Source organism: Strix uralensis, chromosome 18 (assembly GCF_047716275.1).
Source record: "Strix uralensis isolate ZFMK-TIS-50842 chromosome 18, bStrUra1, whole genome shotgun sequence".
In the NCBI taxonomy this organism is placed as follows: Eukaryota; Metazoa; Chordata; class Aves; order Strigiformes; family Strigidae; genus Strix; species Strix uralensis.
In genome coordinates, this window is record NC_133989.1 from 11,464,680 (window position 1) to 11,521,785 (window position 57,106).

The window sequence follows — 57,106 nt, forward strand, 5'->3', positions numbered from 1 at the left end:
GATGGCTGGGGGAGCACTGGGGCTCTGCCCCTGCCACCCCATGGCTAGTGTGGCATGGTGCTTCCTGCTCAGAGGGGTGGGGTGGTGTAAGGGTGGCAGAGATTATTTTTTCCCTCCAGGCTGGACGCTGCACTGGTCAGAAGCAATGACTGATTTTACACTGAATTTGGCCGACGAGCTCCCAGCCCTCCCTTGACATGGTATGAGCTCTCCAGTTATCTCTGCCCTCCCTTGGCTGAGCTAAGCAGAGAGGTCATCTTTCACCACAGGACTTCTTCCTTCTCGCTCACTGAACAGTTTCTGAGTCTTTGCCTCCCTCCCTCCAGTTCCTCCACAGGGGTGGCCATGGAAGGACTCACTCCAGCAGGTGCTCTTCCCAGCCTTGGCCAGGGAGCTTTGCCTTGGGCAAAATCCCACAGCCAGAGGTTTTATCCTGCTGTATTTGTGGGTTTAAATATCTGACCAGTTCATGCTGCTCTCCAGATTGCCTTGCTCGTGCCTGGCAGTGGGGGTCATTAGGTCAGCCCTTGCGCAGCAGCAGCTCCCACTGCAGGCGCCTTCCAGGCAGTGCCTGCAGGATGCTCCTCCCGGGCAGGGAGGTGTGAAGGGCCGGGAGTTGGGCTGTTTGCAGGGTCTGCAGGTCAAAGGAGATGGAGGCAAAGTGCCTCCTCCCAGCCAGCCACCCAAATGCTCCTTTCCCCTTGTCATCCAGCACTCACTCATTTTCCTCTCTGTTCTCTCTAGTGCATACAGACAGACCAGGCTCCTCTCCCAGTCTGGCCTGGGTCTGCTTGTTGAGAATATGACGTGGCATCAGCCATGGGGTTGGGAAGGGGCTGGCAGGCCCTGTTTGCTGGGCATCAGCATGGGCTGGGGGATGCTCGGCCCCTGCAGCACATGGTGGCAAGGCCTGGCTCTGCTATTGCACCGGGCAGATGCTGGGCAGGTCCCTCAGGCTCCACACACTCTCTCCTGCTGATGTTTCTCAGCATTTGCTGAACTTTTGGCCCTGGCACTCAGCTGTACAAAATTTACAAGAACACCTTAGAGCTGTGGGTTTTTGCCCTGACTTGAGGCTTTCCCAGGAAATTTTCTTCATCTGAATTTTCCCCACCAGCTCAGGTTCAGTGAGAAGCTCATCACCACTTGGGGTTTGGGTCTATGTAACCCCCCTCATCTGCCCTCCAGATGTGCCCCAAGTGGGGTACCCACAGGGAGGCTCTCCCTCCTGCATCCCCCCAGACAGGCAGGGTCAGTCCCCTTCCACAGCCCCATCCAGCTTGGGGTGTGCCTGGGGGGACAGTGTCCTGTCATGTTTCACTCCAGCCCCTTCCCATTGCCCTCTCCTCCTGGGGTCTGTATGCCTCTGGATGGATTTGCTCCCCCAAGCCAGACCCTAACCACACTCTGGGTGTGCAGCTGGACTGTTTTAATCCTCTTCCCCAGACAGAAATTCTTGGGTGAAAGCAGCAGTGGAAGCAGCATGTGCTAGGATGGGCCTAGAGAGAGGCAGGAGAAGGTGGGGAAAGGAGTCAACCATTATGAGCATCCCTGGGACAAGATCTTTTATTTTTTAAAGCAGCAGTGGGGAAGCAAAGGGAGAGGACGAGCAGGTGGCATGTAGCACCATGCGGCAGCTCTCAGTGGGGTGGTTCTGGAGTCGAGGTGGTCTCTGAGCATGGGCTGGTGGCTGTCCCGGTCCTCCCAGGAGCCAGGGTCGGGCAGGACAAGGTTTAGCAGTGGCGTGGGCAGCTGGCTGGTGCTGGGGTGGCACAGGGATGCTGAGAAGGCCCTCGGTCTGTCCTGGGAGCTGGAGCTCACGCTGAAGAAAGGGAGATGAAGCAGTGAGGATGAGTCTGGTGCTCAGAGTAACCCCAGCCCACATGTTCAGTCATCAATCACTCCACCAGACTGACAGTGGAGGGCTCTGGCAGCCGGACACAGCTCCCTGCCCAGAGCCACCATCACCGTATCCCCCCTCTGCTACCCGGGGAGGTGGGTGCAGGAGGGGGCCTCCCGAGACCCTACCGTAGGAGATGGGGATGGCAGGTGGGCGCGAGATGCATCTCCTCCCGCAGAAGGACGGGCAGCACTTCTTTCCACGCGGACACTGCCAGTTGGTGTAGCACTTGTTGGGTGGGTTGACCATCGCACAGGTGATGTGGACGGGTGGGCAGGACCAGGCGCTGCCTGCAAGAGGAGGGAGTTGTTTGCTCCAGGCTGCCAGCAGCTGAGGGGCCTTGGGGAGATTCTCCCCAGCAAATGCTCCCCTCCTCTCCCCTCCATCCCACAGGATCTCTGCAAACACAGCTCCTTCCCAGACCTTTTTCTTTTCCTCCCCGTACCTCATCCTAGGACATCTCATACCTGTCGGCAGCTCTGTCCAGAGGATGAGCATCCCCACCAGGAGAAGGGCGGCCACTGACTTCATGCTGCTGTTTCCCTGAGAGGTGCGAGCCTGGAGAGCTTGGAGGATGCTGACATTTAAACCCTTGGGGAGGATGGGGGTGGGGAATGGGGCTGGGCATGTGTCAATGTTTGTATCTTTTTCCTCTGCCATTGCATTGTGTTTTCTGGAAGCCTGGGGTTTCTGAGGTTGCACAAGATACAAATGAGATTGTTCAATTGCTCAAAAAGTAGTTATTCCATTGCACAACTGTCCTCTGCAGCCACACCTGGGGCTGAGGGACAAGCCGAGGGGAGATGGTCCAAGGCATCATCCCCAAGCAGGCTGGAGGTGGTGGAGCTGCTTTCTCCTGGGCAGGTATGCTTCTCCAGGAGAAACCATTGTGGTGACCATGCTGTGTTCCCTTCTGGGGGCCCATTATGTGGGGTTCCTTCTGTACCTTGCTTACACATGGACCTGCAAACCAAACCTTACAGCATGATCCAGATCAGCGTGGGGCTGCCTGTGCCTTCCCAGGCATGATCCTTTGTGATTTTCCCAGAGGAAACCTGCCCCAGGCCCAAACCCTCCTGGCTCCTGTCCCACTGGTGGCATAAGCTAGTGTGGGGAAAGCAGCTTTGGCTTAGCCTTCCCAAGCTCTGTGGGGGGTCACCTGAACCCCAGCATCTTTTCTGGGTGGCTGCTGCCATGCAGGAAGCAGGTTGGTGCTGGAAGAAAGCGGCTGGCTTCACTGGGGTACAAGCATTAGCTCCGTACAGCCCTGTCATCAGCCAAACAGCCCTGGTGTGACTGAGCCCGAACTCCTGATGGTTGTAGGGCTAAGGGGCTGTAGTCCTTACTCAGAGAGCAAAGATCTCACCAGCCTTCAGGCCTCCATCTTCTTCCTCACAAGGAGATTGTACCCCACCTCTGGGCAAAGCTGTTTTCTTTAGGTGCTCTTGGGCAATGGGAAATTGCTCCATTTCTCACCAGTGGGTCAATGTCCTCCTCACCTTGTGTAACAAGTTCCTGGAGCCTTTTCTTGGGATTTCTGGGGCTGGCAGGAACCCAAACTCTGCTGGTAACAGGCGTTGGGAATGCCCCAGGAGGGGAAGGCACCCCACAGCCAAACACCCCGTGCTCCTGCAAAGACCAGTCTGGGACAGCCCCTGATTTTGCAGCTGGGCAGGGCAAGGAGCAGCAAAAGCCCAGGCATTACCCTTACGTGCTCCGTGCAGCCCCCGAGCCCCCCGCCATTGCTCTACGCCAGCCGCTGGAGCCCCCCGCTTTCCATCCAGGGCATGGTGGGCATCTCACTGCACCCTTTCCTGTTCAGACTTCCCTTCTCATGTCTTGATGTGCCACATTAATTGGACTTTATTAACTTACTGGATATCTGTTAATTATTGTCCAATTTTCGTAATGATTCTGTGGCTGCATTTAGGTCTTTGTAAAGTCATTTATTAAATAACTGGGAGAGCATTTAGCCAACCCAAACAGACTTTCTGGGCTGTGCACCAACAGTTTAGCACTTTTAATGAGAAATACAAGCATTGGATTAATTTTTAAGCAATCCTTTGGTGTTCAGCTGCTGCTGGAGCTGGATAGGACAGTGCTGTGCTCCCAGCTGGTGCCAGGCTCTGGGTGAGGTTGTGCTTGGGGCTACACCTCCAAGAGAGGAGAAAACACCAAGGAGTAAGGCTTGGATTCAGCTGCAGAGAAGCTGGGGGGAAAAAAATCCATCTGAAGGTCTTTTGATAGTGCTTTATCCATAGCAAATCCATAGGGGAGAAGTCTAAAATCTACTTCTATTGCAAATTCCCATGGAATAACCCAGCCCTCGGCATTTCTGTGCACAGGACCACCTGCCGTCCCTGTACTGCACTCTGCCACATGTGCAGCACCCATTGCCCCAGGCTCCCACAGAGCCATCCCCATCCCACACTGCTCAAACTCTTCTCCATGACAAGCACTTTGTGAGCCTCCTCCAGAGGCAGCAAGGCCTGAGCTTGCAATGCCAAGGATGCTGCCAGCTGATGCTGCAATTTCCCAGCCAGGCCAGGGCTCTCCAGTTTGTATTTCCTGGGGGTGGCAGGGAGGGAGGCCAGCAGCCCCGGGTCCCCCAGCTCGGGGCTTGACTATGCAGAGTGCACAAAGCACCCCACAAAGCCGCCCTTGTGCCCTGTCAGGCGATGCAATGCCTTCAGCCTGACACCCAGCTCCATCCATCAGGTCATGGCTGAGGATGCTCCGCTCGCCCCCAGGCCAGGTCCACCGCCTCGGGGTGCCTGGGAGAAGGGGGTGCCCCCAGCCCAGCACACCCTCATTAGCACTGGTGTCTGGTGCCATCTAGTGAAAAGCCATTAATGAGGCTCTGCAGGACCATGCAGACACGGCCGTGCTCCCAGATGCGATCCCACAGCCTGTCCTGGGGATGCTTTCCTGAAAACCCCACCTCAGCTGATGCCCAGCTCCTGCTGCTCTTGCCCCTGCCTCCCGCCTCCCCTCTCACACCTCCCCACCGACACTTTGCCATCCCCGAGGCCAGGCGGTGCTGCCAGCCTTCACCGAGCCTCTCTGTCTCACTGCCAGCCCAGCTCCACTTTGTCTACAAATTCCCTTAATATTTGCCAAAATTATGTTGGGCCAACTGAGACTTAATCATGCCCTCCGGGAATGCCATTATCTACTCTAATCAAGCCTGTTATTAAATGCCAAACTCAGCTAATTTATTCTTCCCCCCCCCCCCCTTTTTTTTTTTATTTTCCCCACAGTTACTCTGCATTTTTTAGGGAGCTGCTTACAAAGCAGGGAAGTCCCAGCCCCCCATTTTGGGGTTGCAGAACACTGCTGTGGCTTGTTGGTTACTGTGCTCTTGTAGCAATAGGGTCTGGCTCGGATGTGGCTTGTGACCATCAGCACCTTCCTAACCACCCCCCTGCCCCAGGCTGTCTGCTGGGCTGTGGGGTAGGTGAGAGGGATAGGGGCCTGGGGGGGTGGATGGATGGGATATGGGGCTGGCAGGTGGGATGCAGGGCTGACAGGAGGGCCAGCTGGGATATGTGCAGAGCTAATCAGTAGTGCTTCATTTGCTGGCCCAGCAAACAGATATAATGAGGCTACAAATGCCCCAGTCCATGCCCACTGGGACAAGAGCCCTGCTCACAAGCCATCAAACCCTGACGCCCAACTAGGAAACCACTGCTTTTGATGGCATGTGAAAAAAGCTACTCCTCGCCTCATAAGGCGAATACCTGAGCACTTCCCAGCTCCTCTCCCTGGAGCCATCCCAGCAAGCCCCACACCCCAGCCCAGACCTGCTTTCAGCCTCCTGCTTACTGGCTCCAAACCCCAGCCTCAAGCACATGAAGCCTCACCACATCCCAGCTCCAGTCCCCTAGGACAGGAGTCCCATGGAGCAAAGCACTCCTGAAGGTGGGACCAGCAGGATGTGTGTCCCCAGCCACCCCTGAAAGTGCCCTATAAACCCACTAGGAATATTCACGGAAGCGGAGGCATCCAGGCTCTGCAAAGCAAATTGGCCAAGGTGGGTGCTGGAGCCACTAACACTGTCCCTGGGGAGAAGGAGCTGTGCCAAAGCGGTGTGAGCCCAGGGCTGTAACCCTCCTCCTCCTCCCACCAGCCCAGGGCTGCACAGCACCCTGCACAGCCCCATGAGCCCCCACCCTGGGCACACAAATCCCTCCTGCACAAGTTGCTAGTTCAGAAGCAACAGCTCCTCCCAGTCACACTTTGCTCTCACCTCCTTACAGGACCAGCAAGCAAGGTGGGTACATGAAGGACCCCGCCAAAACCTGTCATTGTCCCTATCCAGCAGCATCTGCCTGCACGTGAGAGACAGGACTAAGTGGAGACCTCTTTCCTCCAGGTGTGGGGCACAGGGGCTACATCAAGGTGGGCTTCTGTGACTAAAAAGTCACCTCTGCCCCATACACCTGTGGGTGATGGGTCTCTGGCTGCCTCAGCATCCCTCCCCGTGCAGCCAGCCAGGGAGTTTGTCCCCCATGGGTGTAAGTGGCCCTGCACCACTGGCTTGGCACGTTTACACCCCCCTAAAGCAGGTGCTGAGCTCCCCATGGTCTGATAAGCAAACACTGGGAATGGTGACACAGCAACCGTACCACGCTGGCTCCCTCCAGCTGAGGCTGGGTCTGCAGCATCCTGGGGTGCCCACAGAGCAAAGATTTTCCCGAAAGATTTTTGGAGCCTGAGGACAGGGGATCTTTGCAAAAGACAAGACGCTCCTGTTCTGACACAGAGATGTCCAGCCGAAAGGAGAGGGACATGTCATACAAATCTTCAGGGTGTTTATTGTCAGGATAGAAATTTCTTTATATAAAAGAAGTGTTTAAAAATAGCACTATCCTGCTCTCAAAATGAAATATATATATATATACACACACATGTAGATATTTATAGAAAGAATTATTACCATTTTGCTATGTGATAAAAAACCAAACAAGATAATGACCAATTCCCAAACAATTGTGCCAAAACAGGGGCAACAGGATCTGCCGATTCCTGCCGCCCGCTTTCCCCTGGGTGCACACCCGGGCACCATGCCGGGAGGCAGCCGGGCCGCACGCATCCCCCTGCACTGCCCGCGGCGCCCGGCTCGCCTCGCCCCACCACTTGGCAGCAGACGCTGAGATGGCAGAAGCTCTCAGGGTGCGATCACTGTAGGTTTTTTTTCTCTTGCAAAGCAGCTTGCTGGGCACTGGGGGCCGGGGGGCTGAGCAGGGCTGATTCATCCCAGTCGCTCTGGTAAAAGGCCAGCTGTCACATCTCCCTCGTCCAAAGCCCAGCCTGCCCTCACAGTCATCCCACCTCATCCCGGACCTGCCAGTTCGGAGGAATGAGGCAACAGCGACGGCTGAACCCCTTGGCTTTGCAGCTGGGGTTTTGCTCAAGTTCTTTTTTGGGTTTTTTTTAGGATTTTTGTTTTTTTAAATACACTTCGCATCCCCCTGGGGATTTTGCGATACAAAACAAACACTGATGCTTTACAATAACCTAGCAATAACAATGCCATGTAGCTACTGTACGTCCCCATGCCCCGTCGGAGCGCTGCAGCCCTCTGCAAGGATCACTTCTTCTTGGCAATCTGCTTTTCCAAGTCTTCAAGTCTGGCTGTCATCTGAGCAAGTGAACGTGCTAAGGAAACAGTGTGAGCCAGATGGTCTGGTGGGCAAAGGGCTTCTTCCCCTTGAAGGAGCCTAAAATTTTCCCCAATCCCATTTATCCATCCCTCTCTTCCCAGTGTGCAGTCTGTCCCCAGGCTGCCCTGCACCCCAGCAAGCCCAGGCATCACCCCAAAGGATATTTTTCTCGGTCAGGCTCTGCAGGATGGCCACGGTGTTCGTCTGGAACTGCACCAGTGCTTCACACTCACATGGGCTGCGGATCTCCGTCTCCCCTTTGCCCTCCTCTGTGACCACGGGGGTTTGGGTACAGTCAGAGCCGTGGCCCCATGGTGTCTGGCTCTCCCCTGCTCCCGCACAGCACAAGTCCCTTCTCCCTACAACCACCCACTGGGGCCACACCTGAGCCTCGGGGCTCTCCTGCCGCCCATTTTCCCCTCTTCTTCCAGCCTCAGTCCTTTTTGTCAGCCTGCATCCCTGCTAGCCCAGCAAGCTCACTGGCAGGCATCCTGCGGAGCTGCCACACTCGTGGTCACAGTGTGCCAAGGACAGCCAGTGCTGAGCTGCACTTTGCCTTCCAGCTGCCATGGCAAGGGGGATGCTGACCCCACATCTGCAGCCCTGACAGGGTCCCAAGGGCACTGGGGAGCCCCAGCCTGCCCCAGGGGCGGGAGACCCTCACAGTAACCCATCATGGCCCTTCTGCACCCAGCAGCAGCAGAAGCACAGGTCTGGATGAGACAGGCCATCTTCAGAGCTGGGGCAGCACCCCTCGAGGCAGGGTGTGACCCCAGCCTCTGCCCATGCAGTGGCACTGGGGTGGCCATTCACATTAATACTTTTACAATTAAAGCCCCCAGCTTCACCTTCTCTTCCAAATCCCTCTGTGAGACCCACCTCTATACCCGCAACAGCCTGCTGAGATCCAGAGGCAGCCTAGGCTCACACCAGCCCAGCTCAGCCCCAGGGTACATGACACAGGGTGACAGACACAGAAACCACCCCAGTGGGAGAGGAGGGCTGAGCCCGCTGGTGTGGCCAGAGGCACCCACCTGGGCAGATGTTCAGCTTGAAGTTCTCCACGAGGTGGGTCATGGTGGTGAAGTCTGCCGAGTAGGAGAAGTGCTGCTCCACTGGCTCAGAGGCGATGGCTCTCAGCTCCTCTTCCACAGCCTTGCCAACACCCACGGCGAACATGACGATCCCTGTGTGGCACAGATAGACGTGAGCACTGCGCTGGCCACCCTGCATCAAGCAGTCCCAAGCCCAGAGGGAGCAAAGCCAAGGATGCAGGGTTTCCCCTGGGCTTCCCAAATACACAGCAGGAATTTGGGAAGGATGGGCAGGAGCGCAGCAGCAGCGCTGCGGTGCAGGCTGATGCATGAAGGATGCTGCTCAGAGCACTCTGTGACCACAGCAGAGACACACCTGCCCCTGCGGACCCACACGATGCAGCACCTCGAGGCTGGATGCTGCAGCCTCCCCCAGAGCCAGCTACCCCGAGGAACCATCCTGGGATGCCCAAAGCACTGCAATTTGGGGTTCCCCAGCCCCCTGCACCTGAGTCCTTGGCTCTCCTGGCCCATTCGGAGATGTCATCCTGGGAGCGCCCATCTGTGAAGACGAGCCCAATTCTGGGCACGTTGTGGGAGAGAGGCCTGGCACCTTCCAGCTCAGAGAAGCTGTGCTCCACCATGTGCTTGAGAGCAAGGCCTGTCATGGTGCCTTTCTCCATGTACTCCACCTCCATCACTGCTTTCTTGATCTCGTCCGCACTGTGGTACTTGTTGAGGGGGAACTCGGTGCGGACGCGGCTGGAGTACTGCACCAGCCCCACCCGCGTGCCGTGGGGGGACACCTCCAGCAGGTCCACGATGCGGTTCACAAACTGCTTCACCAGCTCGAAGTTTTGGGGCCGGACACTCTTGGAGCCATCGATCACCATCACCAGGTCAACGTGCCCAGCCCCGCACTCTGTGGGCACAGGGGGAAGGTGAGAAGGGACACCACTGGGTGAAGATGCCCAGGGCTGGGGGAGAGCTGCTGGGCTTCAGAACACCACATGGACCCCCTGGATCTGCAGCTGGGGTGAGGCCAGGAAGTGGGGCAAAGGTCAAAGGGAATCTCAGCCCCAAAACCTCCACTGCCACCCCAGCATCCCCTGAAAGTCTTTCCTAGGTCTCCCTTTTCCTGAACCTTTCCTCAAAGCTCCTGTTGCATCTTCTGGGCCATGTCTCTGAGGACACAAGCCCACATCCATCCCCACAGCAGCCAGGGCGCTCCCCCAAGCCCAGCCAGCTCTCCATCCCCTTCCAACCCAGCTCAGACAAAGTCCCACTTAGACCCCCAGCCTAGTTTCAGGTAAGCCCTCGCCAGGAGCACAGAGCCCAGACGAGCAGGATGCCAAGAGCCGCATCCTGGTACTCACTGCTGCACGCCTTGCCATCAGCCTGGAGCTGCTGGCCCTCGGGGCACACACAGCGGTAGGAGCCCTCCGTGCTCACACACTTGAACTCGCAGCCATGATCCACCCCATTGCAGAGGTCAGTGGCTGGAAGACAAGCCAAGGGCACAGGGTTATCCCCATCCAAGTGGGGTGGCCCAGGAACAGCCCTTCCCCTGGGGACCGGGCAGGACATAAAGGCATCTGCCTCAGGGACGTACCCCTGCAGGACCGGCTGTCGGGCTGCAGTGTGAACCCGCTGCGGCAGCGGCAGTAGTGCCCGTTGGGGATGCTCACACACTCGTGCTGGCAGCTGTGGTTTCCGAAGCTGCAGTAATCGATCACTGGTGAGAGAACGAGAGGGGTGGGCAGAAAGGGAAAGGCAAGAGAAGAAGAGGGAGAGTGAGAAGCAAACGAAGAAGTGTCAGGAAGGGAGATGGCCACTTACTAGAGCAGCTCCTCTTGTCCTGGTTGAGGTAGTAACCCACGCGGCAGTGGCACGAGTACGACCCGCGAGCGCTGATGCACTGGTGTTGACAGCCGTGTCTCCCGTCTGCACAGGCATCAATGGCTGCGGGGGAACAGGACACCCGTCACCCTCCTGTCCCAGCCTCCCCAGGACAGCTGAGCAGGGACTGCTCCAGGGCTTCAAAGCAGCTCCCAGCACCATGAGACAAGAAGGAAAAGTCCAGGGTGGTGGCCAGACCAACTAATACAGCTCTGCACTCAACATACTGGGCCAAAACACTGTGTACTTTGGTGGCTGGGATGTGCATCCTCTGGTACCTACTGCCCGGAGCCCCTCAGGTGACAGGCAGTTGGTTGTGCCCACATGAGCCCCAAGTGTCCCATCCCAGAGAGGTGACCAGGATTTAGCAGTGCTGAGCATCCACAGTTATTACAGACCCGGGAGGCAGCGGGCCCAGCGAACAGAGCACCAGGGCTGCTGCTGGCCTCGCTGGGTACTCCGCTGCATTTCAGCTTCCCTCCACGAGACCTGTAACTACAAGCCCTCTATGAGAGTTAGGGTAAAAAAAGGGTTTTTACGGGAACAGGTCTTTCTGTCCATGTTGAGTCTGTAGCCTGGGTTGCATTCACAGTAGAAGGAGCCAGGGGTGTTGACGCAGCTGTGCTGGCAGCCGTGCTCCTGTTCCATGCACATGTCCACCCCTGCAAGACAGAACAGGCACTAGAGTGACCCATGGGCATGCCAGATGCACAAGGACCCCAGCACTGGCATGTGCCTTGTCCCTGCAGCCAAAGCCACTGGGATAACCCCCACAGTCCCAGCCCTTCCAGCCCCAGTGCTCACTCACTGATTTCCAGCGTACCAACACGGACACTATGCGGGGCAGGTTTCTAACCGCCTCAGCTTTCCCATCTACCCGAGAGCTAAATCAACACTTGCTCATTATTAATTGATATAGTTGATAGCTTGAGCTGAGTAAGCAAAAGCTTGAGCTCAGCCAGAACGTGCTGAAGGAGCCAGGTCTGTGTGTCCGTGCGGCCAGGAGCCTGCAGAGCCGGCCGGAAAGTGGGCACCAGGGCAGGCAGGCGATGGGCAGGGCATTGTAAGCAAAGGCATCAGGCGCAGGAGCACATCAGGGCCCCAGGGGGTAATATCTGGTCAGGCCTGGACCCCCGCCCCAGCAAGCAGGGCCTCACCACAACACTAACACAGCCCTGCAGGCACGCATGTGCTCCTGGCTAGGAAACGCTGCCTGGAAGATGCTGGCAGCTGTCTTCTGCCCTTTGACAGATGCTGAAGCATGTGAGCAAGGTCTTGCCAGCCTGCTGCAGTGCCAGGTCTCCGGCAAAGCCTGCCAGCATGGGAGGGGACAGACAGGTCCCAGTCTGTGAGTTCCTGACCCATGCCAGCACAGTCACGGTGCAAACCAGCCTCCCGGCTCCCAGCCAAAACCGGCCGGCTGCTCCAGAGCAGCACCACGCGCCCGGGGTTTTATTAAACACAAATGTGCACGCAGCAGATGCCATGCACATGTCTGTGTAGGAGGAGACCCTGCTAGAGCCTTGTCGAAATGTATATGGAACTCAGGGATGTGTCACCTGTCCCCGTCACACCCAGGGAAACCAGCTCCGCATTTTCTGCTCTTTAATATTCCCACCACTGCTGCTACCACATCCTGACTTGGGGTAGAGCTACCAGACATGGGTGAAGAAAAGCGCTTGCTTGCAATGCTTTCAAAGCTTTCCTTATCTCACCCCAGCAGAGGAAACAGGAGCAAGAGGAAAGATGAGCAAGAGGAAAGGCCACCTATCCCAGCACCTCACTGGGGAGGTTGCTTCCCTGTCCACGCTGCTCCTAGCGAGGGCAGCCACCCCAAACACCCATCTGAAGGTCATCTTCTAGCCTGGGTGAGGAGCAGGATGAGGGCAATCCTTGCCACTCCACCACCGTGGCTCTCACCCACCGCAGAGCTTGTCCTGGAACTGCTTCCCAAACTGCTGGATGAGCTCGAAGGACTCCACCAGGAAGACGTGCTCCTCCAGCGGTGGCGAGGCCATGGCCCGCAGTGAGTTCATGTCTGCCCGCTGGATGCCCACGGCGTAGATCTCGATGCCAGCGTTCCGGGCCTGGGTGGCCACCTCGGTGACACGGTCCTGGGGCCGTCCATCCGTCACGATGATGGCAATGCGGGGGATCTTCTTGTGCAGAGGGCGCGCACCCTCCTGCGTGGTGAAGGCCACGTTCATGGCATACTGGATGGCCAGCCCCGTCATGGTGCCTTGGGCCAGCGGGACGATGCTGTTGATGGCCTTCTCCATGTCTGCCCGCGTGAAGAAGGTCTTGAGGGAGAAGATGTTCTGCACCTGGCTGGAGTACTGGATCACCCCCACCCGCGTGGCGTTGGGGCCCACATCCAGGCTGCCGATGATGTCTATCATGAACCGCCGCATGGTCTCGAACTCGAAGGGGCGCACGCTGCGGGAGCTGTCGATCACAAACACGATGTCCAGGGGGCCCGTCCTGCACTTCAGGGCTGGAAGGGGGCAAAGAGATGGTTCAGCCTTGCGGCCGCCTGCAAGAAGCCAGGCTGGGAGTGGAGACATCCCCATCAGGTGGCTTGAGGGGTGCTCAGTGCGGGATGGGGAGGGCAGGCCTGGGCAGCCCCCACAGACCAGCACCTCTCCACTGCCAAATAAACCCATGGAGGGTGCTGGCAGAGCAGGAGCAGGGATGACAGGCTGGGGAGACATGTCCTGGCCATGGGGGGAAATGGCAGCGTCGCCTCCTCCCCAACACTGTCCCCACAGCCAGACCCAGCTCCTGCTCCCTGTATTTCCACAGCCAATGGCCCCCGGGGCTGCAGAGTTGTTAGACGCCTGTCTGTTGGCATCTACCCTGGCCAGGTTTAGGCAGAAGTTTAGGCAGCAGTGTCTTCATCTCTGCAGCAAATCAGAGCATTAAAGTGTAGAACAGCCCAGTGCCTCGTGCTGTCCTCCGCAAGCTGCAGCTCCTGCTCCAGAGCTCTGTGCCGCATGGGCTCCCGCTGCTGTGGTGCTAAGCAGGGAAATATTGCTTTGGGCAATTCTTCTGTCCCCCCCCAGCTCCAGCCTCCCCTGGTTTTTACTGCATTTTGCCACTTTCTGCCTAAAACCAGGGCTTGCTTTGTTGGTTTTAGTATTTTTTTTAAGAGTAGAAAATGAGACAATGAAAAGCATAGCAAAGGGCGCACACATGGCAGGGATCGAGCCAAAGAGCCTCTTTTGGACATATGGGTGCTACTTCCAGTGCAAACTGGGAGAGTGTTTAGCAAGTGAAATGCCAATGAACATATTTTGCTTGGCTTAAGTGTACCCAAGCCTGGGAGAATTTGGCCCTAATAGTAAGCAAACACTTTGAGTTCCCTTGGGATGATGCCCAGACCCAGGCTGTCATCTCAACTGCTCCAAAGGTCTCTGAAGACATACCCGCTCCTTTCTCTGTTTGGTGCCTTCACTGTTTTTAAACTGGAATTGATTTAGTCCCCCCTGCCCTTGGAAGAGAGAGGCTGGTATCCCTGGGTTTGCTTTGTACCCCCACCAGGAGACCCACGTGCAGGGAGGGGGTTCCCCCTCATGCCTGTGCCTCCTGCTGAGGTCAAAGCCTGCGGGCAGGAGGGTGACAAGCCCTGAACTGGACTGTGTCAAGGCTGAGGATGTGCCCAGAGCAAGTGGCACCAGACCCACCATGCTGGGGCCAGGCTCGGGCTCCTGCTCCCCTCAGCAGCACCAGGAAGTTCAGGTCCCATGCCTGGGGGGATCCTCCATCCTCCTGGGGATGCCTCCAAAGAAGAGGCATCAGGTCCCCCCATCTCAAGCATCAAGCTGTCCTCCAAGGGCTTCACTGCCCTGAGACACTCGCTTCTCCCTCCTCCAGGCAATTCCCACCGGCCGGGGCTCACCTGCAGGCTTTGGTCTGGCTTCCAGCGTTGTCAGAAGAAGCAGGAGGAGAGGGACAACCGGCAGGAGCTTCATCATGGCTCTACGAGACCACACGGCTCTGGGGCTCGGGGGAATTGCTGCGGGGAGATGATGATGTGCAGTCAGTGCTGAGGGTGGGCTGAGCCACAGGGCCACACTCGCCTGCAGTGGGTGTCCCCAGGCAGTGCCAAAAACCCTGGGCAGCAGCAGTTTTGACAGATCCGTCCCCAAACTTCTCTGAACCCACGTGGGACTTTTCCCATTCAAGGACTGGCAGTCTCAGCACAGCTAAATTTCATTACAGTAGCAACGATCTGCCAAAGGGTCTGATTTTCTGCTCTGGGTGGAGCTGGCCATCAGACAAGCCTTATTTTCACTTGCAAACCAGGCGGATGGGATGTTCAGCCAAATGCTTTTTCACTGGCGGTGCAGCTGCTCTCTGCAGCCAGCCGGAGAGTGGGAACGCTGCACCCAGGGACGGGCAGCACCAGCTCTCCTGCCACTCCCTCCACATGGGAAAAGAAGCCCCCAGATGAAATGCCAGCACAGAGAAAACCTGCTCAAAAGTCACTGGCAAAGATCATTTTTCCAAGAAGCTCCATAAATTAATTCTCTGCCTTTTTCCAAACTACCTCTGGAGAGCAGAAAGCAGAAGTCTCCACAGGTACAAGGCATAACGGTGCCAGTGCAGATGGGCTTGCACCCACTGCCCCCGGGCAGGGTGCTGGGGAAGCACTGCCAGCCTGCTGCTCTCCTTTTTCCCATCACCCCATCACTCTGTCACCAGCACTTTGCAGCTCTCCCTGTCCTGCTGGCTTTTCCAAGGGACGGTCTGCACCCCGATAGTTCTTTCATGCATTTGAGGTGGGATAGTTGGGGGAAAAGATATTTAGATCGGTTACCCAAAACCTCAGCTTGTCACTTGTCTCCCTCCGTGCCCACCTCTGTTGCCTTGCCTTGCCTTTCCCTGCCCTTGCCTGGCTCCTGCAGGGACACAGATTTATTTGGTTTATTTTTATTCCAGCTTTGGTTGGAAACCCAAGGAGCTGGGAGGGGGAAATGCCACAGTTAATGTGGCTTCCCCCAGGAGATGTGCAGAGCCACAACGGGGCACAGATACTGGAAGGGTGCTTTTAAAAAAAGCACACGGAAATTCATTTTATCGGTAGTTATCAGCCGGTATTTATTTAGCCCTGGGAGGTTTCAGTTGTAATTCATCACCAGGGTTGCCATTTAATTGCTCAGTGGTTACGTGCAGCCCTGAACCTCATGTATTTGATAGCAGGGACACTAGTAATAGGTTTCACAGCTGCATCTTAAAATTGTCTCCAGAGTCAGTGTTCACACCTGAAAAATGATATTGAAGAATTAGAAGCAGAGAAAAGTGCTACAAGAGGAAACTGGGATCCACAATACCAGTCTCAGAGACATGGCCTTTTCCTGGGGAGCGTGAGCAGCCCAGCCAGCCCGGGATGTGGGGGTTCCACGGCCGGTGTCGGGAGCCCCTGCAGAGCCGTGCAGTGGAGCAGCTGGCGAGATCACTCCAGGTTGCGGAGATGAGGAGAGGCTGCAGCCCAGCAGGCATTTTCTAGGAAGCCACAGGGCTGAGGCAAGCATCGCTTTGTGGCCAAGAGGGCTGGGGTGCCTGTGCCCCCTCACAAGAGCACCATGTGCAAGCGGAGGAGCAAACAGCCCCTCCTATCCCAGCTTTGTTTCCCCATTTATTTAGCAGATTCTTTTTCCAGCAATGCTTTTTTGGGGGAGAAAGCACTCACTAACCACTAAATATTTTGGGGACAGCTATGCCACCTATAATGTTTCTGCAGCTCTCCTCCAAGCCTCCCTGCAATGGCAGGCTGGCACACAGCCTGTGTCTTGAAGCATCCAGATAGCTTCAAAGCCAGCCCAGAGAGAGGAATGAGCTCTCAGGCCAGGAACCAAGGAGGAGAAAACCAGTTCATGACTGATCTATTTTTAACAGCATCTGAGCTTTGGATGAAGTCTTGGCACTCCCCACAGCTGGAGGGGCTGATGCTGCCTGGACAGGGCAGGGCACAGCGGCTCAGCCATGCATCCAGCACCATTCCTGGCAGCAGAGACTGAGGCTGGAACAGTGCCCTGGTCCCTGATCCAATATAACACTCAGCCCTGCCCCAGCAGCCAGGCCGAAGTGGACAGGGAATCAAAGGTGATGGGACAAATGCCCCCAAGTGTCCCTCCCACCAACTTCCCTGCTACCCACTGTCCTCACTCCCCCAGGGCTGGCAGCACTGGGGCTGACTTGCAGCTTGACTTGCAGCCCTGTGGAGGAGTCCCCCCCACTCCGAGGGTTCCCACACACTGCTGAGCCCCCGCTACCATGCAGGAGTGGGAGGGAGATGGGTGGGAAGTGACCGGCTGGCAGGCAGGTGCTGCGAGGCAAGGCAAACACGGCGCCGGCTGCAACACCAGAGACCTTGAGATAACGCAGAGCTATAAAGGAAAAGAGGTCCAGGTGGGGCGATCACTGCCGGAGGGGCTGGCTCAGCCGAACCCCACGGGGGCCGAGCTGAGGGGGACACTTGGACCATCTCCTGACCTTCCTGAGCAACGCAAGGGGAGAACCAGCCGTTGCTTGTCCCTGCTGAGATGCTCAGTACATGGCGCAAAGAGGGTGACTGAGGGAAGAGCCACATGTAAAGACAGAAGGGTCTGCAATGACCCCAGCCTCCTCCTGACTCTCTTCGTGATCTCAGACAAGGACAGCATGGAGATGAATCCCCAGAGGCAAACAGGTAAGCCAGCACGCCCTCCCCAGGCACCTCCACCAGCAGTGCTGCCCCCCAGGGCGCTTGCATCCCTCCCCGCTCCACCACTTGTCTGTCTGCTCTCCCTGCCAAGTGCTGAGTCTCGGGAAAAACAGCCGCTTCGGGTTTCAGCGCGGCCTCCTTGGCAGCTCTCTCCTGGCTACAGGTTAACAGAAATACTCTGAATATTCCCCTTCTGGCTCATCTGCGCAGGTCGGACCTGGGTGCATCTCCCTTGGGCAATTCCAAAGGACAGGGCATGGCAGAGAGCAGGGTGAGGGATGCAGCCAGCTCCCTACCCTCCCTGTTGTTACAAGGGTGGGGGCTTTATATATTGAATTGTAGAGGGGATGAAGCAGATAGATTGAGAAAGAAGGGGTGAAAGGCTCAGGAGGTGGCAGTACACTCACAGCTCAGGAAAAGCCCCGACCGTAGTGTCCTGAGGAGGAAAGCAGGTTGTGGACTGTGGCTATGGAGTCATGAGCCAGATCTCAGGTACAACCACATGCAAGATTTCATACATCTGGGCACACCAGCCTTTAGCTGAGATTTCTGTCTGCAGCAAAAAACACACGACTCCAGCCACCTGCCTGGTCTTGGCAGACCTTTGGCATGTTGTGGGAGCAGCAGCAGCAGCTCTGCCCTGGCTCCAGACCCCCTGAGAAGCCAGGACAAGGGATCGTCATGTTTTGCAAGGAGTGGGAGACAGCTGGGAGCCTCTGGCCGAGCACGCTGTTACCCAACACGAGCAAAGCAGGAGGGCTGTCCCATGCAGCATGCCCGTGCGCAGGAGGAGGCACACACAGCAGGCCTAGGCATGCATGGCAGGGGTGCATGCTCTGATGCCACATGTGATACCAGCTAACAGCACATATTTCTGTGCTGGAAATCTTGGCCGATGGTAGAACAGCCCTAGACGTGATGTTCCTGAGACTCGCGCACCTCACCTGCCTCTCCATGTACCCTGATTTGTTCTGCAGGGCTCTTCTTTGTGGAGACCCAACCTGGTAGTTTTGGCAGGCCATAATTCAACACGCACATCAGTGTTATTTGATGAAAGTGTCAAAAAAAACCCCAAAATAGGCTTAGGAGCCTGCACACAGACTCCTTGTGTTTAGAACACCAGAGCCCTGGCAGAACAACAGCAGAAAAACAGCAAGAGCTGGCCTCAGGCTGGAGGACGGGGAGACAAATTTTCATGTCCTCAGCAGGACAGCAAGTCATCCTTCAGGTCCATGCCCAAGAGAAAGGCTGCCCAAAAACTGAAAATGGGGACCAAGAGAGGATGAACAAAGTGGGTCCCACCCCAGGCACAGGGGACAATGAAGCAACCAGAGCTACCTGGAGAGATGCAGACAACTTAGGTCAACCTGGAGGCACCTCCTGATGTCAGATTTTGCTGTTGAAATCCCGATGGACCGCTGGCTCATTGTCCATATATTTACAAGACCCTCAAGCCATATGAACAAATGAAGCCTGGGACAGCCCTGGAGCTGGATCCACCCCCTCCTGGAGGGTTGCCCAAAGCTTGGTTTCTCCCAACACAATCTCAAGGTGCTCCCTGCCCGCAGGTGCACAGCTCTCAGCGGTGCCTCTGCAGCCCGTGAGCGCTGAATCCACCCTCAGGACCATTTTACAGGCATTGACCTTGCACTCAGTCACAGTTCCTGCACCTCTCTGCTCATCCTCCACAGCAGCTGGGTGACGAGTTGCAAATCCCACGAGAGAGGACAGCAATGCAGTTTTCAGAGCAAGGAAGAGTCAGGGAGCGCAAGCATGTCAAGACCAGGAAAATGGCGTGAATTTCCAGCCAAAAATGTTTTTTTCCCCCCTTTTTAAGGACTGATGTGTCCTTGATTCTTCCCAAACACACGTATGGGAAAACAAGAGCAGACTCTTTCCAGGACATCACAGTACTCTCTGGTTACAACACTATGGCAGCTTTACTGGGCCAAGTGCCACCTGGAAGTACACGTTGTTTGAAAAACAAGGCTGTATTTCTTGAACAGCACATCATGGCTCCAAACCCAACAGGAGCAAATCGGCAGGAGCGCTGTAACAGGAAAACCTTGCTGGATGCAGAAGGGACTTCTCTTTCCCTCCCCTTTGTCCCTCAAAAAGCCAATTCCCTGCCTTATGGGGCCCACTCCTACACTGACTAGGATTAGCATATTGACAGGGAGGGCAGGAAGAAGATGGATTTCTCATCCAGGTCCACTTTCAGGCTGAGTGATGTCTTTGTCTCACAGCTCACAGCCAACAGGCTTATACTATGATATTTGAAGTCTCCTTGGGATGGAAATGCTGGGTGTAGCAATAGAGAGAGCATCCCCTCTTAGATGTTCTCCAGGACAGCACCAATCTATTCCTAAAAGACCTCCCAACGTTCTGCAACTCAGCTAGGAGGAAAGCCTCTTGCCTAGCCAGCCTCTGCACTGAAACATGCTGTACCTGGGCTGCTGTGGCAACAGCTGGCATAACATATTCACTTGCAAATTAAACATGGCCTTTTGAAGCACGTGTTAAAGATCTAGCCAAGAGGAAAACATCAGACGGTCAGCCAATTCTCCTTGCTCAACTAATCACATCAAGAGATGGCTCCTTTTTCAGGACTGCTGGTGGCATTTCTCTGTCCTCTCTGTTCCTCAGGCTGCACTTGTCCCCTGAGCTGCATGACAGGCAAATTCAGCCCCATCCCTAACTGGTATTTTAAGCAAAACTGGAGGGATCTTGGAATACTTTTAGATTTTGATGGAGAGTGATCAACAGGGGAAAGACCCACCTTACTGACTCTCTTTAAAAAGCAAATGCTCTTCTGCAAATGGGCCCCTGGAGGACAGCTGAACTGGGCCAAGAGATTTCAAACTCTGGAGGAGAGGATGTCTGGGCCATCCAGAAGCTGAGGCAGCAACCCACTGCCTAAGTTCTTGTTCTGGGAAGAAGGTGTTACACTGCATTTTTTTCCCCAGAAGTATATATGTTCAACCACAAAGGAAAGAGAAATGGCCCAGAGCAGCTCCTGGGCTGGTGCAGTGTTTGTCAGCAGAGCTCCTGATGCAGCAGAGCCAGCATCTCTAAGCAATGAGACTGATAGTTACCAGCAGGATGTCTGTCTCCCGAAGCTGCTGGGACCAATATCCCCAGCTGACCTCCAGCAAGCTTACACGGCACAGACAACCACAGAGAGCGCCTGCTATTTCAGCCCCGCAATCATACATTCATTGCCTGACCTCCTTCTCTAAATCTTTATATCATATTTCTCACTCTGGAGACGTGACTCAATGTGTTGGCATAAGGAAATACGCCAGGAGAATATTCTTGTGCTTCTCCCCTTTATCCTACCCATCCTGCTATGTGTTTAATTGAAATAGCAGAAAGCGAGGAGCATTTGGAGGCTGCAGAAAAGCACGCAGAGACTTTTTGGCCCTCCTCAAGACAGAAAAGCAAGCTGGTTGAATTCTTTTCTAGATACTTTTCACAGGAAGAGCCCCAAAGGTAGCACGGGAAATTGCCACCTAACTTCATGGCTGCCACGTCCCTCTGACAGCAGGACGGCAGGATAACTGCTGTTCCAGGACCAGGATGCTGTCAGCCCATAGGAGATGCACCAGAGAAGAACCTCCACCAGCATCGCAGCAGCCTGTGGCCTCACTTCTGCCCACACTGAAGAGCAGGTGCCTTGGGGACCCTTGTGCCTCAGCATCATCCTGTCATTGTCAGCACACACAGATCCTGCATGGAAACCTCCTGCAAGACCTCCCAAGGGACTCAAAGCAGCATTTGAGGCCATGGCTGAGGACCACTTGACTTCAACCTCACCCCTATGTGAGATTAGCCTTTTCTGGTCAACCTGTGAGCAACCAGTTGAAATCATATAATTCTGCTGCATTTACTGAGTTCTTGCCAAAAGTGCCTACAGGGTCTTTGCTTCCAGGACAGATCAGGGAACAGTCTGAGGTTGCTTCACTGTGGCTTTCAGGCCCCATGAGGCTCTCCAACGAGAGTCCTACAGCACGGCATGTGGAACCAGAGACCAGGAGTGTCAAAGCCACTTGCTCAAGTCTGTGGGAAGCCTGCCGCAGAGTCAGGACCCGGGCTGGCTCTCCCACCTGCGTCCTGGGATGAGGGTGCAGACCCAGCTGGGGTGAAAAAAGGGCACTTCAGTCAAGGAAATGTCCAGATGTGCTTTAAGGAACCTGGGCATGGGGCAGCTGCTCTCAGCCCATCATCTGCCCCAACAACTTGACACGAGAGGTTCAGCAGGTAAGAGGGGGAGTGAAATGGAGGAGCAGTAGTGAGATTGCTGCCTGGCATTTGAGCGCAGACTGAAATGTTTTGTGTCACTCTCATCCTGGCTGGTGCTGTTAAAGCCAAAGCGAGATGCTGTGAAAAGAGAAAAAGAGCGAGGGGGATGTCTAATGTGACATTTTGGGGAAGCCATCCAAGTCCAGCTGCAAGTGTAGGAGCTGTGAATACCCAAAGGCAGGGCTTTTCCATCTTTTTCACCTTGTGGACCCTGCTAATTTTCCAGCCAAGACACAGACTCTCGTATAGTGGGCTACCTCTGCTGTCAACAGATCTGCTCCTACTGATTCCTGCTGCAGACCATGGACTCCTACGGGTCCACAGACTACAATTCAAAGACTCACGAACTTATACGTTGGCAATAAACCAGCAAAGCAGCATGACACATCCCAGAGATGGAAAGGCTGAAGTCTGGAGAGAAACCAAGTTACTGCCACCTCTCTGCAAGGGACCACAGCTGATCCTTACAGATTTCCCTGATGGGCACCAGAAGGACCAGATTAGCGATGGATTCACACGTGCAACCAGGGGCGCGCAAGGCGAGAGATCAGAAGTTTGCAGACAGACACACAGGCAAAGGCAGAACGTTGCTAGGGAAGACAGATCCACCCTCCAGTAAAAAACACCAGGAAGGACAAGCTGCCTGAGAACCAGAGAAGCTTCAGACCCAGGATCAGGCACGGCAGCCTGGGGCATCCCGTGTGGGAGCACTGCCATAGCTGTGCACCAGTCTCTGGAGTCTCCAGAGCCTATCCCTCCCCTGCTTTAACAGAGCTGGTTTAAAACCCTTTACATTTAGCCAGGACAGGAGAGGGAAGCAAAGCCTTCTAAGTGCTAAAAATGTTACTCAGTACTTAAAGGTACATCTGTGCTGCACGTACCTACCTTGCTAGCCCACAGCAGGTAACAGAGTGCAGAGTGCAAAGTCCGGGCCCCCACACCCGGCTGCTCACGGGAGCCCTTCGGCACCTGCGGGAGCTCCCTTCCAGCCAACAGAGCCCAAGTGATCAATTTGCTACTGTTTGGGCCCAAAGTGGTGAAAACACGATTACCGAGAGGTAACGACAAGTGGCAGGAGCTGCTCAGCCTCCTGGCACAGCTGGAGGAGAAGTGTCTGACATCTGGCACAAGAGGGACTGACCGGTTCTGGGGGAGTAGCTGATTTTTATAAGTTTCTTTATAAGCACCACTCAATTTTTTTTTTTTTTTTCTGTGTTTTTTCTAGGTCCCATTTATTCACTCACAGTAGGGCTTGTCTGTAATTCCCATGTGCGGGTAGATACAAACACTACTTATCTCCCCCTCCATGTTTCAGCCCTATTCATCAAGCATTTGTAAAGGGCATTTTATGAGCTCTGAGTTTTTAACAAGGCAGGCACACGGCTCCAAAGCGAACAAAGGGGCCCCTATTGGAAACTTTAAAGATGTTTAAACAAAGGCTTCTCTTGAAAACCTTTAACCCCTAATGCCAACCTCAAGGGAAATGCTATGTTATGAGCAATCGGAGCACAAATATCTTCTGTGACCACAGATTGCCTACAACGGGCTGCCTTGTTGGCTACGTCTTTTCTGTTTGCTGCCGTCGCCAACCAGGGCAGCTCCTGAGCCCATTTTGCACTAATCACATAAAATTTCTTTAGTTCCTCAAGAAAAAAGAAAGTTACAACTTCCACAAAAATCAACAACAGCTTTTTCCCGTTGGATGCAGCAATACCCTGCCTGCTTCGATGGAATGTGGTGTTTTACTACAAACACCGAGATTCCCTCCGTGCTTTCCGGATGGGAATTTGTATTTCAGATGAGGCCAAATTTATCCATATCCTGGTGACAAATATCAAGGATGAGATCCAAGAGCAGACTTCCACACACACACTTTTTGCTGGTATCAACTGCCAATCTAATGAATCCCTGAAGAGATCACAAGAATCTGCTTATGAAATGCAGTTTCTACTTGTTACTGAGAACCTGCACGCTCACTGCCTATGGTTAATTACTCCTGTTTGTGGAGAAAGAAAAAAAAATTACTATCAAGAGATGCTACAGAGGGTCCCACAGAGAGAACTTCATAGTAACTTTATAAATAATCTGGGCTCAACTGAAGCAAAACTCCTATGGGTTTAAGCAGAAGAGGTAAATTTGCATGCCTCATCTCAGCCGGGGCTCTGACCAGGCCCCTCTCCTGGAGCCGTCCTTCCCCCCCAGTCCCACTGCACACACGTGGTGGCTTCCTCGGGAGCGGGACAGTCCCGTCTCCCTGCCGGCCTCCTCACCAACACCGGTTCCCACTCGCAGCCCTGCCTCCCGGAGGGACTGGGCACCTCTCTGCACCGCCGCAAACGCCGTCCTCACTGAACGAGGGGGAGACCCCAGCGGAGCACGTACCCCCACATCTGCTCAGCTCCGGCGGCCGCGTGTTAGCACAAATACGATGAGTGCAGAATAATCCGATTTTCCAAACAAGTTTTCCCACGTAATTGCTTGGAACAAAAATGCCCAAAGCTAATTTTTCCCCTTGAAATGACTAGAATTATAAGCCAAAGGTGGCTGATTGCTTGTGCCAACGTATTTATGAGTATGCACAGACTCAACTTTCCAGTCGTGCAGAAACAGTCCATAACAAACTCAGGGCACACTTCTAAGCTTATCTTTTTGCAGGATCTCGAGCTCCTATTGCTCAGTACGCCCTGCCCAGGTGTACCAGACTTTATTATTCTCTGCGAAAAGAGATCCTCGATTGTATAAGCAGGAACCTGCCCCAAGCTAGGCGAAAGGTGAGCAGAGCCGGCAGACAGCGAACTGCGCCAGCCCGCCAGCGCGGGGGAGTTTCACATCCTCCGCACCGAAAGCGGGGTACCCCGGCCCACAAACGTGCCCCCCAGCCCAGCGCTCCGGAGGGCAACCGCTGCCACCGCGGCAGGGGGGCAAGCGCGCACAGGCGGGGGGCTTCGGGGGGGCTCCAGCCCGCAGCTTTGGGGGAAAAACCCATATTAAAGACTCTGCTCTTCTCCCCAGCGCCCCCCGCTTTGCTGTCTGCTCTCCATGCCCAGGATCGCTGCCCCCAGCCCCACTCCAAGGAAAAGCCCCCCCCGGAGGCTGCCAACCCCCGCGGCAGCGCTGGGCGCTGGCAGAGCCCCGCGGGGCCGGGGCCGGGCTCACCCTCACCCCCACCCTCACCCTCACCCCTCCTCTCCTCTCCCTTCCCTCCCGCAGGGGCGGCGCTGCCCGCGGAGCCCCTCACTCACCCCTGCCGGCCGCGGAGCCGCTCCCCGCCGCGCTACTGGGGCAGGTACGGCGGGCGCGGAGCTGCGCGGGGCGCGGAGCTGCGCGGGTCGGGGCGCGGGTCGGGGCGCGGCGGCGGCAGCGCTGGGAGGCGGCGAGGCCCCGCGCGGCATTTAACGGGGCGGGGGGAGCGGGGAGGGGGGGGGCGGCGGGGCGGGCACGGCCGCCGCGCCCCGGCCCGGCCCCGGGGCAGCGCTGGGGGGGGGGGGGTTGAGCCGCCCGCCCCGGCGTGGGGGTGCCCGCGGGCTCCCGCCTCCCCCCGCCCCGCGGGTCGTGTCCGCGCAGGTGCCCACGGGCACGCGGAGCTGCGCGCAGGTGGGAGCGGCCGTGGCCGGGGCTGCGCGGGGGTCGGCGCCCAGCGGGGCGCAGCGCCGGGCCCTCATAGCCCGGCCCGGCCCTGCCCTCGCTTTTTGCTTTTTGCTTTTTTCTATCTTTGTTCTTTTTTCTTTCCTTTTTCTTTGTTCTTTTTTCTTTTTTAAAAAAATTAATTTAAAAAATTTTTTCCTTCTTTTTTTTCCCTTTTTCTTTCATTTTTTAGTTCTTTATTATTTTCTTTCATCTTCTCCTGCTGTGGGAGTGCACCTGGGAGCCCCATAAACTCAGAACATCCTGAAAAAAGGGGTTTCCGAGCTTAACATCCCTTTGAGCTACAGTCCCCTGGGAATTTAGGAAGCTCTGCAGGTAGTGGCTGCAGTGTGGGGAGGTGCGTTTGAACCAGGGAGCTGCAGAGCAGCGCTCTGAGGGCTGTAGAGTCTCAGGTTGAGTTTCCAGCAAGGTCCGCTAATGTGCCCAACTGTAGGGGTGGAGATCATCAGCAGAGGCTTCTTAGACACCCTGGAATCGACCTTCCCAGCCCTCCACCTCTTCTCAGCACTTAGATCAATCTAGTGGTGTAGGAACCACCTTTAGTGCTTTATAGGGCTGTGTCTTAGTGCTTTAACAGCACTTACTTTCCTCTTTGCACCAACATCAACAGCTACATGAGGAACAGAGAAAGGAGTCTACAGTAAAGCACCCACATTATCTGAATTTTCTAGCCGATAAGCCAATCCTGCGTTATCAAACTCGGGCATTTTGAGGGTGTTGGTCCTTCTGGGGCAGGCACAGGGCAGTCAGGAACATGCCCGGGGTGACCACCCTGGCTGGCCCCTGGTCCCCCGCAGCACTCACCGCTGCAGGGTTTTCACTCTTCCTGTTCTCGGCTGGTGTTTGCCATTGGTGTGGTCAATAAATCCCCCAAGCCCAGAAAAGGCTGAATTTCACTTGTGTGTGCAGTGAGGAAAATATGGGATTTATAAATACCCATGCATATACAAGGGCTTGTGGGTTAGGTTGGTCTGGATTAAAGAAGGTATTGAAAAATGAGGGAAGCCAGAAACTGCAGGCTTCTCATTTCTGTGACTTCTAATGGCTTTTCCTTTTGCATAAACATTGCATTGACTCCATACCCAAGAGCACTGCAGGCATTTTCTCCCCTGCTCTGTACAAAATATAACCCAGACCTCTAAAATGGATATTTTTTATTAGGACGTTTGGTTTCCCCAAGCTGAGGAAAGAACAATTGCCCTCTGTGGCAGCAAGTCCCCAGAAGCTGCAGGGCAGCCATCTCCTGAGCGGGGCAAACGGCAGCTCCTCTGTGGGGGTAAAGCAGCAAATTAAAGCTCTGCACTTGAGTTCAGTGTTACCTGTGCTTGAGGACACTGTTAGCATGAGTTAAAGCTCTTGTATAAAGAGTTGATTTGAAGACCCCGTTTCCATACAGTAGCTGCCAGGAGTGTATTTTGGTCTCCTGAGTTGGGTACTTTCATTCCCAGGAGACCAAAAAAATTGGATCCCTTCCTCTGCAAGCTGAGCTGGTGACTGCCGGTGAACTGGAAAGCAGCAGTGCAGAAGGAGGTTTGCTTCTCCCGGTGCCCGTAAAGTGCTTTTTCTGCTTCTGCAGTTACCCAAGGGTGCACACACGGGGTGTTGTGGGACTTCCCGGCCTGATCTGCTCTCACAGAGCCGGAGGTGATGTGGGGACCAGGGTACGTCCCACACCATGAGCGTGGCTGTCTCAGCGGGGACGTGCGACCCAGCGGCAGGGGAAGGCTGAGCTGAAAAGGCCCCTGGGTTGGGTTCTCCCCTGCTCGTGACAGAGCAGGAGCTGTGCCTGCGGCGGGCGGTCACCCAGGGCGGCAGGGTGCACCGAGCTGCCGTGCTCTGCGGCGGGAGGCGGCCGGCGATGCCCAGCCCTGCCCGACCCACCGGGACCAAGGAAGGAGAAAATGCATTTCCCAGCTGGAGACAGGACAAAGGGCTGAGTGATGCCCCCACACTCGCTGCTGGGAAGGTGAGGGCTAATTTTCAGCTGTGGTGTTAAACATTAGCTCTCCTAAAATCAGCGATATGAATGCAGGTTCCGACCCTACCAAAGCCTCTCGGCGCCTGCCTGGGTTCCCTGTGTGCCCACATAAAACGAGATGGTCCAGCTGTGTGGCTCCTGTGAAAAGCACACAGGACCCTCCTCCTTTTCTGCTTCGTTTCCCATGGAAGAGGGCACAGCAACACAGCCGGGACTTGCAAATACCCACGGGTGCCCTGGGTCTCTCCCACCTCCAACACCAGGGCAGAGCCACCCCAGAGATGCACCTCAAAGCGTGCTCGCACCCTCTCCTGACCTAAAGCGAGGGGAGAGCCTTGGTGGTAAGCGATGCCAGGCTGAGCAGGGAGTGGGAAAGGCTTACAAAAATCAGCGTAGGAGAAAGGTGGTGGCTCCCCCCTTGCTCCCCCCCTGCTTCCACATAATGCCTAACTGTCTGCGAGAGCAGTCGAGTCCCAGCTGAGACCTCAGGCTCTGAAAAGGAGGCTTTTAGCATGAGCTCTAAGAGCCCGGCCCGTGCGGTGCTGCTAACATGACACTGAACTAACACTGCACTACAATCAAAGCATTTTAATAATTTAATATAATAAATGTCAGAAGGAGTGAATAATTCCCTGTAACCCTGAGGAGGCTGTAGGTGCCAGAAGGAGCCAAGTGGGTATATTGAGCTGCTTTAGCAATAGCCCTTTGACTCTCTGAAGGTAAATTTAAACCAGATGATGGATGTTGGGTGGTCGCCTCTGTGGGCAGAATGGCGAGCACTGTTCAGAAGTGCGTCACTGAAACAATTTAGGCCCAAAATTTGGAAGGCAATGGCTGCAGAGAGCGGACAAAGAAAAGAAAAACAAGTTCCTCCAGCTAGACATCAAATCTGAAGAACTATGGTCTGTTTACCTGCCTTTGGCATGCACATTCCCACTTTAAGCAGTAAACAGCATGTGGATAATTATTCCAGAAGGCTCTTTAATAAGCTCCGGGCAGTACCCCACGTGCCTCTGGTATTACGTACGGATGGCAGGGAGCAGTGATACCTGCACAAGCCTGGCCCTGCCCCGAGCCGGTGCCGCGGGAGGCTCTGTGCAGCAGGCATTGCTGCTGGCCACGCTGTCAGCACACGTCTTAATCCACAGGTTTTGGCAATTTGCTCCTGAACACTCCCTGCTGCTGCTTGGCCTCGGTACCAGGCTGTTCCCTACTCTGCCAATGGGTTAATGGGAGAGGCTCCCTCCAGCAGCTCCCAGCCCAGCCGGATGGGTGCTGGGGAGCTGATCGGTGCTGGTGGGTGACACTCACAGGGACGGAGCATGTGTCCCCTCAGCTGAGACATGAGCAAGGGCCCAAAGCTACACTCTCATTTTGCTCTGAGTGCTGAATGATGAGACTCACCAGGAAAAAATTCACACACCCAGCCTGGTTCTCCCCTGCTCTGTGCCCATTGTCTCTGACAAACTGAGGGCAAGATGCTACTGAGTGGAGCCAGCAAGGTTTAGCACTCATTTTTCACTGTGCTACATTAGTGTAAAAGAATATCCAGGGTCAGGCCAATGGACAGCCTTTTCCTTGATCTGTTTTCACATTTATCCCGATCAAAATCAGTAGTTCTGTTTAAAAAAAAAAACCAAAAACTTTTGCAGAGGGATTCCCAAAAGGTGCTTTTAGATGAAGGGAAAAATTGCAAAGGCAGATCAAAGCTGAAATCACACTATTGCTTGGCAGCAGAGGAGTGAGACAGCTGCAGATTGCCATTATGGAAAAAGATAAATAACTTTCTTACAGGATCTCTTTGGCTGCACAAACATATAAACCACTCAGTAGATAGAAAAGCTGGAGTGAAGCTTTTCAGCAAGACTAGGTAACCCATCCCAAAGCTCAACTTCAGCAAGCTGGAGCAGGCATCTCCCAGCCTCGCAATGGAGGGTTGGAGGGAACAGCTCCAGCCTTGGCACGGGAGCTGGTACGGGCAATCTGAGGGTCTATCTGGCAAAGGATCTCCTTCTACCTTGCCGGCAGTGCTGGCCGGGGTGAGCTGTGGCAGAGCCCAGAGCCGTGTGCTGGCAGCAGCACTGGGGCTGCCGCGGGGAGAGGGGCTCTGTTACAGCGCCGGCTCTGCAGGCAGCATCGGGCTCGCCATGGCCATAAAACATTCATTTCCCAGACACAGAGCAGCAGCTAATGCTGTGAGTGACACTGGCACCAGCTGTAAATCTGATTTTGGCAGAGCTCTGTTGATTTATGCTTGCTGGTGATCCGGCTAACACATCTAGGATAAAGAATTGAGAACAAGGAGGGCAGCAGATTATATCACCCATCAAATAACTGAACAGAGCAGTGATGGGAAAATCTGTGGAGTGCAAAGCCTCAGGTGCCTGTGGGACTACCCAGAGGAGACGCTGGGTAAATATTTGCTTGTATGGGAGATGTGTTTGTCTTCCATATACAAACAGGAGAGCATCAGTTCCATCCACAACGTGGGAAAGCTGGAAATGAAGGGATATACATTTAAAGTGAAGTGTAACATCACTGGATCCTAGAAGCTATAAAGGGCACAGCCTTTTTAAAGTACACGTGTTGCACTGGGAAGAATGGAATTGGCAGGTGAACTCTTCTAAAAGGCCACTTGGCATGCCTGCTTGCTGCTTCTCTCCCTGGGAGCTTACTCTGGCTTCTGAGCCCAGCAAGAGCTCACCATAGCCTGCCTTGGGGTGCTTGGCAGGACCAGATTTACCTCTCTTCACGCATCTGATCATTTATGCCCTCAGTTATTCTCCATTTCTAGCCCATTTAAGAGGAAGAGAGACTGTTTTTAATGGGGATGCTCCACTGCATACCTCTTGCAAGATTTTCCCTGGGTGGCCATGCCTGATGCCCCCATCCTCACTGCTTCTCCTCCGAGCGATCCCCCGGCGCTGCCCGCAGTCCCTGGCCTCTTTCTCCCAGTGGCTCAGCAATGTCTTTTGCAGCTGTGCCTGGGGCTTCACAGCCTTCTCTGGCCACTGCTGTTTCTCTCTGTCTCTGATGTGAGGCCACCGCTGTGTGGAGATGTCATGAGTGACCCCCCAGCAGCCTTGGGAGGGTCAAGAGCCAGAGCCTGAAGCCAGTTTCCACACAGCTTTCTCTCTCCTGAGGATGCTGGATCTGCTTTGGGTCTGATGCTCATCCAGGTAGGTCCAAAAACATCCCCTGGGCATGCAGAACAGAAACACAGAGCCATTTTCCAAATACCAGCAGACATGAACACCCCTTCCGAGCAAGGCAAGTGAGCTCAGCACACAGAATAAGTGAGCTCAGGCTTAAGTCAAGACCTTTCCATAATCAGCCAGGATCCCCTTGGTAGGAGCAATTTCTTGAGTGTGCCCAGCTGCCACATCCCAAACATGGGCAGATGTGCCAAGGAGGGGGTCCTGCCCAGGCAGCACTCCTCCCCTCTCCTCTGGTTTTCTCTTATCCAGCCAAAAGTACTTGAGGGGTTTAGGGGCTTTCTGTAGGGCAGGAGCTGGTGTTCTTCAGATGGGCGGTCTCGCCTCCTCTGAAAGCAAGTCGGCATCACAGAACGTCTCCTCAGGAGACACCCCATAACTCTCCCCCCTCTCATCCCCCAGTTCTTGCACACGTGTCCCAGATGGCAGAGCAGGGCACCTCAGGCTTGGACCCACCTCACCTCTCTCTAGCCAGTTAACGCCCAACCTACTAAGTTAGCAGAGTTAAATGCCGGGTGCATGAGAACTCCTTCCAGTTAATAGAGCAGAAAGAATCAGTAAAACCACCCACTTCTTAGGTCTCAGAGAAAAATGCATCTATTTTCACCCAACAGCCCTTGCAGAAGCTGACGAGCAGCTCCTCCTTGCATGACAGCTCCCCAGCTGCACTCACGGCTCAGCAGCATTTTCCGACTCACCAAAAATCCAAGCAGCAAGAAGCACATCAGGTGGAAAAACAAATTAATAATCAATTAGAGCGCTGCTACCATTGTGTGGGACTGGACATCTTAGAAATGCACATTTCAGAGCTGTAAGCATAGGTCCTTGTGTGTGTTCGATTGAAAACCGATGAAGCAGTTATTCAGTTACTCAAACATTATATTTTTCAATGCCAGCCCTGGTGTTGCAGCAGCTGAGATGCTCTCTGAGCTCCAGTGCTTTCTGATGGGAAAGCCTTTCCACCTCTCCCACCCTGTCAGGCTGGACACGGAGGGAGCCCCAGGATCCCTGCTCAGTGTAGGACTGGTAGGGCAAGGCGAGGAGCCTGGTTCTGGTGTTACAGTGCTGGGGGACCACTGTCTTATAGATCCAACCCGTACCAAACCAACCTGCTTCGAGATGGCGTGCGGAGGTACCTGCAGCTGCCGGCAGACCAGACAGTACTGATACTGCACGCCAAAGTCGCACAGAAGTCATATGGCAATGAAAAAAGGTAGGAGATCACTCCAGCTTCTCTGATAGCCACTTCCAAACCCAGCTAACTAAAGCTTGATTTCAGCCTTGCTAGATTTCTCTGATCTAAGCTGGTAAAGCAAATGATTTAACATATCCCTTCTACATCCACTCATGACCTTTTTGCATCCAAACCCATTGTTTAATCTTCACGAACTGAGTAACACAAGAAGGATATTAACCCCACCTCCATCCATCCCAGTTAGACATTCCTAGTGGTGAGGTTCCTCCCGTGAAGTACTGGAGAGCAAAGATGAAGTAAAAGAAGGGCAGATACTATTCAAATCTTACCCTTCAAGAATGAAATTAGAAAGACGAAGAAGAGCAAAGGTTAGTGTTTTAAGTGCTCTGGAAACGTTGTCTTAAAATCTGAACAGCCACAGCAGAGACTGGGGTGTTTCCATCAATGCCCACGGTCTCCAAAAGCTGATATTTTTGAAAATCCTTCCTGCCCTGCAAAAACACCTTGAGGTTCTGGCTTGAATCTCCAAAATTGCTACTCCTGGGCAGTGACGTCAGACTGTGGCACTGTAATATAATTAATCCTCCATTAATCCTTGTGATATAAATAATCCTCTGTTATTACTGAGTGTGGAGTAGCTATGAGGCAAGGAGCTCTACCTCTAAAGCGTAACCCACCCAGACCCCAACGACCCCAGGGGACAGCTCTAGGCTGGGCTGGCTGTGCCTACAAAGTCTTTATCGCATGCAGCCTCCTGCCAGGGGCTGCTGGTCCACAGGTGAAGGTTTTGCTTCAGGGCTGGGTCTCCCAGCCAGGAGGGAAGCCCTCGTATCACGGAGCCTTTGGGACAGCCTCTTTCCCCTGCTCCAGACCCCATGCAAGGGATGAGTGTGAAAATGAGATGCTAGGTCTGGAGAGGGAAAAAACCAGCACAGAGCTCCCAGGTTAAAGTTTAAAGGTGCTGGTGCCATTTTTCTTCATGGTGGGAGTCAGAGGCCCGTGCCGTGGATGACTTGTTTAAATAAACCTGTACCCAGGACTTTAGGGCTCTGAAATATCTAACCCCCTGCACTGGTGTTTTCTCTGCTTTACCCAGTATCAATAGAGGATGAATTTGCACCATTCACACAAGTGCAAAGACAGTGGAAACCCAAATAAAACACAGGAAAATAGGTTTCTAAAATGCTGGCTATAGATTTATTTGCATTGGGCTCTGAATCTGGCTGTGAATGCAAACTCTGTTCCCGACCTGCTGAAACTCCCACATGGCAGGCGGGCAGAGGCAGGGGGCCCAATCCCCCCTCGGCTCGGGGCAGGGGGGGGTCGAGGCGTCCTGTCCTCCCCTCCAGAGCCAGTGGGCTTATGGCCACCAGCAGCCCCGACAGATGTGGCAGCCACCCGGGCTGGGGCTGTCACTGTGGCTGGAGGCAGCCGGTGCAGGACAGAGAGGCTGAGACAGCCGGTTCAGCAGAGCCCAGCTCCTCCGGCCAGCCTTGTCCACATCCCCCAGCCGGGGGTCCCCCAGCCCTCGCTGCAGCACCGTGTCCCTCCCAGGTTGCTCCCAGCGCTGGTGAGCCCTGGCAAAGGTCTCTGCTCTCAGCGCAGCTGTCCCATCACCCCCGAGCACCTTTTCTGGGTGCTGAAGTGCAGTAAGAAAATGCCCTCTTGTTTCTGCAGGTTTTTCTGCCCCCCACCTTGTGTCTACCTGAGCGGGCCAGGATGGAAGTTAAAACAGGAGCAGATAAAAGGTAAGCACTGGGCGGCATCCCTTTCTTCCCATGCCATGGAGAGCTTCCCTTCCCTCCGCCTCCACGAAGGGAAGAGTGACCCAGTTTATTTTATCTTTGCTCCCCAAACTCCTCTTTCCCTCTCGAGGCTGAGCCCTCTGTGGTCCAGACCTGGGGAAGGCTGGAGCCTGGGTCACCCACTGCACCAGGAGGAGCCGAGCCTTTGTCTGTGCCTGTGCCGGGGCTGGAGGGTGCTTCTCCCCATCTCTTCCAGCCAGGGACCTGGGAGAGGCGGATTTTCGGGTGTGTGGGTACATGGGGTTGGACAGCATGGGCAGCAGCCTGATGGAGACCCAGAAGCTCAGCTTCGAGGAGCAGCCGGACGCAAAGGTAAAGCCCACTGCTCCCTGGGGCTGTGGGGACCCCACTTATGCAGGGGCCAGGCTGTCCCTAACGTCATCCCACATCCTGCGAGGTCACATCATCCCCTTCCTCGGAATGCCACAGTCCTTCCTTCCCAGCCATCGCTCCCTGTGGCACGTGCAGCAGCCTAAGAAGCTGGGCAGGCTCCCCTGCCTTGCAAAGAGCCCTGTCTTTCTTTGGCACCATCTTTTCAGGTCGACAGCCCTGTGACAGGCAAGCTGCCAAAATCTGTACAGCTCCCTCAGCCCCGGTACCTTCTCCCGATGAACAGCACTGCTGCTTATCGCAAAATGAAAGCCTGCTCTTTCATTTGCAGATAAACAGCTAAAAAAAACCCGTGATCAATCCCAAAGTTCAAGAGCTTCAGCAGAGCTCTGACATCTTTTGATAGGGGGAAAAAAAGGAAGAAAAAGCATTATCTGGGGTCCCCGAAGAGCGCAGGGTCTGAGTCGGGCCAGAAACCTTACAAAAAGAGCCTTTGTCTGCAGTGCTTGCGCTGCTGCTAAGGCATGGTGTATCGGCCAGGACGGCAGGGAAACCATAAACCCAGGGTGATTTCTCATGTTATGTGGGATAAATCACACATGAACATTCATTTCCATGAGGAATTCTCTGCCCCCAGTGTAAATAAAGCCTCTGCCGAACCCCAGCTCTTCATTCCACCTGTAATAACATCTCCGGTCGTTTCCCCCTTTAAATGAACCCAGGGCTCTTTGAAAGGGTGCTATTATGTCCTTGCGGGGCAGTGAGGAGGGTGAGGAGGATGAGGAAGGCTGGTGGGGCTGAGCTGGAGCTGTCAGCAGCCCCTCTCTGCCCTCGACAGGGCTTCAGCTGTGCCAAGGCACTGTACATCTCAGACGCGGACAAGCGCAAGCATTTCCGCCTGGTCCTGAAGCTCTTCTTCAGCAACGGGCAGGAGATCGGCACCTTCCACAGCAAGCTGATCAAGGTCATCTCCAAGCCCTCGCAGAAGAAGCAGTCGCTGAAGAACACAGACCGTGCGTATGGGGATGGCTCTGTGGAGAGGAAGGCGGGCACGAGCCCAGGGTGGGATGCTGTCCGAGTGCTCACAGCTTGGCTCCAGAGTGGTCCAGGCTGGACGCAGAGCCCATGGTCACCCCCAAAAGAGGATGTGTCTGGGCATATTGATGTCTCATCTCCAAATGGTTCACCCACCACAATGTGTGATGCCCTGATGCCAATGTGCTCCCCATACTGTGGGCTTCACCCGCACCTTTGAAAAGCCCAGATGGGCTGGCACTTACCTGCAGAGAAAGGCAGCCGGTGGGTGCTGGCTCCTGCCAGGCTGGTTACACCCGTAACCAGGACTTGTCCTCCCCTGGCTTGACAGAGCCGTAGTTCAAGCCATACACAGACCTGGCAAGCGCTAACCCCGCCACCTCTCCCTGCAGTCTGCATCTCCTCGGGCTCCAAAGTCTCCCTCTTCAACCGCCTGCGCTCCCAGACCATCAGCACCCGCTACCTCTCTGTTGAGGGAGGAGCCTTCATCGCCAGTGCCAGGCAGTGGGCAGCCTTCACCCTCCACCTGGGTAAGGAGCCTCGCAGGGCCGCTGGTGCCGGCCATGCCCAGGGATGCCTGCCTCCAGCCCTGGCTCTCCCCTCCTGCAAAGCCAGTTCTTGGGAGCAAAAGGGGTGGGAATTAGCCTGGGGGTGCGGGAACCTGGCTCAGGTCTCACATCTGCCCAGTGTTCCTGGTGTGTCTCTGGAGCTGATGACTGTTTCCCACTGATTTTGAGGGTTGGCATCATGCTCTGAGGGCACACAAGCTGTGACCAGGGCAGCAAGAGCTGTATTGATCTGAACATTCACAAATCCAAGCAAGTAACTTGCTTGGAAGAGGCCAGAGCCCAGCAGCATCCCTGCCCATGCTGCCTCTGGCAGTGTCCCCATGAGGTACCACATCCCAGTCCTGTTCTCCCATGCTGGGCTCCCAGGGAGAAGTGGTGTCTCCAAGCAGTGAGCACCTACAGAGCAGAGAAAGCAGTAAGAAAGCACCGGGAGCAGGGCCAGACCTGTGCATAGCAAGGCGGCGCAGGTTGACCTGCTCCCCAGCTGCTCAGGCCAGTGACTGTGCCTTTCTCCTTCCCGGCAAGCCGACGAGCACTGCACCCGGAGCGAGTTCCCTCTGCGGGAAGGCTATATCCGCTACGGCTCCGTGGTCCAGCTCATCTGCACGGCCACTGGCATCACCCTGCCTCCCCTGGTAAGCCTCCATCCCATCCCCGCAGTGTCAGACACACGGCCCTGGCTGCTCTGTGGCTCTGAGCGCTGGGTGCCATCCCTGGGCTGATGCTGCTGCCCCGCAGATCATCCGGAAGGTGACGAAGCAGTATGCCATGCTGGATGTGGACGAGCCCATCTCCCAGCTCCACAAATGTGCCTTCCAGTTCCAGGGCAGCGACCACATGTACCTGTGTCTCTCCACAGAGAAAGTGATTCAGTTCCAGGTACGGCAGCGTGAGGAGGAGGTGGGGACCCCCGGGGCGCTCCCCATCCTCTCTCCAAGCTCCTCTGTGTTGCTGCTGGCTGGGGAACATGTCACTGGGAGGGGTCTTCCAGCAAAGGGGGTCTGCATCCAAATTAAGGTCAGAATCGCTGCAAAGCTGTCTGCCTCCAGTTTGCCGGCTTCACTGGAGTCATCATCACTGAGGTCTTTGCAAAAGTGTCATGATCGCTGTTTCCCAGTGAGTGAAGCAGTCACTTGCTGGAATGGAGACACTGGGTGTCCTGGCTCCGGACCCCTGCCATCCCCGCTGCAGCGCATTTGAGGCTGTGACTCTCTCTGCAGGCATCTCCCTGCCCAAAGGAAGCCAACCGGGAGCTGCTGAACGATGGCTCCTGCTGGACCATCATCGGCACCGAGACGGTGGAGTACACCTTCAGCGAGAGCCTGGCCTGTGTCCGTGAGCCCGTCAGCCCCGTGCCGCTCATCACTGCCCTGCAGGTAGGCACAGTGCTGGCCACGGGCCACCCCCACCACTCCATTACCTGCCTCTGTCATGGCTCCTGCTCCTAAGCCCTTGCACCCATGCCTGGTGTCTCTCGGTTTTGGGATGCTGTGAGAATGCCCAGGTCTGGACTGCTGCAGCAGGGACAGGATGCGCAGGCAGAGCATCCTTCGGGAGAGGGAGTCTGGCTCATTCCACCACGTGACGCCCTGCCATGCCCTCTGCCCGTCACAGCTCACGGGCGGCGGGGACGTGGCCATGCTGGAGGTGCAGGGGGAGTATTTCCATGCACACCTCAAGGTCTGGTTCGGAGACGTGGAAGCAGAGACGATGTACAGGTAACGTGGCCGAGTGGGCTGGGGAGCAGGCAGGGAACGGCAGCCAGGTTTGGGCTGAACTGGGCAGCTCTGGGAGGGATGTGGCTGCCAATCTTGGGGATGGGGGCACTTGCACTGTCCTTTCTGCAGCACCAAGCACAAACACTGCAAGGAGAGGCAGGGGTGAGTCTGGCTGGTGCCTGCTCTCTGCCCTGACTGCAGGCTGGGGGTAGCGGTGGTGGGGGACAACAGGGACCTCAGGGGGCTGCAAACAACCAAGCAACCCCGGCAGAGAGGAACGAAACACCAGGCACAAGAGGGGAAACCGGCTGGAGGTGTCATGCTGAGCTCCAGGCTGGAGGAGATGTGCTGGCACTCATTGCCAGCCGCTCCTGCGTGGGACCATCCTCAGCTAGTGCATGTTTTCCTCTCCTCTGCACTGTTCCCAGGAGCCCCAAGTCCCTCGTGTGTGTTGTCCCCGATGTCTCTGCCTTTGGCAGTGACTGGAGGTGGCTGCGCTACCCCATCACGGTCCCGCTCCTGCTGATCAGGGATGATGGCCTCATCTACTCCAGCTCATTCACATTCACCTACACCCCGGAGCAGAGCTTCATCCCAGGGCAGCAGGTCCTCTCGGACATCCCCCAGGACTCAGACAAATTACTTGACAGCATCCATCAGGAGTTCACCAGGACCAACTTCCACCTCTTCATGCAGAGCTAGCAAGCTGGGCAGGCAGAGGCTTGGCCTCACCGCCAGCCCCAGGGAAGGGGAGCAGCCCTGAGCCCTGCTGGGGTTCCCTATCCAGGGCTCGGGGTGGGCCTGCCACAGGGTCCTCCCCACACATCGAATGCCCACCATGTTACTGTGATTTGCTGACTTCTCTCTTCTTCATGGCAGCATCTGACCCTGCTGAGATCTCACATGAGAGTGTCAATAAATCAGGCTTGAAGGCCTCTTTACTGATTCAATTGCTTCTTTACTAACCTTCACGATTTACCTCCCATGCTGGCACAGAGCATCACAATTCCCTTGATGCCCTCAGTCCATATATTCAAAGGCAGGGAGGGACAGGGATGATGCATGAATGCAACCTTAAATGTTATTGATCTGTACCAGGAATCCTTGCATCGCTTCTGTGCTTTTCAGTAATGAGGAGCTGATTTCCAGCAGCCAAATACCTGGCACCAGATGTTTTGGTTTTTTATTGGAGGCCCAAATGGGGTTATTTCAAAAGGAAAAAGGAAAATGAGAGAAAAAGACTTCAGTGTGAAACCCAGCCCCTTCCTAGCTGGTGTGGCTGTGCTGAGCTCCGTTGCTTTACACACTTACACACACAGAGAAATTGCAGTGCTGGCATCAGCTGGAAACTGCTGATCTAAATATGCCATAAAAAGAAGCCAGGTTTCTTGGAGCCGACCCGAGCGTTACGCAGAGTGGGTCTTACAGCTTTATTTAGTCTTCAGATCTCCATGGCATCAGAAGGCCCATGGTGTACCTGGAAACCTGCTGGTTTGGCAGTCCTGAGCCGGCTTTTGAAACAACCCAACTGCCAAACCCACGGAGCTGTTTAACCCACACTGACCTGGGGGGCAGCGGGCAGGGGAGCAGGGGAGGCGTGCTGCCCCACCACCCGCAGCACCCCAGGAGTGCAGGGCACCTGGCCCCACACATGGGCATCCCTGGCTCATCGCCCGGCTTACCCGCATGTTTCGTGCAATCCAGCACGTTTTGGACGCCGGCACTGCACAGACCGAGAGCCCCAGCATGCAGCCCGTCCTCGGTCTCGCCGGGTGCATCCCCTGCCATGCTGCCGCTCCAGATGCTGAATTCAGGGCTGCAGGGGACTGATAGCCTCGCGCCACCCAGCATGGAGATGTACAGTGATGCCTGGTGTCTCGTCCTCCTCCCTCTGCAGCTTGTGCGTGGCCCTGGCTCCCATGGGAGCACAAGAGCTGGGGTCTCCAGGGTCCCTAACTCCACCAGGAGATGCAGTTCCTTCTTCCCCAAAACGGGAAGCTCCCAGAGGGTGCAAAGCTGTTGGCAAACACATGTGTGGGCATCTGGAGCTGCAGCTGCTGGTAGAAAAACTCAGGGAGAATAGTAGAACTCATTCCAACAGCCAAGGGCTGGTGGAGGAAAGGGCTGGAGGACAGAGGAAGGGTAACCACGTGAAGATCCACAGGGGGTTTCAAAAGGAAGCAAGTCCCTCGAGCAGGAAGCAGATCCCAGTGCACTCATCAGGTGTTGGGAGCAGTGGTATGAGACCTTACTGCTTCTATTCCTGGCAAACACTCAAGCATCTGATACAGGTGCTGGGGGCAGTGGGGGCTTCCCCTCTGTGGCAGCTGCTCGGGCCATCCCATGGGCCCATGCTGACCGTCCCCTACGCTCACCTCCCCAGCAAATCCACCCCGGCCCTAATGTAACTCAGGATGGGATGCAAGAAAATCCTTTAATCAACCTGAACAGAGGATCCCTCATATCGCCCCCAAAAGCATTTTCTCCTTCATGTCCTCAGGCAAGAGCTGGAGGGCAGTGAAAGGATGGGGCTAAGCCTTTCGGTTTCTGCCTGCATCCCATGCAGGAGTGTCTGGAGCCCACAGGCTCCTCAACCCGCTCCCCTTCCTTGGAGGCCAGGGCATAAGTCACATTTTATGAATGGAAAGCACCCTCGGCTATATTTAGCAGCAGCTGGGTTCCGAAGGGCAGGAGGAGCACTGCTTTTTGACTTCAAGGGCTTGGAACAAGCCTGCCTTGTTATGTTTACAGCACAGCGCTTTGCTGGAGAGGCCAAGAAAGCAACGAGTGGCTCATTCTTGAAGCCTGATGGATTAAGCAAACGGCCGCAGTAATTCAAGCCACATGGGGAAAGGGGAGAGGCGGCAGCGGGCGGGCTGGGGGGGCCTCGAGGGGCTCCTGCTTCCCCCCAACCAGCCACAGGCTGCGTTTAGTCTGCTTTTCAGAGCAGGTCCCACAAATGGAAACGAGGAACTCTGCAGCTCCTTGAAAGGGCTCAAACAAATGAATTTCTGACAATCACTGATTAAGACTAAACTGTGATGCATGAAAGCTTTGCTTGTGTTTTGCTTCGTCTGTTTCCCAAGGACTCCTCAACTGTTTCCCTAGGCCTCTTTGTCTGTTTAGGTAAGATTAAAACACGCGTTAGGCTCCCTACGTAAATCACTGATAGCAGAGACTCAAGACCTTCAGTGGACACTTGGGCAACTCCTAGAATGTGCAAACTGAGATAAGGGGGACTTGAACAAAAGGACACAGAGACCCTGTAGTAGGGAGGATGATTTTGCTGATTTAGGAAGAGGACACCTGGACTTTACTTCACAGCGCATGCTCTGGAAAGAAGGTCAGCTAGCGAACACCGTGAAGAAGACTGCTTACTTCTTCCCTCAACCACCGAAGACCCTCACCCTATTTTCACTACGCCTGCCCGGATTATGTAAATGACTTCTGGGAACTCTTTATCATAAGACACCCCTTTCCAGGAAATATAATGAATAGGTATGTTTTGTGTGTATGTAAACTGATGTCCCTTGCTAGTTCCTGGGAGCCCTCGTGGTGGAGAATCCCCAGGGCGACCCCAGCACTGCTAATCAAGAATACCTGCTTAAGAGTAAAACTTTGCTGTTGAGTCAATGTCTTTGTTTCAGTTGGCACCCCAGATGGGACCCTCTCTGCCCGGCTGCAGGACCCATTGAGACTGGGACTCTCTTGGGTAGCCCCGGGGCTTTCTCCGGAGAGACTCCTCTCCTCAATCAGATTGCTGCGGGGACAGACAAGGAACATCAATCGAAAGGTATTCTATAAAATTTCTTTTGGAAAAGTAACTGTTTGGAGGTATTGGTTGTACAGGAGCTTAACAGTTACTGAAATCTGGTTTTGGTTTTGGAACTGGTTCACTTGGTAACTGCCCGTAAGTCGTTACTGTTCAGACGAAGGGTTGGCATATGCGGGACTGCTAGCATCTTAATACACATACATTTGGTAACTTTGTAATTTGAGTGCCTCTGTTCATCTCCTCAGCATCTGTAGAGTGAATAGACGTTTGGTAAAGCAACTTTATATGCTATATACCTCTGTTTGCCTGAAAAGTGAACAGATGTTTGTGAAAGAAACGGTTTAAAATTTTAAAGTTTAACAGCTATTGACTTGCTTTGTATCCTGAATTTTCATGGTTGTGTGTGTGAGTGAGACGTACAAATAACTACGAAGTGAGTACAGAGTCTGGATCCTCTGTTCTGTTATCCCACAAGGGACACAGCTGGAGAAGGACAAAGCAAATCAACTGTTGTGATCTTAATACGTAGTTTTGAATGAAAGTGAGAACCCGAGTGGTGTCTGCTACACCCAGAAAATGATTGTAAACCTTTGATTGTTTTAGAATGTATGTGGTGTGAGCAAAAGCTGCGGGTCAGGTTTGGGCAGGATATTGACTGCCCTAAGTGTCAGGTCTGGACTTCCTGGGAAAACTGAGAACTCTGTTCATACGTGGTAAAGGTGGTTTGTGGTTGGAAGAATATAAATTAGACATGGGAGGCAAACAAAGTGGAGGAATTATAAAGAGAAGTCCCCTGGGATGCATTTTGAAGCATTGGAAGGATATAGGAGGGTCTGCAGGTGGTGTAACCAATAGAAAGACTTTGATAAAGTATTGTAATCAATGGTGGCCGTTGTATAAGTTAGAGGATGGAGAAAAATGGCCCAGGAATGGTACTTTAAAATATGATACTTTGCTGCAATTGATGTTGTTCCTAAGACAAGAGGAAAAGTGGGATGAGGTGCTGTATGCAGATATGTTTTTCACTTTAAGAAATCATCCTGAGTGGCAGGAAGAGTGTGGTATTAATTTAGCCCCTCAGGATCCTCTTGTATTGATGCTAGAGAAAGAACAGAAAAAGGACCAGGGCAGGTGGAAACAGTGTTGTTCAGCGTGTAGTATTGGAGAGAGATGCCTAAAAATAAAAGATCGGGAGGAAAAGGCAGAAGAGAGAATTGACGGCTGTGTGTCCCCACCCCTTGCAATACTAGAAGGATTCCCCGGAGAGAAGGAAGAACACAGAAGAGGGGCAGTGGGGGGTAGCACTCCAATCACTGCCCAGACTCATAGTAAAACAGGTCCAGTGCCAGGTCCAATTGTACAGGCACCGCTCAGACAAGCGGTGGGACCGGGAGGAATAACCCAAATTAGAGTCCCGTTTAATATGAGTGACTTGGACGCTTGGGGAGAGGTGGTGAGAAACTACCAGGGCGACCCACTAGGGGTCGCAAAAAGATTTGCATTAATAGTTAAAAACCAGGACCCCGATTGGAAAGATACAGACTTAATGCTAGATGCTGTGACAGAAACAGAGAAACAACTGGTTTTGAAAACAGCTCGTACTCACGCACAGGCACAACTTACCTCTAATGTCTTGACTGGGGTAGTTGATCAGTATGTTCCCCTAGCCGACCCAAATTGGGATCCGAACGATAACATCGACTATCAAATGCTGAAACGATACCAGGATTGGGTAAAATTTGGATTTGAAAATGCAATCCCTAAAGCCATAAATTGGTCGGAGTTATACGCTGTGAAACAAGGTCAAACTGAAACCCTGCAGAGTTTTTAGATCAGCTGAGAGCTGCAATGCACAAATATACCACTTTAGACCCCTCATCTGATGTGGGGCAGCAGCAACTGGTATCACTGTTCCTGAGACAATCGTCTGAGGATATTAGAAAGAAGCTTCAAAAACTTAAAGAACCTGAAATACGAGATTTAGAAAAGCTGACTGAGGAAGCTTGGAGAGTGTATAGAAATCGGGATAATAACAACAGGAAGAAATTGGGAAGGACAATAGCTAGGGCTGCTGTTTCCACTCTAAATCAGCAGCATAAAGGCAGACCCACAGAAAGGGGGAGCAGAGGTAGAATGCGAAGTCACGGAAGAGGGGGATTCAGTTTGGAGATCAGATGGAGTTGAAAAGCGATCAGTGTGCTTATTGCAGAGAGAGTGGGCACTGGAAGAAGGAATGTCCCAAGTTGGAACAAGGTTGTGCAGGGTTTGGGACGGTGGCAGAACTGAAGTGATGGGGAGCTGGGGAATCCACACTAGTGGATCCACTGGTTAAAATAAAGCTAGGGAGCAGGGATAAGGAAGTTGAATTTTTAGTAGATACTGGAGCCACTTACTCTGTTTTGAACCAACGTTTAATACCTATGGACAGAGATTTTGTAACTGTGATTGGAGCAACTGGCCAAACTGAAAAGGCTTTCTTTATGCAACCTATAAAGTATAAATTAGGAAAACACATAGGTATACATAAGTTTCTTTATTTGCCCAGATCCCCTAAACCATTATTATGGAGAGACCTGTTAGAACAACTAGGAGAAAATACTGGGTTTGGTGCTGAAGGAATTGAGCTTAGAATAAAGGAAGACCAATTAATCAAAATTTTAAGTTTGTCTTTGTTACAGACTGAAAAGGAGAGCACAATACCAACAGAAATTTTGGACCAGGTATATCCAGGAGTGTGGGCTTCTGGAATACCAGGTAAGGGTAAGAATGCCAAATTAATAGAAAACAAATTAAAACCAGGAGCTGCTCCAGTGAGATTTAAACAGTATCCTTTGCGTGCAGAAGATCAGATAGGGGGAAAAGAAATTATTGATAAATTTTTGCAGTTCGGACTGTTAATTGAATGCAAATCAGAGTATAATACCCCTATCTTACCTGTAAAGAAATCTGATGGCAAGAGCTATAGATTAGTTCAGGATTTAAGAGTAATAAACAAAATTGTACAAGACCTATATCCAGTGTTAGCAAATCCTTATACTTTGTTAACTAAATTGAAAGGAGACCAAGTATGGTTTACCTTATTGGATCTAAAGAATGCCTTTTTCTGCCTAACCTTAGCAACAGAAAGCCAGAAGCTATTTGCTTTCAAACGGGAAAACCGTGATACAGGAAGAAAAACCCAGATAATCTGGACAGTGTTACCACAAGGTTTTAAAAATAGCCTATCTTTGGGAATCAATTGGCCCAGGAACTTGAAACCTGGACCCCTCCCTCACCAGACGGAACTTTACTACAGTATGTAGAGAGCTTTTAATAGCTACAAGGACAAAGGAAGATTGTGTACAATGGACTGTCAGTTTGCTTGATTTTCCGGGACTTAGTGGATATCGAGTCTCTCAACAGAAAGCTCAACTGGTCCAGCAGCAAGTGACCTATTCAGGATTTGGAATTTCAGGAGGACAACGAGAACTGGGATTGGAGAGGAAAGAGGCCATCTGTCACACACCCGAACCTAAGACAGTAAAAGAACTCCAAACTTTCCTCAGGACGACAGGTTAGTGCCAATTACGGACTTTTGGTAAAGCTGTTTTATACCTTGCTAAAGGAAAACCCATCAAGATTAATGTGGACCAGAGAGGCTAGAAAGGCATTTGAGCAATTAAAGAAGGAATTGATGAGACCTCCTGCCTTGGGCCTCCCTGATGTTTCTAAACCCTTTTGGTTGTTTTCCCATGAGAGACAAGGCATAGCACTGCGAGTGCTGGCCCAACAGCTGGGATCCTATAAACGGGCAGTTGCTTACTTTTCTAAGCAGTTGGATGAAGTGAGCAAAGGATGGCCCGGATGTTTGAAAGCAGTTGCAGCAGTTGTTTTCAACATTCAAGAAGCCTGGAAGTTTACTATGGGCCAAAAGATGATGGTATTGGTGTCCCATACTGTCTCGGCTGGCCTGGAACAAAAGGGAGGCCATTGGCTTTCTCCTCCCAGATTTCTAAAATATCAAGCCATCCTGGTGGAACAGGATGATGTAACATTATGACCACTAACATTGTGAATCCAGCATCTTTTCTCAGCGAGACCACATCAGAGCCTGTGACCCATGACTGTCTGGAGACCATGGAGGCTGTTTATTCCCGTAGACCTGATTTAAAAGAAGAACCGCTTGAGGATGCTGAGGACACCTGGTTCACGGATGGAAGCAGCTTCATAAAACAAGGAAACCATAAGGCAGGATATGCTGTGACCACCACTTCTGAAGTATTTGAAGCTAAACCATTGCCAGTAGGGACTTCTGCTCAGAAGGCTGAAATAATTGCGTTGACCAGAGCTTTAGAGCTGGCAAAAGGGAAACAGATCAATATTTGGACAGCCTCAAAATATGCTTTTGGAGTAGTACATGCTCATGGTGCTGTATGGAAAGAACGAGGATTATTCATGGCACAAGGAAAACAAATAAAACATGTGGAGGAAATTTTAAGGCTCCTAGAATCCATAAAAATCCCTGAAAAGGTAGCCATCATGCATTGCCGAGGGCATCAAAAAGGTAACACTGAACAGGAAATTGGAAATAATTTGGCAGATTGAGAGGCCAGACAGGCGGCAGAAATGACTGAAACCATAGCATTAGCTTTGGTCCAGATGGTAAACTTTCAATCCTAAACTCAGATTTGAAACCTGAATATTCAAAGGAGGATTGATTAATGATTTGAAGGGTAATAAAGAAAAAGATAGATGGTTGTATGTTTCAGATAGGCAAATAATAGTGCCTTCTAACATACTATGGAAGTCAGTTTTGGATGAACATAAAAAAACACATTGGGGAGCAGATGCTCTATACAAGCAGCTAAAGAAATAGTAAGCCAAAATTTATACACTACTATAAAATAAGTAACTCAAAGGTGTGAAATCTGTTTAAAAAACAACCCAAATATGTCAAAGAAAATTCAAATTGGAGTTATAAGGAAAGATAATAGTCTGGGGCAACATTAGCAAGTCGATTTTTCTGAACTCCCAAGAAAAGGGAGGTATTGGTACTTATTGGTGTTAATGGACACCTTCTCAGGTTGGCCAGAGGCATTCCCATGCAGAACTAATAAGGCAAGAGAGGTTACCAAAGTGTTATTGAATGAAATCGTTCCCTGATTTGGAGTGCCAACAGCTATTTCATCAGATAGAGGTACTCATTTCTTGTGCACAAGTAATACAGCAAGTCAGTAAAATATTGGGTATAGATTAGCAATTACATATGCTGTATTGGCCTCGAGCTAGTGGGCAGGTTAAGAAGATGAATCACTTGATTAAACAACAAATAGCAAAGATTTGTCAGGAAGCATATCTACATTGGTATCAAGCTCTTCCCCTTGCTCTGTTAAGAGCCAAGCCCAGATCTAAAGACAAATCTCAGTCCTTTTGAAATTTTATATGGCAGACCTTATCGATCTCAATTTAAAGAGGAAGACCTGAGCCAATTAGGAGAGAACCATTTATACCAATATGTAGTATCATTGGGAGACAACTGAATAAAATTAATAAGGTAGTTTTGGGGACTAGAGTCAGGGGTCTAGATCAGCCGATTCATCCTTTTAATCCTGGAGATTGGGTATATGTTAAGACTTTTTCAGGTCAACCACTGAAAGAAAAATGGAATGGACCATTCCAGGTGCTGTTGACAACTTTTACTGCAATAAAGATTAAAGAGCAATCCACATGGATCCATTATTTGCGAGGTGAGAAAGCTCCAACGCCATGGATCTCCCAGGAAGAGGCCCCTCTAAAACTCCAACTCGAAAGACTGTAACTATTTTGCTGAGACAGCTATCATATATCAGAGGGGTACCTCACAAGGCTTGGGAACCCTGTGGGACCATAATACTCACATACAATTGGTAAAAAAGAATAACACTAGCAATAAACGTGAGCGAATGTTGGGTATGCACTAGATTTCCAAGGTATAGTGCTGTTACAAACCTCTCATTGATTGACTTCCCAATTCCCTTCAGTACCACCTGGAATGATCTCTGGAACAACCCCAAAACTCAATTTAAGGAACAGAATGAGAATCCACAAGTTTGGGATACAAAGGTTCCTAAATTGAAAGAGAAAGTTAAATGCATAACAGATCAGAAAGCTACCATTCTGGGTAACTTTTCAGTGGGGAATTATTTCCAGTGTGATTGATACTTCGAACTTCAGCTATGAAAGAAGCACGAAAGCTATAGGGGAAAATCTTAGGAGGTCCCTAAAGGAAAGGGATGGTATTGGCTATGTGGAAATATTGCTAGAAAATTACTACCCCCTTGGTGGACTAGATCATGTACATTAGGAGTAGTTCTTCCACAAATTAAAGTAATGCCTCAATTACATGGAACAGGTTGAGTAAAACTGCCCATAGGGAGACAAAAAAACATATACCAAACCCTCTAGTACTACGGTCTACGGCCTTTCATTCTTTTGCGAGATAGTTTATTCCTTGGCTGGGAGTCAGTGAACTAGAAAAGGCTATAGTAAATATCTCTAGCGTGGTGGAAGAAATTGGAAATGCTACAACTGATGCAATAGGAACATTACACAGGGAAGTTACTGAAATTTCTAAAGCCACCCTTCAAAATAGAATGGCTCTAGACATGATGTTGGCTGCACATGGGGGAGCGTGCGCAGTTGTAAATTCTAGTTGTTGTACATACATAGATGAAACAGAAAAAATAAATGTAGATTTAGGGATAATAAAGCAACAGGTATTTGGCAGGAGATACAAAAGGACGATACTTCCTTAGGCTTTGAAGAAATATGGAACAAGCTTACTTCACGGTTGTCAAACTTTAGATGGTTAAAACAATTACTTGTATTGATTGTAGGGATAGCTGTGATGATTGTAGTAACTTATCAATTCAATGTTGTAACTGCTATTCACGATATAGCAAATTCATTTAAATGAGGGATGGAACTATAAGCACTATACCCTCCAAAGAAAACAGGGGAATGAAAGGGCTCAAACAAATGAATTTCTGACAATCACTGATTAAGACTAAACTGTGATGCATGAAAGCTTTGCTTGTGTTTTGCTTCGTCTGTTTCCCAAGGACTCCTCAACTGTTTCCCTAGGCCTCTTTGTCTGTTTAGGTAAGATTAAAACACGCGTTAGGCTCCCTACGTAAATCACTGATAGCAGAGACTCAAGACCTTCAGTGGACACTTGGGCAACTCCTAGAATGTGCAAACTGAGATAAGGGGGACTTGAACAAAAGGACACAGAGACCCTGTAGTAGGGAGGATGATTTTGCTGATTTAGGAAGAGGACACCTGGACTTTACTTCACAGCGCATGCTCTGGAAAGAAGGTCAGCTAGCGAACACCGTGAAGAAGACTGCTTACTTCTTCCCTCAACCACCGAAGACCCTCACCCTATTTTCACTACGCCTGCCCGGATTATGTAAATGACTTCTGGGAGCTCATTATCATAAGACACCCCTTTCCAGGAGATGTAATGAATAGGTATGATTTGTGTGTATGTAAACTGATGTCCCTTACTAGTTCCTGGGAGCCCTCATGGTGGAGAATCCCCAGGGCGACTTCAGCGCTGCTTATAAAGAATACCTGCTTAAGAGTAAAAACTCTGCTGTTGAGTCAATGTCTTTGTTTCATCCTGAAGGAGACACTTCCCTGCCACGGGGAACATATGCTCCATGTCGTGGCGGAGGAGCTGGTAGCATCGGCAGAGCTGTTTATTTGCATAATCACTGATTAACACAAATGTCTCAGACAGGCGCCAGCCATCCAGTTGTACGTTCTCGCTCTCTTGCGAGTCGGCAGCGCCTGTCTCTACCGCATCCTACAATAACCCAGCACGTGTTGGGGAAACATGCACAGACCATCCCGCCGGCTCCGGTGAGCTGGGCTGCCTGCTCGGAGGTGGGCTGCCCGGTGGAGCCCATCTGGCAGCTCTTTTCTCTGCTCCTGAATTGTATGTGGAGCTTTTCCCCATTCCCAAAGCAGCCAGAAATGTGGGTATAAAATGAAGCGTGAAAAAACCTTCACATCACTCCAAGAGTTGAGGATTTAGGAAAAGCATCAAATGCTTTAGGGATGCTCAGGATGTTACACTGTGTGCAGCTGTGGCACTGCATGAGCATCCCCAGGCGATGGCTGCAACAGGGATCCCCTGCGCCCTCCGGGTCAGGGTGCTGCTGGGGCTGCCCGGAGCCCCACCACATCAAGGAGCCACTTCAGATCCTGGAGGTGAACGTACCTTCAAAAACATCAATAAGAAAAGAAAATCCTGGCTTTCCCGCCATGAAACAATATCCCAGGGGAACAAGAAGTCTGCTCTTGGTCTGTCTCCCTTTCTGCCTGGGCTGTGCAGCACTGTCCTGGCCGTTTGGAAGAAGAGTTGCTGCCATCTAGTGAGCCCAGCCACCAGCGCCCTGCCTGCTGAGCACTGCCACACTCATCACACTGCCACACTCATCACACTGCCACACTCATCACGCTGCCCGTGCCCATGCTGCCCCCCGGGAGCTGCACTGGGTGCTGGGGACCACCTGGGCATCTCTGGCCATCCCCGGGGGACATTTTCTGCCCGACTCAGAGAGTTTGGGTGGTTTTTTTAAACAGCTATTGCATTGCATTTTGCCCCAAACCATACAGCAATTTTTCTGATGGGTTGGTTGAGGGTTTTTCGGAGAGCAGGGGGCAGCCGTGGCACACAGCGGTGCACGGAATGTCCCTCCCTGCTCACGCAGCCCAAATCCAATCTGGTGACACCATTCTTGGCAGCAAGGTGGCCAGCAGGCTGGCTTGCTTGTAGGGCAATTTGCAACCACACCTGCAGAAAGGCCAGAAGAATTCCTGTTAAAGGGGGTTTTGCATCCCCTGAGGACGAGGAGGGGACAGAGAGGGGGAGCTGGCCAGGGGGCTGCAAGGAATGGTTCTGTACAAGCAAGGTGTCTGCCTTGGCAAAGGCAGCCCAGGGCAAGTCCCTCTGCTGAGCTGTGCCTTCCTCACCTCCCCGACATGAGCGTGGTCAGGGCGGTGGCAGTGCTCCCAGGTCCCTGCCCAGCCCCGCCGCAGGCGAGTGTCACCGGGGACCCTGCATCAGGACGAGCTGCTGCAGCCAGTGCTGGAGACATGGAGCCACCCCCAGCCCAGAGCAGCCTCTCTCCACACCCTGCCTGCTCTGAGGCCTTTGCCTGGGGCTGTCCCTGCCCTGCACCCCTGGGCAGAGCCTGCCCGTGGTCCACTGGGCCCATGCTGCTTGGTGTAAATGTCTGTATCACCAGCCCTCGAGAATGGGGGATGTGGGGATGCTGTTCTGCCCACCAGCCAGGGAAAAGGTACAGAGAAAAACCCCCTTCTTGGAAACACAGTGCCCCTGGGGCTCATGCTCAGGGCTGGTACAGTGCACAAATGGTGTTCAGCCAATGAGACTGAACCAAGGGGCTGTTTACTGCACCATGAGCCAAAAAATCCCCCTCCCTACCAAGCCCCCGCACTGGTCTCAGCCCTATCTGGAGACCCCAGTGGGGTCCCATTACCCCAAGCATCCCTCCAAGGGCACCCCTGGCCCCAGCCCAGTGCAGCCCTGTGTATATACGTGGCCATAGGTTTGGGCAGTGCCCAGAAAACCTGTGCTGACTTTATCCTTTTTCTGACAGAGCTATAAATAACCCAGCTGGGCAACGGGATGCAAAACTCTGCCGGGGCCAAAATAAGCTGAGTTGGGTCGCTGAGGAATTACAATTACCTGCTCAAGAAACTCCAAGTGCATCAGGAACTGCCCAGGCGTGAGGCCCCGCTGGCCAGACTCTAAAAAAAACTCAAATAATATTAGGGACCAAGCAAGCCAGAGACACCCGTGGGTGCCCACATCACCGGTGACGCCAGGAGTGGGTATTATTAGCCACTGTCCCAAGACGGGCTGTTTGGGGGCAGAGACTGCCATGCTTCTGTGCCCACAGCTCTAGGCGCTCAGCCCTGCCCAGGCAGCCAAAAAGACTGTGGAAAATTGGGTTTCCTTTTTTTTTTTTTCCCTTTTCCTTAAAACAAGAAAAACAAGTTGAAAATAAGCTCACTCCTGGCAAGTTCCAGACTCCCTGCAGCCCAGGGAAGGACTGAGCCCAGGGGCCAGCAGCATCCTGCTGGGATGCAGGGCTGGACCACTGCCCCAGGGCTGCAGCTGGAGTTTGGTGGCCAGATTAGGGGTGCTGGGTCAGTGCTGGACATGGGTCCCCGCAGCCAGCCCCATGCTGCAGCGCTGCTGGGGGGTCTGGGGAGCACAGCTAGCAGGGGCAGGATGGAGGGAGCTGGCAATCTGCTTTCATCCCACTCTCAAAAGAAACACACGGATAGTTTTCTCAGGGTTCACTGAGGAAGGAAAATAGATTTTTAAAAAGCTTAAATAAACAACCGAACTTGAAAAACACAGGCCTGATTTCCATGCACCGTTGCTGTAATTAGGCATGCAAACCAGGCAGACAGTTATGGATCAGCACTGAGAAAGAAATGACTGGGTGCAGCTCCCTCCCCACGAGCCCAGCAAGGACTCAGTGTCTGTGGAGCCGTCGGCGGAGGAGCTGAGCTGCACCCCTGGGTGCTCATCCACAGCCCCAGGGCTGTTGGGCTCGGGGTACCCCAGTGTGGCTTTGCCCAGAGCACCGCGGGGAGGGAGCAGGTGGCACCGTGCACAGGGCGTGCTGGCACCCTGGCTGCACGGTCACGCTGGCTGCAAGCACCCTCGTGTGCCCTGACCTGTTAAATCTGTTAAATCTGGCCTCCTGCCCTGCCTGGTTTGGGCTGGGACAGCTTGGGAATGAAGCCCCAAACTCCCCCATCGGTGCCCCTCACCTCTGCACCAGGCCTGGCCAAGACAGCCCGCTGAGGCTGGTCTCTGAGAAGGGACTGGGATGTGGGGATGGGCACCAGGCTCTGCCAGGACAGCAGCTGGAAGGAGAAGCAGCATCTGGAGGGCTTCGCCCTGCAGTGATGTGTCCTTGCTCCCTGCAACCAGAACGGAGACCTGGCCCCGCAGCACTGGGATTTCAGGGTGCGAGCTGAGCAGCAGACACAGGCTGGCAACAAAAGAAGACAGAGGGAATGAATTGCTACGGCTTTGATTTGTGAGCACAGCTCAGGCCAGCACAAACCCATTCCCAGAGAGGCCCTGGGAACCTCCCGGAGGAGTGGGGCTGGGAGCTGCCTGCCTGTCCCTGCCTGAGCCAGTCCCTGCGGGAGGGGCTCAGCCCTGCCAGAGCCAGGCAAGGGTGCAGGGGAGCAGCGCGGGGGCTTTAGCCCTTCGCACACCCACTCTGCACAGGGATGCTCAGCATGGGCCTCGCCTGCCAGACCCATGTGGGGCTGATGTGAGGCCCCTGGCACACCGTTTGTGGGGGACTGTCCATCCCAGCCCTGCACACAGGGGCTGCCAGGAGCTGCCTGCCTGACTGGGAGCAAAGGGAGCAGCCCTCGCCACTGCCCCCCCCGCTGAGCCCCAAACCAGCACCCAGCAAGGGAGCTCACAGGGTCTCCCACACACAGGATGAGGCACCACAGGGGCAGAAGAAAAGATACTTCATTAAAGCCACTCCAGCATATGGATTTGCTTTTTGCCCTGGGGTGCACAACCAGGAGCGTGGCTCCGGGAGAGGAGTCCGTCCCCCCCGACCATGGCTCCCAGGGAAGCTGGGGACGCAGCCAGGGTTTGTCCCCCCACCACCGCCCAGCGTCACCAGCCCCCCGGGCTGCCTTTGCGGGTGTGCATGGTCACCATCCCCTCACACCCCACCGACAGCTGACACGTGTGCGTGCACGCAGCCCCCCGGGGGGAGTGGGCAGGTTTGAAGGGCTCTTTGTTCCCTCGTGTAATTATACCCGAGCGGGGGAATAGAAACGTGCTGAAAACCCCTCGCTGGACCTTTCTGACAGGAGCCGGGGCGCTCGGCTGCACAGTGGCCCCATTGTTCCCTCCCGCGTGCCTGGGGCAGCCGGCCCACCTCCCACCTCCTGCACCCCCCGCTTCCCCAAAATAACCAGCCTGTGATTAAAAACCGGGTCTTTTCCCTCTGCAACATCAATAATGGGCAAAACGCCCCGAGGGTCCCCCCTGCCCAGGGCCGGCAGGGCGAGCTGGCAGCAAGGGCAGTGCCCGCAGATGAGCTGGTGCCTTTGGGCACTGGGGGCACCCCCAGCACCCCAGGCCCTCACGCCAGCCTGGCTGGGCAGAGCCATGGGGACATCTGCACTTGTGTCCATCCCTGCCCGTGCCAAACCCCATGGAGATCTGGGGACACCCAGTCCTTGCCCTGCCCCTTGCAGAAACGCTCCCGCCCTCAGGATGCAGAGCAGCAATGGACTTGTGGCTGCAGCAAACTGGTTTCCAACAATGAACTGGGTGTTGGTGGTATGGCTGCTCACCGGGGCAGTGGCAGGGGACAGCATGCCAGCCTGCTCCTCATGCTGGTCCTGGCAGGTTGCCTTTCAAATTTAGGTAGCCCCAAGCTCTGGCTCTGCTTTCAGGCTGTGCTTCTCCCCAAGCCTGCTGCAAGGAGATGTGCTCAAAGGGGGCCCGGCCATCATCTTCCTGGTAGCCCCAGGAAAGGATCAAGGAGAGGACCAGGGTTTTGGATCACCTTTGCCAAGGATGGATTGCAAAACAGACCTGCAATGAGTCCAACAGCTTCAGTAGCCTTGGTGGCCAGATCTTGCACAAGCATTGCCCAGGCTAAGGACAGGCAGGGACTGGCTGCTGGCAGATGCTCAGCATCCTGCACATCTCGCTGTCTTGGCCACACAGGCGAGCACCTGGGACGAGGGGCCACCAGACACAGGGGAGCATCCCATCTCTGCAGCCAAATGGAGATGCACCCACAGGGCTCAGGACAGCCCCACTCGGCTTCCCTCCTGTGGCAAAGCACACACCGGGGAGGCTGAGCCGAGCCACCATCCCTGCCCCGGAGATCCCCAGGAGTTGGGGCTCCACACCAAGCCACCACCGCCCCCTGCCCCGAAGATCCCCAGGAGTTGGGGCTCCACACCGAGCCACCACCGCCCCCTGCCCCGAGGCTGGGGGTGCTACTGGGAGCCAGGCTGGCTCCACCACACCCTCTGCGATGCTCAGAGCAGCTCTCGCAGGTCCGGGCTTGCCAGTGACTCTGGGGACACGGCACCCAGAGCTGCGAATGCAACAGCTCATCGCAGTGTGCTGGTACCAGGCCAGGACAAGCAGGGTGGGGCTGGGGGAGCTGCGGGGGCTGCCAGCACCCACTGCCCCACAGCCCAGCAGGACCCCCATGCTGGGTGGTGGGTTCCTCCATGAAGCAGGCTGGCTGGACCCCCAAGTCCCTCTCTGAGCAGGGCAGCCCTGGCCGCCCCGTGCTCGGCACAGCCGTGGGTGGATTTTCTCGGCTGAGCTCCCAGACGGGCAGGAGCTGCTCCCCCCTTCCCCACCATCGAGCTCTGCCTCCTCTCACTGCATCAGTCAGGCACACCTTTGCCGCAGTGACCCCGTGTTATTAAGTTTAATCTGTTCCCAAGACAAATGCATCGTTACAGCTTTTCCCACCCACACTTTTCCCAAGCCACCAATATTTTAGCATGGCAGGAGAAATTCCTGCCCCTTCTGACTTCCATACAGGGACAGGGGATCTGCAGCTTCATCTGCTCTGCTGGGGAAAGAGGGAAGGGAAGGGCCCATCCCCGTGGCGCTGGGGCAGGAGGGGGGTGCTGGTGACCCGGGTCTCTCCCTGCGTGGGCTGCAGTGTGAAGGCACAGCATGGTCTGATCATCTCCAGACGCAAAACGAAGCGGATCCTTACATCGGGGTGCGAGGCGGGTGCTGTCAGGGAGCTGAAGCCTTTCCCAGCCCTGCTCACCCACCGTGGCTCAGGGGTGACTTGGGCACTGGGTGAGCTCCTGGGACGCAGCCCTGGGCTCCTGAAACACACAGCCCACAGGCACGTGGGGAAAACCAGGTGAGCACCTCGCCAGCCCTTGCTCAGCCTGAGCACCTCCTGCCACACAGGCACTCTGGGGGTCCCCCTTCCCCTGGGGCTCATGCTGCACCCCCCACCCTCCCCAGCTAACCAGCCGCTATGGGTGACCGTCCTTGGTCTGCTGCAGTGTCCAGCCATGTGCTGCTCCTCCCCATGGCAAAGCCTCACAAAGGCTCTTTTAATGCCTTTTGCAGGGAAATGGTATTTCCCTGTGGGTCCCAGATGCCTTTCAGAGCCCAGGCCACCTCTATAAAGCTGCCCATGAGCTTTGGCTGCAAGGAAAAGTGACATAGCTAATGCTTCTATAATGCTTTCTCTGAATCCTCCATGAAAGGAGCACAAACCTCGGCTGGGGAGCACCCCGGGGAAGCACTTGCTCCTGTCTGAGGGTTCAGGAGCTGGTGGCACCTCCAGGTGAAAAGCTGTGTTGGTCCCTCCTCCCTGAGCCCTTAGCTGCATTGAGGGAGGGGAGAGGGGAGGGGAGGGGAGGGGAGAGGGGAGGGGAGAGAGGGCAAAGGGTGGGGGGAAATAAGGAAAAAGAAAAAAAAAAGACCGTTAGCGGCCGGCTGGGTTTCCTAACACTATTAGCATGGCTGCAATTCACAGCCCTGTGTCCGAGAGCGCTGCTTGCCGAGGAATTCCCACCCGCGGCGGGGTGCCACGGCCGGGCAGCCTGTACTTAGCAGAGACAGACACCCCCCACCCCCCGCCCGAAGAATCCGCTCCCCGGTGGGAGCCGCGGGGGGGCGAGGGCAGAGCACGGGCAGCGGGCGGGGCCCGGCCGTGCCGGGAGGGGCTCGCCCAGGAGGTGGCAGTAGACACAAGGCGAGCGGGCGAGGACGGGCCCCGGAGCCGTGCGGGGCGGGGGGGATATCACGCGTGGGCCGGGGGTGCTCGGCCGCGGGGCTCTGCGAGGGCTGGGGACAGGCAGGGGAGCATGGGCAGGGAGACCAGGCAGGCAGCGGCAGTGCAGAGCTGGCAGGGAACTCCCAGGACAGCGCTGCTACACCCAAAAGTGCCAGTGCTGGTCAGAAAAGCCCCCCTCCTCATCCGCGGGTGGTGGCTGCCAGCCTGCGCGGGCGATGCGGCTCCACCACACTGCCGGGAGCATCCCAGCCCTCCTGTTCCTCCGAGTCTGTCCAAAACCCAACCCCGAAGGAGGCACTTCGGTACACGCGACAGGCTTGGCCCCCCCAAAGCACCAGAACTTTGGGCAGCACCACCTGCTCCGGAGCTGGCACGGAGCAAAATGGGACAGAGCAGGGCGAAGGAGCAGCCGAGAGGTTTGAGCCCCAACGAGAGGAACATCCCTGCAGCGATGGGTCAGCTGTGCCCAGCAATGTTAGCACCCAGCAGGGCCCAGCCCCAGGGACAAGCCGCCCCGTCACCTCCTGCACAGCCTCAGCTCCTCTGGGCAACTGGGGCCCCCCCATCCCCTGGGCTCTCCCTGCTCGCCCTGTCTGCAGCCTTGGGCACACCACTCAGGACCCGGGGGCTGGGGGATGCTCATGAGAAATGCCGTGTCTCTAGGGAGCAGGGTGGGTGTCCTGCCCGGAGAGGCGGGTACCCTGTGCCCCTCCAGAGGGTTAGGGGTGGTGGGGACAGGCACCACTACACCCACCACTATTGCACACCATCACCATGGCCTATTTCAGCACCTCTCTGGCACACAGCACAACACCCACCCCAGTGCCACGGCTCACCCTGCAAGACAAGGGACCCAAACACCCATGAACTCCATCTCAAAGCCCTCCTGGAAGCCATAAAATAGAGTGGAGCAGCTTCTTCTTCCAGCTCCTCCACTCATTCCCCAGAGCCCCTCCTGCCAGGGAGCATTGGGGAAGGGCAGACCTGCCCCTGGCCGCTCGGTCACATCAGTCCCTGGGAGGGTTCCAGCTATTTTCAAGTCAGGTAAAGCAGATCCTCAGGGTTTTGGTTTTAAAACCAGAGCAGTGCAAGAGGAGAAACAACCAAGTATCATCTCTGGGGTCAGAGCTGAAGACCAGGAATTCAGGAGGTGTTACTGCGAGTTGCCCCTCAGCTAACAGCAGATACAGGCGGGCTGGCCGGGGAGGGCAGAGGGAATGGTGACAAACCCATCCCAGGCACCGCAGCTCTGCAAGGACGGGCAGGCAGCCAGGCTTGTGCTCCCGGGATTCGCAGAGTACATTTGCAAAAACAAGGCGCTTTTACGCCGAGGGCGGTTTTGGAAAGTACACGGGATTCTTCCAACCGAGAGATGAAGCCCAGGAGAGAAAGAAAAAAAAAAAAAACAACCAAAAAAGACAAACATACGTTGTTCCAAGAAGCGTGTCCAAGAACCTGTCACAGCTGCACGAGGCACAAGAACAT

At 54.1% G+C, this 57,106-nt stretch overlaps 3 protein-coding genes across 3 annotated transcripts; 1 reads left to right on the top strand and 2 right to left on the bottom strand.

The window, feature by feature from the left end:
- Positions 1 to 1,550: 1,550 nt before the first annotated feature.
- On the bottom strand, positions 1,551 to 2,489 carry LOC141951604 (caltrin-like protein 2). The gene is made up of 3 exons (XM_074888095.1): positions 2,368 to 2,489; positions 2,029 to 2,190; positions 1,551 to 1,822 (listed from the first exon to the last, which is right to left on the bottom strand). The coding sequence occupies exons 1-3, from the start codon at positions 2,429 to 2,431 to the stop codon at positions 1,818 to 1,820; spliced, it is 231 nt and encodes a 76-aa protein (XP_074744196.1). The 5' UTR covers positions 2,432 to 2,489; the 3' UTR covers positions 1,551 to 1,817.
- Positions 2,490 to 6,697: 4,208 nt separating this feature from the next.
- Positions 6,698 to 14,496, bottom strand: MATN4 (matrilin 4). The gene is made up of 10 exons (XM_074887975.1): positions 14,398 to 14,496; positions 12,424 to 12,993; positions 11,039 to 11,161; positions 10,440 to 10,562; positions 10,213 to 10,335; positions 9,977 to 10,099; positions 9,109 to 9,522; positions 8,601 to 8,753; positions 7,731 to 7,835; positions 6,698 to 7,552 (listed from the first exon to the last, which is right to left on the bottom strand). The coding sequence occupies exons 1-10, from the start codon at positions 14,471 to 14,473 to the stop codon at positions 7,494 to 7,496; spliced, it is 1,869 nt and encodes a 622-aa protein (XP_074744076.1). The 5' UTR covers positions 14,474 to 14,496; the 3' UTR covers positions 6,698 to 7,493.
- A 6,308-nt stretch (positions 14,497 to 20,804) lies between these two features.
- Positions 20,805 to 37,699, top strand: RBPJL (recombination signal binding protein for immunoglobulin kappa J region like). Its single transcript, XM_074888151.1, has 20 exons — positions 20,805 to 21,027; positions 21,182 to 21,262; positions 21,395 to 21,465; positions 21,807 to 21,861; positions 22,497 to 22,565; positions 23,306 to 23,492; positions 23,710 to 23,885; positions 24,163 to 24,278; positions 24,555 to 24,615; positions 24,718 to 24,793; positions 31,433 to 31,558; positions 33,218 to 33,288; positions 33,542 to 33,657; positions 34,514 to 34,688; positions 35,103 to 35,240; positions 35,805 to 35,914; positions 36,018 to 36,158; positions 36,500 to 36,655; positions 36,894 to 36,997; positions 37,426 to 37,699. The coding sequence occupies exons 1-20, from the start codon at positions 20,805 to 20,807 to the stop codon at positions 37,697 to 37,699; spliced, it is 2,526 nt and encodes an 841-aa protein (XP_074744252.1).
- Positions 37,700 to 57,106: the final 19,407 nt, after the last annotated feature.

Excerpts from the sequence above, each read along its gene's own strand:
- MATN4 (XM_074887975.1), bottom strand. The coding sequence starts at position 14,473 with ATGATGAAGCTCCTGCCGGTTGTCCCTCTCCTCCTGCTTCTTCTGACA. Across the intron at positions 12,994-14,397 it reads AGCCAGACCAAAGCCTGCAG|CCCTGAAGTGCAGGACGGGC; the intron begins GTGAGCCCCGGC and ends GCCCCCTTCCAG. Across the intron at positions 11,162-12,423 it reads GTTCCAGGACAAGCTCTGCG|GGGTGGACATGTGCATGGAA; the intron begins GTGGGTGAGAGC and ends TCTGTCTTGCAG.
- RBPJL (XM_074888151.1), top strand. The coding sequence starts at position 20,805 with ATGCACCAGAGAAGAACCTCCACCAGCATCGCAGCAGCCTGTGGCCTC. Across the intron at positions 24,616-24,717 it reads GGAGGCTGCCAACCCCCGCG|GGGCGGCGCTGCCCGCGGAG; the intron begins GCAGCGCTGGGC and ends TCCCTCCCGCAG. Across the intron at positions 33,658-34,513 it reads AGGAGCAGCCGGACGCAAAG|GGCTTCAGCTGTGCCAAGGC; the intron begins GTAAAGCCCACT and ends TGCCCTCGACAG.
- LOC141951604 (XM_074888095.1), bottom strand. The coding sequence starts at position 2,431 with ATGAAGTCAGTGGCCGCCCTTCTCCTGGTGGGGATGCTCATCCTCTGG. Across the intron at positions 2,191-2,367 it reads CTGGACAGAGCTGCCGACAG|GCAGCGCCTGGTCCTGCCCA; the intron begins GTATGAGATGTC and ends CTCCTCTTGCAG.